Genomic DNA, 62,295 nt, shown 5'->3' with positions numbered 1-62,295 from the left:
AAACAGCCAAGGTAACCAAAAAATAGGCAAGGCAGATTGAAATGTATAAATGGAGGAAAAAAACGGAAGCTAAAACGTCATTAGAGATGTAAAGGGCTGAGAAATTGCACATCAGAAAGGAAAATTTCTACGATAATTCCCAGGGCAGTGTTTTGCTTTTTGAGGCTGGAGCAGGTTGCCTGCGAACTAAGAGTTTTGTGGAGAAGTATTGACAAAATGATGGGGTATGCGTGGTCTGCGGAAAAGAAACAGAAACTATGCGGCACATAGTGTTAGAATGTTAGGGTATTTATCCAAATCTACATGAAGGCAATATTGGGCTTCCAGAAGCCCTAGGATTTAAGGGTATCACAGGGGAAGTTAACTGCAAGGCTGTCGAGGGGACAAAAAGAAGATTAGAATGCCGGTGGATGAAAAGCTGAGAGGGGAATATTGCCTAGGACAGTTACCACCTGTAACAGGGAAAAAAAGTATTTCGTGCCTAATAAGCTTTAGTGCCTGCCCAAAAGCGCGCCAGTATTAAACCAAGAGTATAAAACATGGTTATATTAGTCCTTTTTGGTACGATGACATTTCATCACCGCGCTTCAAAGGGGAAACCAATAGCAATCATCATCATCATTATCATCGTGTTATTTTGGGCCTTGCCATGTTTTGAGCGTTTTGATTATTATTATTTTTGCTTCCTTCCAAATTTTTTATAATAGACGCGCCTTACAAGCGGCAAATTCCTTTCGATCTCTACGCGCCCTCAGCAACCTGTCTTCTGGTGCTAGCCCATTTTTATCTCTGGTTATTGTATTTTTTATTTGCCTTGGTGATTCCAGATGCGATTCCCAAAAAACTTTTTTTTCCGCCTGAAAGGGTGATGCCCCTTTAAGACAAACCACCCATGAGTATTTCCTCAGCCATTTGTTCTGTATTCCTATTTTGTCGAACAAGCAGTAAAGTCACATTTACTGTCGATACGCAGTTCAGTGTAGTGTTATCTCCTCGCCTTTCTGGCTCACAAGCAGAGCCCGATGGTATAGAAACATCAGACTTGCAAGACCTTCTCTCTCCCTGTTTGCAGGTAATGTCTATGAGGAGCGTTACCGAAATTGGCATCTCACTCTAAGCAGGCAAATGCACGTGCCGACACGTAGGTAAATGTTCTTTTTATTTTTTATTGTTCTTTTTTTTACTCATACTGTTTTCACGTGGGCGCTTTCAGATTTTCTGTGTTACTAAATAATCGGTTTATATATATGTGTATATATATATATATATACAGATAAATATATATATATATATATATATATATATATATATATATATATATATATATATACCATAGAGCGAACAGACGAACGGGTAACAAAAGTTTGTTTGTTACCCGTTTGTCTGTTCCCTCTACGGTATTTTCCCCGGCCCATTGCATCATCTTGTGATATATATATATATAAATATATATATATATATATATATACATATATATATATATATATATATATATATATATATATATATATATATATATATATTCATGAAGAACGTCTGTGTCAGGTCGAAACGTTGGTAATAAAGTCTCCGAATAGCGTACTTTTACTTTGTGTGTACACCTGCACCAAGTAAGGAGTATACTTCACGACTACATATCTATATATATATATATATATATATATATATATATATATATATATATTTTTCTATATGTATATATAGTAAGTAGAAACACGAGCAAGACATCAAAACTAAAAATAAAAGTTTACGGATGTTTCACGAAGAGGACTTCCATTCTAAAAAGTACATGAAGAAAAGAAGTCCTCTTCCTGAAACGTCAGTAAACTTTTATTTGTATTTTTAATGTGATGTCTTTTTTGTGTGTTTCTCTCTACTTACGTAATTTTTTCGCGCTCTGTGTGAGTTTTTATGTTTCCAAACCATATATATATATATATATATATATATATATATATATATATATATATATAGCGAATCCGAACAGGAAATGAGGGGCTCCCTGACATTGAGACAGAATTAGGAATTGGCAGTCAAGAAGACCTCGGAAAGCAAAGGGGAGGATGTAGTAGCTCAAGATAACGAATTTCGAAAATAAGAAAGTGGAGAAAAAATGCCCGCCAGGTGGGATCCGAACCCACGACCTCCAGAATACCGGTCTGGTGCGATAACCACTACGCTACCGGCGGGGCTACTTTAGCCTCCACTTTCTGGGGTATTTTTATTCAGGTGTTTTTGTTTCCTGCGCTTGGGGGTGGTAGCCAGTGCCACTCGGACTACTCGGGGTGAAGGGGACCTTCTTTTTAACCCCCGGGCCGTGACTCGAGCGTCTACGATATGTCGAGAGTGGTCGACCAGCGTTGAACCCTCTTAAGCTCCCTATGGCACCAAGACTGCCAGAACAGAGGCCCTCGCTACGTATGTAGCGAATCAGAATAGGAAATGATGGGCTCATTGAAGATGAGACAGAAGTAAGAATTGGCAGTCAACAAGACCTCGGAAAGCAAAGGGGAGGCTGTAGTAGCTCAAGATAATGAATTTGGAAAATAAGAAAGTGGAGAAAAAATTCCCACTAGGTGGGATCCGAACCCACGACCTCCAGAATACCGGTCTGGTGCGATAAGCACTACGCTACAGGCGGGGGGCTACTTTGGCCTCCACTTTCTGGGGTATTTATGTTCAGGTGTTTTTGTTTCCTGTGCTTGGGGGTGGTAGCCAGCGCCACTCGGACTACTCGGGGTGAAGCGGACCTTCTTTTTAACCCCCGGGCCGTGACTCGAGCGTCTACGACATGTCGAGAGTGGTCGACCAGCGTTGAACCCTCTTAAGCTCCCTATGGCACCAAGACTGCCAGAACAGAGGCCCTCGCTATGCATGTAGCAAATCAGAATAGGAAATGAGGGGCTCGTTGAAAATGAGACAGAAGTAGGAATTGGCAGTCAAGAAGACCTCGGAAAGCAAAGGGGAGGATGTAGTAGCTTAAGATAAAGACTTTGGAAGATAAGAAAGTGGAGAAAAAATACCCGTCAGGTGGGATCCGAACCCACGACCTCCAGAATACCGGTCTGGTGCGATAACCACTACGCTACCGGCGGGGCTACTTTGGCCTCCACTTCGTGGGGTATTTATATTCAGGTGTTTTTGTTTCCTGCGCTTGGGGGTTGTTGCCAGCGCCACTCAGACTACTCGGGGGGAAGCGGACCTTCTTTTTAACCCCCGGGCCGTGACTCGAGCGTCTACGACATGTCGAGAGTGGTCGATCAGCGTTGAACCCTCTTAAGCTCCCTATGGCACCAAGACTGCCAGAACACCCGCCGCGGTGGCTCAGTGGCTAAGGCGTTGCGCTGCTGAGCACGAGGTCGCGGGTTCGATTCCCGGCCGCGGCGGCCGTTTTTCTGATGGAGGCGAAAAGCAAAAACGCCCGTGTGTACGAGATTTCGGCGCACGATAAAGATCCCCAGGTGGTCAAATTTAATCCGGAGCCCTCCACTACGGCGCGCCTCATCGCCTGCGTTGCGTCGGCGCGTTAAACCCAACAATCAATCAAATCAAGACTGCCAGAATAGAGTCCCTCGCTATGCATGTAGCGAATCAGAATAGGAAATGAGGGGCTCGTTGAAAATGAGACAGAAGTAAGAATTGGCAGTCAAGAAGACCTCGGAAAGCAAAGGGGTGGATGTAGTAGCTCAAGATAAGAAATTTGGAAAATAAGAAAGTGGAGAAAAAATGCCCGCCAGGTGGGATCCGAACCCACGACCTCCAGAATACCGGTCTGGTGCGATAACCACTACGCTACCGGCGGGGCTACTTTGGCCTCCACTTTCTGGGGTATTTATGTTCAGGTGTTTTTGTTTCCTGCGCTTGGGGGTGGTTGCCAGCGCCACTCAGACTACTCGGGGGGAAGCGGACCTTCTTTTTAACCCCCGGGCCGTGACTCGAGCGTCTACGACATGTCGAGAGTGGTCGACCAGCGTTGAACCCTCTTAAGCTCCCTATGGCGCCAAGACTGCCAGAACAGACGCCCTCGCTACGTATGTAGCGAATCAGATTAGGAAATGAGGGCTCGTTGAAAATGAGACAGAAGTAGGAATTGGCAGTCAAGAAGACCTCGGCAAGCAAAGGGGAGGATGTAGTAGCTCATGATAAAGAATTTCAAAAGTAAGAAAGTGGAGAAAAAATGCCCGCCAGGTGGTATCCGAACCCACGACCTCCAGAATACCGGTCTGGTGCGATAACCACTACGCTACCGGCGGGGCTACTTTGGCCTCCACTTTCTGGGGTATTTATGTTCAGGTGTTTTTGTTTGTTGCGCTTGGGGGTGGTAGCCAGCGCCACTCGGACTACTCGGGGTGAAGGGGCCTTCTTTTTAACCCCCGGGCCGTGACTCGAGCGTCTACGACATGTCGAGAGTGGTCGACCAGCGTTGAACCCTCTTAAGCTCCCTATGGCACCAAGACTGCCAGAACAGAGGCCCTCGCTATGCATGTAGCAAATCAGAATAGGAAATGAGGGGCTCGTTGAAAATGAGACAGAAGTAGGAATTGGCAGTCAAGAAGACCTCGGAAAGCAAAGGGGAGGATGTAGTAGCTTAAGATAAAGAATTTGGAAGATAAGAAAGTGGAGAAAAAATACCCGTCAGGTGGGATCCGAACCCACGACCTCCAGAATACCGGTCTGGTGCGATAACCACTACGCTACCGGCGGGGCTACTTTGGCCTCCACTTCCTGGGTTTTTGTTTAGGTGTTTTTGTTTCCTGTGCTTGGGGGTGATGGCCAGCGCCACTCAGACTACTCGGGGGGAAGCGGACCTTCTTTTTAACCCCCGGGCCGTGACTCGAGCGTCTACGACATGTCGAGAGTGGTCGACAGGTCAAATATATATATATATATATATATAAATATATATATATATATATATATATATATATAAATATATATATATATATATATATATATATATATATATATATATATATATATATATATATATATATATATATATATATATATATATATATATATATATAGCAGAACAGAAAGATACGGGACGAGGGACTCGGTAGAGATACATAGCAAGGTTGCAGTCGTCACCGCCAGGGCTATTCTGCTTTTTTCGAAATGTTTAATAGGGCCGAATGACGTGTGCTTGTCACGTTCCTTAGATACATTGATAAATAAGCGAAAATATAAGTCGAGAAAAAATCCGCTGTTTTTCCGGGAGCGGGACTCGAACCCACATCTCCGCATAACCGGTGCCGTGCGTTCGCCATTACGCTATCCCGCAGCGGCTTCTCTTTCGACTTTAAAGCGGGGGTGTATATTTACAAGAGCTCTGAGGACGGTCCACTAGCGCCGCCCCTCGACTACCGCGGGAGACGTAGAACGTCTTCTTTCCCAACGGCCGCCACGTAGACCGTGGTCGGAGGTCGGGGTTAGCAATTGGCATATCCGAACTGCTGGCGCCAGTGCCTTGTAATGCATGTAGCAGAACAGAAAGATACGGGACGAGGGACTCGGTAAAGATACATATCAAGGTTTCAGTCGTCATCGCCAGGGCTATCCGGCTTTTTTCGAAATATTTAATAGGGCCGAATGACGTGTGCTTGTCACGTTTCTTCGATACATTGATAAATAGGCGAAAATATAAGTCGAGAAAAAATCCGCCGTTTTTCCGGGAGCGGGACTCGAACCCACATCTCCGCATAACCGTTGCGGTGCGTTCGCCATTGCGCTATCCCGCAGCGGCTTCTCTCTCGACTTTAAAGCGGGGGTTTATATTTACAAGAGCTCTGAGGCCGGTCAACTAGCGCCGCCCCTCGACTACCGCGGGAGACGTAGAGCGTCTTCTTTCCCAGCGGCCGCCACGTAGACCGTGGTCGGAGGTCGGGGTTAGCAATTGGCATATCCGAACTGCTGGAGCCAGTGCCTCGTAATGCATGTAGCAGAACAGAAAGATACGGGACGAGGGACTCGGTAAAGATACATATCAAGGTTGCAGTCGTCATCGCCAGGGCTATTCGGCTTTTTTCGAAATATTTAATAGGGACGAATGACGTGTGTTTGTCACGTTTCTTTGATACATTGATAAATAGGCGAAAATATAAGTCGAGAAAAAATCCGCCGTTTTTCCGGGAGCGGGACTCGAACCCACATCTCCGCATAACCGGTGCGGTGCGTTCGCCATTACGCTATCCCGCAGCGGCTTCTCTCTCGACTTTAAAGCGACTTATATTTTCGCTTATTTATCAATGTATCAAAGAAACGTGACAAGCACACGTCATTTGGCCCTATTAAATATTTCGAAAAAAGCCGAATAGCCCTGGCGATGACGACTGCAACCTTGATATGTATCTTTACCTAGTCCCTCGTCCCGTATCTTTCTGTTCTGCTACATGCATTACGAGGCACTGGCTCCAGCAGTTCGTATATGCCAATTGCTAACCCAGAGCTCCGACCACGGTCTGCGTGGCGGCCGCTGGGAAAGAAGACGTTCTACGTCTCCCGCGGTAGTCGAGGGGCGGCGCTAGTTGACCGGCCTCAGAGCTCTTGTAAATATAAACCCCCGCTTTAAAGTCGAGATAGAAGCCGCTGCGGGATAGCGTAATGGCGAACGCACCGCACCGGTTTGCGGAGATGGGGGTTCGAGTCCCGCTCCCGGAAAAACGGCGGGTTTTTTCTCGACGTATATTTTCGCTTATTTATCAATGTATCAAAGAAACGTGACAAGCACACGTCATTCGGCCCTATTAAATATTTCGAAAAAAGCCGAATAGCCCTGGTGATGACGACTGCAACCTTGATATATAGATATAGATATAGATATATAGATATATAGATATATAATGGTTGGCAGTCGAGACTTTGTGGCCGCAGAACTCTGCACTAAACACTACCGCTGCGCATGCCTGGGTGTGGTTACCATCGATAACACACGAAAGCGGCGGCGCTACTCGGACCCGGCTGTCCTTACGCCGTGTGGCACCGTCATCTTCTCAGACGGCACCCTGCTATAAAAGGCCCGCCACCGACTGCATCGCTGGGATTTGCGGCCGCAGAACACTGCACTAAACAGTACCTTTGCCTTCCGTAGGTGAGTGTGTGCTATTAGTATTGCTAAGGTTCTATTGGTCTTTTGCCGCACATCTCACCTGTGCATTGTCTGATGTACGGTTTTTGTTAACATGGGGGTTGATCTTGAAACCTATCTGCGCGGATCGGCTCCATCGGCCTGTAGTCCTAATCGGTCTGTAGTCCTGAAGGGAGCTCCCTGGCTGAATTCGCTTGTCTTCTGTCTAGGGTGTGCCCTCGTGGCAGTTTGGTAGTCGTGTTGTTTTGTCTTGCGCAACGGTTGGTTTTTTGCGGTGATGTAGAAACAAACCCCTGCCCTGACAAACTGGACATGATTACTAGTGCAGTGAAGGATGCGGCAACGTCACAGGATGCCTTCCAAAAAAAATTTGCTTTAAAGTAAGAGACATATCTATAGGAATCATAGATTAAAAAAAGACTATTTCGAAGGTTGAAGAAAGTTTGGTTGCACTGAGTGAAAATGGCGACACCATAACGACAGTTGGAGGGTCAGTTAATGAAATCAAAACTAACATTTCGGCCCTTTCGCGTTGACGGGACGTCCAAGCCGGCCTACTCGATGTTGTAGACGTGAAAAATCGCATGCGACGTAAAAAGGTAATCTTCAAGGGGCTGCCTGAGGAAGAAAAGGAAAAGTGTGATGCCTCTGAATCTAAGGTTACTAACTTTTGCAAAGAGCATCTCGGATTAGATATCACTGATATTGAATGAACGAACCGTGTTGGCGCTCCAAATGAAGGCTACGACAGTCCTCTAATCGTGAAGTTTCCAAACTACAAAACAGAATGTCAAGTTCTTGGAACCTCGTTTAAACTGAAACAATTAAAGGATCAGGAAATATAGATTAAAGAAGACTTTTCACCGATGATTGTATTTGTCAGAAAGCAACTTCGGGACTTTGCGCGAGCAAATCGTCAACCAAATGAAAAATTGAAGATATCTTTGAAAAGCTTTTGCTCAAGAACCATAGATACCGTTCTGACCAAGCTACTTCGCAGGTGGTTGAGCGCACACAGCAAGACCGACGTTTGTAACATGGGTGTAATGAACAACCTCAAGACACTGACCCGAATCTTTCACTGATATTGGCAAACGTTCGCAGCATTTTGAACAAGCAGGGTGAATTAGTTGCTTTTATTCATACCTGCAATGCAGGCGTCATTGTTGGAACGGAAACATGGCACACATCACAGATCAGCAGGGGCGGAATGGAAATTTCCAAAATTTTTTTGTTTCTCTTAGGGATCGTGATGTTAGGCGGAGAGGCGGGGTTTTGATAGCCGCGAAAAAAACGTATTCCTGTGGGGCTGATTCATGTGGACAGCGTTCCTGAAACGTTATGGGTTGCCCTTTACCTACCGAGCGCAACAACAGTAATTGGAGCATGTTACAGGCCACCTGACTCACCGCAAATTTTATCGCCGAACCACACGACATTATCGTCAGAATCCATAATAGGTTTAATTTTCCATAACTTTAATTTTCCATTTTTAAACTGGTCTAACGTATCATCTGATGGCATAAAGCCACCGCACGAGCGTACTGCTTTCTTGGATTTTTTATAATTTTCCAAATTAACCCAGGTGGCGACTTCTCCTGCACGTGCAGATGCCATTCTTGATTTTATTCTAACTACACACCATGATAATCTGATGTGCATGTACTAGAATGCATCAGTGACCATCGCATTCTTCATTGTTTGTTTAGTTCAGTTACGCAAAAGAAGGCACCCCGGAAGAAATTCGCGTACGACTTTGCTAAAAGCAATTTCGAGGACATAAACGGAGACTTGGAAGAGTTCGTGACATCATTCTCGCTCACTTATAAACCGCGTTCGGTTAATGAAAACTGGTTGCTGTCACGAGATAAGCTGAGATTCGTACAGGAAAAATATGTTCCCAAAAAATGGCGTTTTGAAACCACTGATAGGCTTTGGTTTTCTAGACATATAAAGGGATGCTTGAATAAAAAGAAGCGCTTGTACGTCAAGGGCAGGCCCAGCAAAAAGGAGAAGGACTGGAGCGATTATCTTGATTATGCAAAAGTCTTCAAGAAACTTATCGAAGACGCCGAAGACAGATTTTTAAATGTCGACTTAGCAAATTTCATGAAAACCAAAGCTAAAAGATTTTGGAAAGTCCTTTCTCCGTCACCCTCAAAAGAAATACCTCAGCTTGATCCGAATCTGACTCGAATTGTCTTATTTTAGCAGTGTTTTTTCACTCTTATTTTTGCAGTGTTTTTGTGGACGAGAGTCCGATACCTTCTGAAAGCCTCTTCACTAGTCTTGCGCACAGCATGCCTTGTATTCTAGTTGCCTCCGAAGAACTTATAAAAGCGATCGAGCAATTGCCAACATATGAAGTCCAGGTCCTGACGGCAAAAGCACTCAACTATTGAAAGGTACAAAAGAGCACCCCGCACTAATCATTTCACTTATCTTCCAACAGTCCCTTGATACTGGTGTAATACCTGAGAATTGGAAACTGGCGTATGTGGTAGCAATCTTCAAAGCGCGGTATAAAAAAAAATTCTGTAACTACAGGACATATTTTTAACTTCCGTAATATGCCAGCTTTTAGAGAATATCCTATCGACCCAAATAATGAAATAGGTGACAAATTGCAACATCTTATACACGAATCAGCACTGTGTTCAGCGCGGGCGCTCTTGGGAAACCCAGCTGTTTCAACTTACAACTGATATTTATGACTTCCTTCATCCACTTCAGCAGACGGATGCCATATTCATTGATTTCGAAAAGCATTCGATCGTGTCTCTCATAATCTTTTCATTCATAAAATGAAAAATCTTAAATAGAACGCAACGTTATTAGGTGGGTTAAGGAATATTTTCGTAATAGGCAACAGGCAGATAATATGGATGATGTACATCCTTCATTTCAGCTAGTCAAATCAGGGGTTCCTCAGGGTTGTGGGCTTGGTCCCACTCTCTTTTTATACTGTGCTGGCATTAATTCTTCTCCTTGGTTATTCGCAGCTGATTGTGTAATTTATCGGCGTGTATCGAACCATTCTAGTTGTGCCAAACTGCAAAGGGACTTCTGTAGATTGAAAAAGTGGTGTGCCGACTGGCAAATGAACAATATTGTCAAAAAACTATACTTTTGCGCTTCACCATCCGTAATGAAGTTATTTCATTTGCTTATGCACTGATTAGCGCGTCTGTTGAACCTGTCAATTTGTTTAAATACTTAGCAGTCGCTCACAAACAACATGTCTTGGAAAACACAAGAAACTTAGTTTTATTCATCGTTTGTTACATCACGCCAGTAAAGATAGGTAACTGTTCGCATTTGCCTCCTTTATAAGATCAAAAGTTGAATACGCTAAAATAATCTGGCATCCCTATCAATCGTAATTGGTTACAAAATTAGAATCATTGCAAAACAAGAGCGCCCGCTTCATATCAGGAATATACATGCCCCATTCAAGCATTACATTGATAAAAAGGAATCTCGGTCTTCAATCGCTGGAAACAAGACGCCAAATTTCGAGGCTTCCATTTTTTTATCACCTCTACCCTCACTCTAACAACTTCACTGCCTCCAGAATAAAACTACCGCAACACTTCCGCGTGTGTCGAACTGGAACTGAAGCGAAAAAAATTCCCCGCATTTCCCCGAGGGGAAGAATGTGAAAGTGCGAATGCACGAGTAGAATTTGCGCGGTTCGGTAATATTCGCGAAAGAGAGATCACACACACACACACACACAACTACAAAGAAAGAAAGATGCATTTATTCACAGACACCTATTTGTGTTGTCGTGGTACTTGATTGCTAGAGCGGATCTCAGCTTTAAAATTTCGCGTCAGTACTCCTTTAAGCGGGTGCATTAGCCCTTCTCACGCCCGATTCCTGGCCAATCCCCCACGTGGGTATGTGCCATGTCAGCGGCCAGGCAGCGCGCGCCCATCTCCCCCCGTTGCCAAGGAAGACAAGGAGATAACTGGCCAATCCCCCACGTGGGTATGCTATGCGGACATCGCCAATTGATTGCTAGAGCGGATCTCAGCTTTGAAATTTCGTGTCAGTACTCCTTTACGCGGGTGCATTAGCCGTTCTCACGCCCGATTCCTGGCCAATCCCCCACGTGGGTATGTGCCATGTCAGCGGCCAGGCAGCGCGCGCCCATCTCTACCCGTTGCCAAGGAAGACGAGGAGATTCCTGGCCAATCCCCATCTCCCCCCGTTGCGAAGGAAGACGAGGAGATTCCTGGCCAATCCCCCACGTGGGTATGCTATGCGGACATCGCCGGTGGACGCAGGTTCAGGGTCGCTAAGGAAGTGCATCGCACTTAAAAAAGAAATAACGGCTACCCTAACAGAGTGCAGTCTGAATTTTCGCGCACCGACCTGCACCGCCTTTCATTTTTTCTTCTTAGGCATTAGTGAATGGAATGCCCTCCCAGAGCATATTTCCACAATTACTAACCACTAAAAACTTACCCAGAAATATGCTCAACTGTTCAGTTTGTTCAATAAAAATAGATTGTTCCCGTTTGTTGGCTGGGTCCTGCATTTGACCGGTCCTACCCCGTGTAGCTAATCAGAGTTGTAATACTTCCGCTTGTATTTGTAGGTGGTTTCACCTGTTTAGTGTAATCTTCTGTACTGTTTTTAAACACTTGTAGTGAATGTACTTTCTGCTGCTGACAGTGCATTGTGTAAATCTGTTGTTCTCTCCCTACGTTATGCCAGCAACGGCCTCGAGGGTAATTAAAATGAAAAAAAGAATGCCTTGGAAAGCAAAGCGGAGACGGGGGACTGTGGTAGGTCGTTGAAACAGATGAAGAATTTTGGGCGTCAGACAGACAGTGGAGTAAAAATGCTCGCCTGGTGGGATCCAAAACCAAGACCTCCAGAATACGCGTCTGGTGCCACGACCAGTACGCTACCGGCGGGTCTGCTTCCCCTCAACTTTATCGGGTATTTATGTTAAGGTATTTTTGTTTCCTGTGCTTGGAGATGGTAGCTAGCACCACTCGGACTACTCTGGGTCAAGGGGAACTTTTTTTAACCCCCCGGCTCTTTCTGTCTTTCAAAAATCTTTATCCGTTTCAGTGATCTTCCGCATTTTCACCTTTTCCTTCTGAGGAATTCTTGAATGCTAACCCTTATTTCTGTCATAATTCAAGGACCCCCTCATTTCCCATTCTGAAACTCGCTGACTTTCTCTCTCTCTCTCTCTCTCTCTCTATATATATATATATATATATATATATATATATATATTTATATATATATGTATATATATATATATATATATATATATATATATATATATATATATATATATATATATATATATATATATATAGTTTACCTCCTAGAATGTGGTGATTGTGGTGCGCAATATATTGGACAGGCTGAATATTCTTTTAGAACTCGCATCAATAATCACAGATCCGATGCAAAAACAAAACCTTATCTCCCCCTTTCAAAACATATCAACTCTTTGAAACACCCGTTCGATCAATTTAAGGCCACAGTGCTCCAATCAGGATTTAAAACCCATTTCGACAGGGAAGCCTGCGAATCTTATCTGATCCACAAATATAACACTCTCACAAAAGGTATCAATGAGTCTCAGGGAAGGCTGTCGTGCCTTCAAACCTAGACCTTGTAGCAGCACGTATCGCACGTTACCACTTCTCAACCGTTGGATGGTTCATCGTTGTCAGCAGGTTACTTTTCCGTATGCTTTAATGCTTCTTCTGCCCGAAATCTTGCTGTATCCCATCATTACACTTTCCAAGCACTATTCGGTCTAGTGTTGTGAATAACTTATTTTCTCCGTATGCTTCATTGCTCTTTTGCCCGAAATGTCCCTTTGTAAGCTATTTTTGTTAACTGCTATGGTTCCCCATATTCTACGATTTGTACACGTGTATTCTTTGTATTCTTTCGTTTGTCAGTTTGTTTAAAGAATGCTGTGTGCGAATTTATACTGCCATTGATGACTAGCTACGAAGTGCTTCTTATTTTTCCCTAGATCATTGGAGATTTCTTCTCGTACGTGCGCCACATCTTTCTTTTAGTTTTTTCATAATGTGCAAACCCTTGTTACTTGCAAAAATATCAAATGTAAGCTGACAATTTGTTGTCTCTATCCACTTCATGTCATGAGCCGGGGGCTCGTTCAACTGCTTTTTTCTGTGTGCTGTTTTCTTTGTTTATTTCCTGCCTTGTGTGTCATTTCTCAAAATCCTCGCACAGCCTGCGCTCTTCTTGGGTGGCTCACGCACAGCTCTGTCCCCGTCGGCGCCCTTCGAGGAGTCGTCATTGTCCGCCTTGTGCCCCGGACGCGGGCCGGGGATAAGCCATTTGTGGCTATTATCTGGTCTCGTCCCGAAGCAGCGGCACTTTCCTTTGAGGACGCGGCCCCCTCGCTAATCCTCCCGCCTGCATTCTTGAAATTCAACGGTGCCTTCTGCTATTTTGCGTTCCCCAGTGTCTGGATGACTAATTGTCGATTCTACGCTTCCGCCTTATGCGGCAGGTTGTTTCCGCTCCTTTGGAGTAAGATGCCCAGTACCCATTCCTTATTTGTTTACTTTTCTTAATATTGCTGTGCGTGGGTGGGCGGTGGCTGAGGGAAACACGCTTCCTAAGTGCCTCGCTTTTTCTTTTCGCCACATTGTATACTGAGATGTATTACCTGCGCGCCCAGTCGTGCAGTACGTTTCTTTCCACTTGTTTCTTGCTGTATTTCCTTCTTGTACACTTTTGAAATAATGTGTCCACGTGCTCACAGCGCTCCTTGCGAGCCTACATATACCCTGTATTCGACCTATGTTCTTCACTTGAAAAAGGCTGGTTTCCAGCCGAAACGCGTCGTATTAAATATTGTTAAAGTTTTTTGTGGTGACTCTAATTTATATATATATATATATATATATATGTATATATATATATATATATATATATATATATATATATATATATATGTATATATATATATATATGGGTGTGCGGACTTTGGGGTTAAGCAGACGGGTGCGTGACACGCGGAGGAAGATCACGAGAAAATTGACGCCGTGGCCTTGCACAGATAATTCAACACTGAATATATATGGGGACGGAACGCGCACACAAGCGAAATAAAAAATGTACACAGGTCCGACCCACTACAGTTCAGGAGAGAAGCGGGAAAAAAATAGACAACGCCACGCTCATGGCTCTGTCCCACAGTGATGGCGCTCAGTCGCACGGCGTCGACGTCCTCGCCGCAGGGTTTTGGAAGACGGCGGACCAGTCGCCGCTCCGCTGAGTCACGCGCCGCTGGTTCCGCTCGCAAGGCCTTGCCTCGGAACTGCGGCTCCCAGGGACGTCGCGGCGATCTAACAGCTTCCCGAACGGCAACGCCGGTCTTCCGTGTCACAGGCCCGTGGACATCACCCCGCTGTAGCGACCACGAACCTTGAACCTCGAAAGCCACGAAAGCCTCGAACCGCCTGTCGGTCGTTTTATCCAGCTGCCCTGCGGAACCTCCGCCGCTCGCCCCGCTTCCCAGGCCAATTCTCCATGACGATGATACTCCCCTCCTGGCACACACACTCTAAGGGAAATTGGCCCGGTCACCATCTTCGTCTTCTCGAGGCACCTGCTCTGCGCCGTCGTTCGGGTTTTTCCCCACTCGTGGGACGCCAGCCATCACAGTCACCCCCCTGCTCGAGAGGTTTGTTTGGGTAACAAAACTCGCCACACAAAAAAGTTTGCTCATGGCTGCGACGAGACGTATGACGCTGAAGAACGTTCTGTCGTGTCAGACGTTCAAGCACCACTAACACCAGCACAAGAGTACAGTCCGAAAAAGCACAAAACAGTCTCTAACCCAATGGAAGGGAAACCAACAAAAGAAACAGCATTTGCCACTCTTAAATCCACTCTATAGAATAATCTGCCTACTTAAAAAAAAGTCGGACAAAGGTGCCCTCTTCCATGCCTACTCTGTCAGTGGCTTGGAAAGGTTAATCGGCACGAGCAGTTGGTAATAAAGCAGGGGTTAGAGGGAATGACACACCCGCAACTTCGTCATTGGGTGCGTGTGGCATCTTGAACCCTGTGAAGGGGTGTCTCTTCTAGGCGCTGGGCGAGAGGTGGACGACCGGATCGATGGCAACACGCCGAAATGCCTTGATCTCCGCCACGATCTCCCGCGACAACTCTGTGCTTAAACGCAGCCTTCTGACACATGCGACACAAATTTACGAAGCGTGCCGTGTCAGATTACATCCCAGGCCAGTAGAAGTCCTTGCAGACGCGCTCCATGGTTCGCCTGATACCCCTGTGACTGCCGAGTGTTCCTTAATGGGCCTTCTCCAAGACGAAGCCTCGTAGTTCCTGGGGGACGACGAGTTGCTTTCTTCCTTTTCCGGAGGGCAACTGATGCCGTCGATAAAGAATACCGGCTTCCTTCACGAACTCGATCACCGCTGCGTTGAATTTCACCTTTCTGCCGACCTCGCCGAAAAACTTTCGGAGAGTAGGGTCTTGCTCCTGTAGTGCACATAAGTCAGCAGAGGTGATAGTGCAGGGGCTGTCAGCAACGGCAGGTACCTGCGGCATTGTTCTCGGAGCCTCGCTTTTTGCTGGGTTGGTGCGCATGTGGGTCTTCAACCCCGCTGCAGCTGGGGAAGACGATGGCAGGTTCCGACCACGCAGGTCTTCTAGGACGCGGACGCTGCCTTGGACAAGCACCGTGCTTGCAATCACTGGTTCCTTTTCCTGAGGCTCCTTTCGTCTGATGTTCCGATTGTCTTTCGTATTGGCATCACCAGTCCCCTCAATTTCCCTATAATGACGTCGCACAGGGGGTTGTCCATGCAGGACGCTAGTGCGCGGCCTGAGAAGAATGGGGAATCGAATTTCTCGTCTGCCTCCGGTAGGGACAGACACGTTCGATTTAATAGGTGGACGGTTCGCAAGCCTCCTGTAAGCTTGGTGTCAGCAACGAGAGAGCGGTTCACGATGACCGTATTACAGCCAGTGTCTCGACGGACGACCACGGGTGGGCCTTCCAGAAGTCCTCCCGACGTTGGCATCGTCTCCAGCTCGGTTGTCGGCGTGCTGCTTGCTGGAGACACTGGCACAGCTTGGCGTCGTCGAGACTTGCTGGATGCTCTACTGGAGAGTTTTTGGGTCCGGTCATTGCGGAGGGTACCTGTCTCACGTTCTCTGGCAGGTTGCAGCAAGCTTCAGCCTGGTATCGGTGTCCGTGCTTGCGGCCCCTCAGGTAGAAGGCGTTCTTCTTGTTGGGCTGGCTGGAACCCTGTGACTTCGCCCAACAGTCTGACGGGAGGTGCCCTAGCTTATTGCATAAAAAGCAAAGTGGCTTGGTCGTCATGTGATCATGATAATCAGGAGCGCGGGGGGGTCCAGGGGGCTTGCCACTGTCTTTCTTTTCTTGCCTTCCTCTGCCCAGGTTGACTAAGCCTTGAGCTTCGAGGTATTGATCAGCCGTCTCAGCGAGTTGGTCCAGGTTCTTGCAGCCCCTTTCTTTGAGGAAAATGGCGAGCTTCTCGTCGCACTGGCTCAGGAATTGCTCGGACACCATTTTGTCCCGGAGCGCGGAGTACGACTGCTCCGTTTTCGCCATTTCCTGCCAGCTGTCGAAGTAACCGAGAAGACGACCAACAAACTGACGACCTGTTTCTGCGTTCAGCGGCCTGGATTCCCTAACCTTGCACCGGTACCCTTCTTCGGTGTACCTGATCCTCTGTAAAAGAGTCTTCTTCAGTTTCGTGTAGTCCATTGCATCGTCAGACGACATGCGGGTAACGGCACTTAGCGCCTCACCTGTAAGGCACTAGTGTAATGAGAGCGCCCACTTGTCCGAAGGCCAACCTTGACTTGTTGCCACTCTCTAACCGCTGTATGTAAGCGTCGAGCTTGTCTCGTTCCTCATTAAAAGCGGGAATCAACTTGTGAGGGCTGTGGAAGCTTTGTGCCGCATTAGTCGCGGTGTCACTTCCCACGGCGTCTGAACTCGCGTTGGAACCCTGCGACCACTCCTGAAGTTGTAGCATCAGCTCTAGCATGGCACGTGCAGCCTCAATTCGAGCTCGGGTGTCGGTCTCCGTCTGCTGTGCTAGCCTTGCGGCTTCTTAGGCGCCTCGCGTTCTGTCGCATGCTTTTCTCTTTCTTTCGCGCGTTCAGCGTCGATCCATTCTCGGAGATCCTGACCTGACAGCCTTAATTCTTTGCCGATGAGCATCAACTTCTCGAGATCCATCCTCGTTCGTCAAACCCACTTGACTGCTTAAGCTCTTCAGATGGAAGTAGAGCAAGTTCCTGTAGCGGACGCCAAAAATTGTGAGGACTTTGGGGTTAAGCAGACGGGTGTGTGACTCGCGGAAGAAGATCACGACAAAATTGACGCCATGGTCTTGCACAGATAATTTAACACTGAATATACTGGGGACGGAACGCGCACACAAGCGAAATAAAGAAATATAAACAGGTCCGACCGACTAGAGTTCGGGAGAGAAGCGTTAAAAAAATAGACAAAGCCACGCTCACGGCTCTGTCCCACAGTGATGGCGCTCAGTCGCCACGGCGTTGACGTCCTCGCCGCAGGGTTTTGGAAGACGGCGGACCAGTCGCGGTTCCACTGAGTCACGCGCCGCTCGCTCCGATCGCTAGGACTTGCCTCGGAACTGCGGCTCCCAGGGACGGCGCGGCGATCTAACAGCTTCCCGAACGGCGACGCCGGTCTTCCGCGTCACAGGCCCGTGGACATCACCCCGCTAGAGCGACCACAAACCTCGAACCTCGAAAGCCACGAAAGCCTAGAACCGCCTGTCGGTCGTTTTGGCCCAGCTGTCCTGCGGAACCTCCGCCGCTCGATCCGCTTCGCAGGCCAGCCCTCCATGATGATGATACTCCCCTCCTGGCACACACCCTCTAAGAGAAATTTGCCCGGTCACCATCTTCTTCTTCTTCTCGAGGCACGTGCTCTGCGCCGTCGTCATGGTTTTTCCCCACTCGTGGGACGCCAGTGATCACAATGGGTGTCGAACCGGAACTGAAGCGAAAAAATAACGGCTACCGGTTCGGCCTTCCGCTGATGACAGCACGCAGTCAACGCCGTTCGGTTCTATTTTCTTTCATGCAGCATGGACTCTCACACACTTTCCCTTTCCTATTAGTGTCAGAAATACTATCTACACTCTCTTCGTCGTTACAAGATGAGAAAAGGTATGTGTACCAATGTCGCAATGATATGCTCCGGCTCGTATCGGCCGCGGAGTGAAGGCTGAGCAAACGAAATATCCCACTCTCTGCAGCCTGCAGGCGATATGAAATATCGAATTTGCGCTTCCTTTAGTGCAGGTGTTTTGGGGCAATCAGGCGGCGGGATTGCTGCTCTACACAACGGTGAAGGCCAACACAAAAATTGTGCATGGTAATTGCATTTCTTCTTGTAATATGGGTTCAATAATCTTAACTACACTAAGTGCCTTAACCTATGTCATCACGGGAGGGGAGATGTGAGAGACAAATTGGCGAGTGGGGGGAGCAGGGAGTGTCCCGAATAAATATCGTCTTGTATGGCGGATTCTCGAACGTATTCGAGAATGAATTCGAAGACCATCTTCCAGTGTTCTGTAGACCATTCGGGATAGCTCAACTTCTACAGTTTTTCTGGCCTTACTTGGGGAGGGATGAGAACATGTGCGCGGGTTCTCTGTCCTTCAAGGAAGGATAGCTCCATAGCAAGGTGGTTATTTGGCCTGAAAAGTTCGCACAGCTGGTAAGTGCAAATACTTGACTGGTGCGACACTCAAGAGCTGCTCGCGATAGCACACCCTTTTGCTGCCTACTACAAGAATGCGGGTTCGAACCCCGCACCCGGCTGCCGTTTTTTTTGACATAGACAAAACACAAACACTTCCATGTGCCGGTATTTCGACACACGTTAAAGACCCCCAGGTGGTAAAATAACTCGGCAGACCTGCAATTTACAGTGTACCTTTTCAAACAGGATATGGTTACGGGCATCAAACGCGCCAGAATTTTTCTGGAAGTCTGCTTACAAGGAAAAAAAAACCGAAAAGCCCACCACGTGGATTTAATGTTTTAAATTATTGAACGTGAAGATCTCAAATGAACAACTTCTCGTTTTTGCCGTGATCATCCTTTCTCCGGCTTCCTTTCTTTTGTTGTTGAACTTGTACTCCTCACTCTTTCAATCACCCTGAACATAAAACCCGGCGATTTAGGCCTGCGTACCGTCGCGTCACCTCCATACGTTAGCAGATGACGTTTTTTATAGAAGCGATGTGCTTTCTTTCTTCAGTTGTATTATAAGAAAAGAAATATTACAGCGGCAACGAAAATGGCAGCTGTCAATTCAGTTGTTTGGCCAGTTAGGATAGTTCTTAAGCAGTCACCTTCTGGAGGATGTGAGGGAAAATTAAAAAATGGTGAGCGTTATAACACTTAGTCACTAACTATGGCTCTGATCACTGGAATGGATTTTTTCACAGCTATATTGATGCGTGCGTTGTCAATATGAATACGTCTCCAATCCGGCTGATCATCAGCCGGATTGGAGACGTATTCATATTGACAGCGCACGCATCAATATAGCTGTCCAAAAATCAATATAGCTGCCCACTACGTTGCGGAATCTTGCAAGAGATTCTGCGATTACAGACTGATAAGGTGTTTGGATGCCTGAAGCACGAGATGAAACTTTTTTGGGAAGGCGCTCTTTAATTTGTCGACAGCACGACTACGCCCCCGGAACCTCAAGCAGCTGCAACAGAGTAGCGAGCTAGTGAAGTGAATGTCCGGAAATAGCAGAACACGCAAGAAACAAAAACACGCGCCCAGAGTGGGGACCGAACCCACGCCTTTCGATTCGGTCCCCACTCTGGGCGCGTGTTTTTCTTCCTTCCTTTCTCACGTAATTAATAAAAAAAATGTAACGGCACTAACGGTACAAAAATAGTCTAACTATTCCCCTATGCCTTCTTTGGCGTTGTAGACTGCCGGCATTTCTTTCTGTATTGCCTAACGAGCCCCTCATTTCCAAACCCTATTACCCCGCGAAAGCTTAGCGAGGGCATCGGTTCTGGCAGCCTTGATGCCAAGGTACCATAAGAGGGTTTCCCGCCAGTTACCCGCTTATAACAGGCTGTAGACGTTCGCGTCACGCGCCGGGGGTTGAAAGGAAGGTCCCCTTCTCCCCGTGTAGCCTAAGTGGCGCTGGCTACCACCCTCAAGCGTCAGATACAGTTGTAGTAAATATAAATACCACAGAAAGTGAAGGAGAACAAAGTCGCCCAGATAGCCGAATTGGTAAGGCATCGGAGATCTAATCGAAAGGCGTGGGTTCGGTCCCCACTCTGGGCGTGTCTTTTTCTTTCTTTCTTTCTCACGTAATTAATAAAAAAATGTAACGTCACTAATGGTAAAAAAATGGTCTAACCATTCCCCTGTGCCTTCTTTGCGTTGTAGACTGTAGGCATTTCTTTCTGTATCTCCTAACGAGCCCCTCATATATTTACTTATTTATTTATAGTTGGGAAACAAAAACCCACAAAGAGCGAGAGAAAATAGGGTAATTAGAGGCAGACACACGAGAACAACAAAAAATAAAGTTTCGTGCTGTTTCAAGAAGAGGCCTTCCTTTCGTCAGAGTGCAGAGTAAGCTTGTTTCAGTGTTATATATATAAAATTTCACAAAAATACGGCAGGGCAATGCAAGGGACAGGTCATACGTACGGACCATGGCTGGCGGGCACCGAAAAAATGAGAGGAGTGTAAGGGGCAAGAGAAAAAGAAAAGATTACAAAAATCTAAACCACGTGGTTTGGACATGAGATGGAAGAAAAAGACAATCAACTCAAAACCATGATTGCTTGTTTCAGCATCTCGTGGGAGCAGGAAGAAAGAGTAGGGTGGGAACAACATACGCCCATGCATGCATGATCATACACATCCGTTCTAAGGCATTCAGAGTCACGTGATTGAGACATAAGAGAGTACTTTACATGGCTCTGGTGCTGAGAGCAAAAAAAATCCCACCCAAAATGCATTCGGACAGGGAGATTCGAGAAGAAATTATTGTACATTCCTGTACAAAGAGCGGCAAAAAATAGACAGTGGTAAATAGGTTATGAAAAGGAAGGTAAGAGAAGGCAGGTACACGCACATGACGTGCACCAAGAGTTACACATCGGTCGTCGTATGGCAGCTTCAGGAGCCCCGAGGTGGTCAGCAACGAATATTAGAAAACAGGAACACGAAAAAGGGAGGGGAGAGGAAAGGAATCACACTTTATCGCGTGCTCAAATAGATTGTAAGGTGAGAGTATCAAAGCTAACAATGGGTCCACAGCCTTTTACCGAGAATGTAATGTTCAATCTTGATCGTCAAATTTAGTTTAGTGAAGCCACTGGGCTAAGGAAGGTGGTTCTAGCACGAAACTATAACCGTCTAATGCAGGTCATCAACTGATGTGAGAATGTTATCGAGAGAAATAAATGAACAGGCCTAACACTATTCTGCCAAATACAGAATGCCAGCATATAAATAGGAGAGACTTGGAGGAGGAGGCGAAGGCAGCAATTTTAATTGGAGGAAAGACACGCCAGTTTCCCATATTTTTATTGTTGCCCAATGAAGCTCACCTAAACTCATAGATAAGGTAGGAGTCTCGAACCTTGCTACCGTGATGCGTTAACAAACTATATTCGGGAATTGTAGCCTTCACCTGTTCAAAAGAACGACCAAGAGGGTTCACAAGCCTTGATAGAGGCAAAGAGGGGCAGGTTTTTGCATGAGAGCGGTGACTGTTAAACCTCAAATGGAAGGTTGTTTAAGTCTGGCTGATGTATAGTTTGCAGCAGAAGGTGCGTTCTAGCAGGTATATGACATTAGCGGAGTCACAGTTAAAGTTCCTTTTTAGATTAACATAACAGTTTGAAGCCGTGCTGGCGGCGCGCTATGTTGCGGTCGTTTAGGGGTGTAGGTTACAGCGTGTTTGTTACAGGGAATGTATCCAGTAGCTTGGATAGGCTGCTGCTGTATTTGGTGAAAATGTCGCCCAGATGTTTGCTCCGTCTATAAACAACGCGTGGTGGCTCGGGAAATATTCTTTTAGGCGATCACTTAGAACAAGGATGTTGTGATGTTTGCTTAGTATGGATGCAACTTTCGGAGCTGAGGTTGAATTTCTCAAAACGAGGTTTTTTTTTTGGATTGCGGTTCGTAGTTTTTTTACGGAGAATTTCGGTGCGGTTCAAATAGTTACCTCGAGTAATCGCGTCGTCGATCACCTGCTCTGGGTATATTTAAATAAAGAGCGTGGTTTTAAGTTCCCTGCAATTAAAATCGATATCCGCTTGAGTTTTGCTCATTCGCTTAAAACAGTTATATTGGCTACAAGGTATTGCGGTCTTGCACTGCCTCACATGGCGGCAATTGAAGTGCAAATAGTGGCGCGTGTCGGCAGGTTTCCTATACAGATTAGTCTGAAGCCTGCCCAGAGAAACTGGGACTGTAACATCCAAGAAATTTATGCTGTGCGTACAGTAGGAATGAAAGGGAGATACTAGGATGCGCTATGTTAAAAGCCTGAATAAATGTACAACGTTTCATTTCACCATGCTGCCATATCATGAATATGTCATCTATATACCTCTTGTAATACACTGGCATCAAATGTTGGGTTTTGATGAAGTTTCACTTTAGAAATCCCATTAAGATAGCCTCGAGTTGCGACCGATTTTAGTTCCCATTGACGCTCCGCTGACTTGCATGTAATGGGCACCATCAAACTCATAATTGTTAATCTCAATGTTAAGGTGAAGGACAGTTTCAAGGGAGAGAGAATCGGTAGGTTTGTCACACGGTGACTGCTCATACGCGCATGTTACATAGGTGATTCCATCTGCATGCGTAATATTAGTGCATAGCGACACGACATCGAATATAACGAGCAAGCAGTAACGAATTTATATCTCAATAATATCTGAGATAAAATCACTTGTATCTTCAATGAAAAGCGGAAAACTGGCATACCATCGCAAATACAAGAGTAGAAATAGCGGGAGGGGTTCTCGCTGACACTGCCAATGTCAGAAACAATGAGGCAACCTTGGCTCTTATTCTTATGAGTCTTAGGGAAAAGGTATAATCAACCGGCAACGGTCAGGCAATATGGCGTTGCAGCCATTCCGTAATGGGTACCGACCGTAGTCGTCACATTGCGAGGTATCTGCCCCAGTGGAATAAGTTTACCATTGGGAGTTCGGTAATTCGTACACCAGAAATATTCTATCGTAGCGATTTGCTTAAACATTATAACGAATTACGTTAAAGCGCTTGCTTTAAATACACTGTCCGAATCCGACATGTGTGACATATAACCAACACTCTTTGCTATGTTTTTTAAAATGCTGTTGACCCAGTTTTTCAAGGTGGCGGAGCAGATGAACGAACAGCATATGCCGACACAAAGCTTGAGCTAGTATTTTTTAAAAGAGAAAGGCAGAAATACTTTAACGTTCTACAACATATAGGTAGTACTTCTAAGCTTTTTACATATTTGAGTGATGTGTGGGTTTAACGAAAGATCCCAAGAAAATATAAACCAGGTATTTACAGACTTGACACAGAAAATTAGGGCACAGAAACGAGATGCACAATTTGAAGTGTGCATCGTATTAAACCAGTCATTTGGCACGGTCTTCAGTCGATTTCGGAAAGAAACTTGCTGTTTTTTTACAGGGTTGATTGTTATTAAATTTGCCTCCAACCAAGCGGATAGATATCTAGCATCATCCTGAATATCTGAAACAGCGAATGAATAAGCAAAGATGCCAGAAAATAGCAGGGTGTCACCAGCGGGTAGATAAATTTTCTAAGTTTAACAACAGTAACTAAGCTATTAACACAACAATTAAAAAGAGGTGACGAGATAGATCTTTCCTGGACACCTCTCTTAAGCCTGATACTATCACTCAGCACGGATTCAAAGACACCACTTGAAAAATATGAGAACATTAGAAAAAATAGCGAACCGTATCACGCCCTTCATTTCTTGAATAATGGATATTTCGTGGAAGTTCCACCTGTTGTTATTGTGGAAGTTCAACCTCGTGTATTATCGCACATGAAGATAAATGATCGAAAGAAATTTTGGGAAACCTAAGGAATTAATTATAAAAAAGTAACAAAAAATGACGAACCAAGTAACCCACACGATTTCCACGATAATGTCGATTTCGCGAGTCTTCAACCTGAAATCGTTGGGATAGCGTAAATGCAGAATATTGGTCGAACAATATTTTGAGAAACTAAAAATTAAGAAAAATATAAATATTGCTTTAAATGTCCAAGAGTATAATCCCTGGCATTTCCACAATAACACAGGATTCGGGGAAGTTGTACCTGTGATTGTTATAACATCGTGAGCGGGAATATATGCCCCAACAGAACTTTGAAAATACAAAAAATCAGAAAAATATAACGAAAAACGGAATATATATATATATATATATATCAAGGTTGCAGTCGTCATTGCCAGTGCTATTCGGCTTTTTTTCGAAATATATAATAGGGCCGAATGACGTGTGCTTGTCACGTTTCTTTGATTCATTGATAAATAAGCGAAAATATAAGTCGAGAAAAAATCCGCCGTTTTCCGGGAGCGGGACTCGAACCCACATCTCCGCATAACCGGTGCGGTGCGTTAACCAATTACGCTATCCCCACAGCGGCTTCTCTCTCGACTTAAAGCGGGGGTTTATATTTACAAGAGCTCTGAGGCCGGTCAACTAGCGCCGCCCCTCGACTACCGCGGGAGACGTAGAACGTCTTCTTTCCCAGCGGCCGCCACGTAGAACGTGGTCGGAGGTCGGGGTTAGCAATTGGCATATCCGAACTGCTGGAGCCAGTGCCTCGTAATGCATGTAGCAGAACAGAGAGATACGGGACGAGGGACTCGGTAAAGATACATATCAAGGTTGCAGTCGTCATTGCCAGTGCTATTCGGCTTTTTTTCGAAATATATAATAGGGCCGAATGACGTGTGCTTGTCACGTTTCTTTGATTCATTGATAAATAAGCGAAAATATAAGTCGAGAAAAAATCCGCCGTTTTCCGGGAGCGGGACTCGAACCCACATCTCCGCATAACCGGTGCGGTGCGTTAACCAATTACGCTATCCCCACAGCGGCTTCTCTCTCGACTTAAAGCGGGGGTTTATATTTACAAGAGCTCTGAGGCCGGTCAACTAGCGCCGCCCCTCGACTACCGCGGGAGACGTAGAACGTCTTCTTTCCCAGCGGCCGCCACGTAGAACGTGGTCGGAGGTCGGGGTTAGCAATTGGCATATCCGAACTGCTGGAGCCAGTGCCTCGTAATGCATGTAGCAGAACAGAGAGATACGGGACGAGGGACTCGGTAAAGATACATATCAAGGTTGCAGTCGTCATTGCCAGTGCTATTCGGCTTTTTTTAATAGGGCCGAATGACGTGTGCTTGTCACGTTTCTTTGATTCATTGATAAATAAGCGAAAATATAAGTCGAGAAAAAATCCGCCGTTTTCCGGGAGCGGGACTCGAACCCACATCTCCGCATAACCGGTGCGGTGCGTTAACCAATTACGCTATCCCCACAGCGGCTTCTCTCTCGACTTAAAGCGGGGGTTTATATTTACAAGAGCTCTGAGGCCGGTCAACTAGCGCCGCCCCTCGACTACCGCGGGAGACGTAGAACGTCTTCTTTCCCAGCGGCCGCCACGTAGAACGTGGTCGGAGGTCGGGGTTAGCAATTGGCATATCCGAACTGCTGGAGCCAGTGCCTCGTAATGCATGTAGCAGAACAGAGAGATACGGGACGAGGGACTCGGTAAAGATACATATCAAGGTTGCAGTCGTCATTGCCAGTGCTATTCGGCTTTTTTTCGAAATATATAATAGGGCCGAATGACGTGTGCTTGTCACGTTTCTTTGATTCATTGATAAATAAGCGAAAATATAAGTCGAGAAAAAATCCCCCGTTTTCCGGGAGCGGGACTCCAACCCACATCTCCGCATAACCGGTGCGGTGCGTTATGCGGAGATGTGGGTTCGAGTCCCGCTCCCGGAAAACGGCGGATTTTTTCTCGACTTATATTTTCGCTTATTTATCAATGAATCAAAGAAACGTGACAAGCACACGTCATTCGACCCTATTATATATTTCGAAAAAAAGCCGAATAGCACTGGCAATGACGACTGCAACCTTGATATGTATCTTTACCGAGTCCCTCGTCCCGTATCTCTCTGTTCTGCTACATGCATTACGAGGCACTGGCTCCAGCAGTTCGGATATGCCAATTGCTAACCCCGACCTCCGACCACGTTCTACGTGGCGGCCGCTGGGAAAGAAGACGTTCTACGTCTCCCGCGGTAGTCGAGGGGCGGCGCTAGTTGACCGGCCTCAGAGCTCTTGTAAATATAAACCCCCGCTTTAAGTCGAGAGAGAAGCCGCTGTGGGGATAGCGTAATTGGTTAACGCACCGCACCGGTTATGCGGAGATGTGGGTTCGAGTCCCGCTCCCGGAAAACGGCGAATTTTTTCTCGACTTATATTTTCGCTTATTTATCAATGAATCAAAGAAACGTGACAAGCACACGTCATTCGGCCCTATTATATATTTCGAAAAAAAGCCGAATAGCCCTGGCAATGACGACTGCAACCTTGATATGTATCTTTACCGAGTCCCTCGTCCCGTATCTCTCTGTTCTGCTACATGCATTACGAGGCACTGGCTCCAGCAGTTCGGATATGCCAATTGCTAACCCCGACCTCCGACCACGTTCTACGTGGCGGCCGCTGGGAAAGAAGACGTTCTACGTCTCCCGCGGTAGTCGAGGGGCGGCGCTAGTTGACCGGCCTCAGAGCTCTTGTAAATATAAACCCCCGCTTTAAGTCGAGAGAGAAGCCGCTGTGGGGATAGCGTAATTGGTTAACGCACCGCACCGGTTATGCGGAGATGTGGGTTCGAGTCCCGCTCCCGGAAAACGGCGGATTTTTTCTCGACTTATATTTTCGCTTATTTATCAATGAATCAAAGAAACGTGACAAGCACACGTCATTCGGCCCTATTATATATTTCGAAAAAAAGCCGAATAGCACTGGCAATGACGACTGCAACCTTGATATGTATCTTTACCGAGTCCCTCGTCCCGTATCTCTCTGTTCTGCTACATGCATTACGAGGCACTGGCTCCAGCAGTTCGGATATGCCAATTGCTAACCCCGACCTCCGACCACGTTCTACGTGGCGGCCGCTGGGAAAGAAGACGTTCTACGTCTCCCGCGGTAGTCGAGGGGCGGCGCTAGTTGACCGGCCTCAGAGCTCTTGTAAATATAAACCCCCGCTTTAAGTCGAGAGAGAAGCCGCTGTGGGGATAGCGTAATTGGTTAACGCACCGCACCGGTTATGCGGAGATGTGGGTTCGAGTCCCGCTCCCGGAAAACGGCGGATTTTTTCTCGACTTATATTTTCGCTTATTTATCAATGAATCAAAGAAACGTGACAAGCACACGTCATTCGGCCCTATTATATATTTCGAAAAAAAGCCGAATAGCACTGGCAATGACGACTGCAACCTTGATATGTATCTTTACCGAGTCCCTCGTCCCGTATCTCTCTGTTCTGCTACATGCATTACGAGGCACTGGCTCCAGCAGTTCGGATATGCCAATTGCTAACCCCGACCTCCGACCACGTTCTACGTGGCGGCCGCTGGGAAAGAAGACGTTCTACGTCTCCCGCGGTAGTCGAGGGGCGGCGCTAGTTGACCGGCCTCAGAGCTCTTGTAAATATAAACCCCCGCTTTAAGTCGAGAGAGAAGCCGCTGTGGGGATAGCGTAATTGGTTAACGCACCGCACCGGTTATGCGGAGATGTGGGTTCGAGTCCCGCTCCCGGAAAACGGCGGATTTTTTCTCGACTTATATTTTCGCTTATTTATCAATGAATCAAAGAAACGTGACAAGCACACGTCATTCGGCCCTATTATATATTTCGAAAAAAAGCCGAATAGCACTGGCAATGACGACTGCAACCTTGATATGTATCTTTACCGAGTCCCTCGTCCCGTATCTCTCTGTTCTGCTACATGCATTACGAGGCACTGGCTCCAGCAGTTCGGATATGCCAATTGCTAACCCCGACCTCCGACCACGTTCTACGTGGCGGCCGCTGGGAAAGAAGACGTTCTACGTCTCCCGCGGTAGTCGAGGGGCGGCGCTAGTTGACCGGCCTCAGAGCTCTTGTAAATATAAACCCCCGCTTTAAGTCGAGAGAGAAGCCGCTGTGGGGATAGCGTAATTGGTTAACGCACCGCACCGGTTATGCGGAGATGTGGGTTCGAGTCCCGCTCCCGGAAAACGGCGGATTTTTTCTCGACTTATATTTTCGCTTATTTATCAATGAATCAAAGAAACGTGACAAGCACACGTCATTCGGCCCTATTATATATTTCGAAAAAAAGCCGAATAGCACTGGCAATGACGACTGCAACCTTGATATGTATCTTTACCGAGTCCCTCGTCCCGTATCTCTCTGTTCTGCTACATGCATTACGAGGCACTGGCTCCAGCAGTTCGGATATGCCAATTGCTAACCCCGACCTCCGACCACGTTCTACGTGGCGGCCGCTGGGAAAGAAGACGTTCTACGTCTCCCGCGGTAGTCGAGGGGCGGCGCTAGTTGACCGGCCTCAGAGCTCTTGTAAATATAAACCCCCGCTTTAAGTCGAGAGAGAAGCCGCTGTGGGGATAGCGTAATTGGTTAACGCACCGCACCGGTTATGCGGAGATGTGGGTTCGAGTCCCGCTCCCGGAAAACGGCGGATTTTTTCTCGACTTATATTTTCGCTTATTTATCAATGAATCAAAGAAACGTGACAAGCACACGTCATTCGGCCCTATTATATATTTCGAAAAAAAGCCGAATAGCACTGGCAATGACGACTGCAACCTTGATATGTATCTTTACCGAGTCCCTCGTCCCGTATCTCTCTCTCTCTATATATATATATATATATATATATATATATATATATATATATATATATATATATATATATATATATATATATATATTGTTACTTATTGATATACACATTTTTATATATATATGTATATCAAGGTTGCAGTCGTCATTGCCAGCGCTATTCGGCTGTTTCCGAAAATATTTAATAGTGCCGAATAACGTGTGTTTGTCATGTTTCTTTGATACCGTGATAAATACGCGAAAATATAAGTCGAGAAAAAATCCGCCGTTTTTTCGGGAGCGGGAGTCGAACCCATATCTCCGCATAACGCGTGCGGGTCGTTAACCAATTACGCTACCCCGCAGCGGCTCCTCTCTCAACTTTACAGGGGGGGTTTATAAAAAAGTTTTATTTTTTCTCGACATATTTTCGCCTATTTATCACTGTATCAAAGAAACATGACAAACACACGTTATTCAGCACTATTAAATGTTTTCGGAATCAGCCGAATAGCACTGGCAATGACGACTGCAACCTTGACATGTGTCCTTACAGAGTCCCTCGTCCCGTATCTTTCTGTTCTGCTATATATATATGTATATATATATATATATAGTATAAGTAAAGAGTCGGATACACAGCAAGAACAATAACAAACAAGGTTTACTTACGTAGCGGCAAGGGGACTAGCCTTCATCAGAGTAAAGTTACATGATTTTGCTGTCGCAAACATTTCGAACACATTTCTTGTATAGGTTAGCAGAAAACTGTGAGAAGGAGCGGAAAATGTTTCGGAAATGGAGAGTGTGCATACAGTCGGGCTTCGCCTATGTTACAACAAAAAAAAAGGGGGGGGGGGGAAGCGAGAGAGCGAAAAACGTTACAACGTAGCGTTCAAGGTTGCACCACGATGGGTCAACGTATGCCGCGCGGGCTCCAAGTTCAGACAATGGGGGAAACTGGACAACCGCGGTTTGAAAAGAAAGGGAAGAGTATACAGTAAGGTATTCAGTGGCTGGGGAGACAGGTTGGGGGTTAAGCGAAGATGGGTGTGCCCCGCACGGATGAAGATAATAGACAGGGGGCTCAAAAGAGCATTTCACAGAAGCTGGCAACTGAACAGGGAATAGGTAGGGTCACAAAAGGTTAAACATGAATAGATCACAAAGAGTTAAACATTCTTAAGTGGTGGTGGGAATGAGGCCTCCTTCCCCAGGACAAATGGCATTGTTGAGCCGCATTAGGCTAATAAAGCTGCTGTATTAATAGAGTTCCTGCGAATTCTGATTGGAAACTCGAGGGTAGGAATAATAAAAATAGTTATAAAAATTATGAAGCCGCTAATTTTAATCGAGGGATAAGCACGTTAGTTTTCCGTAAATTTCATTAACTCCAAGTGTGGCTGACCCAAACTTATAAATGAGATAAGATTCCCGAACCTCGCGGTCGTGGTTCGTTTTGAAGGCGGATTCTAAAATCGTTGCTTTAAGATGTTCAAATGCATTCCCTGGACTGTTCACATGTCTTGACAGGGGCAAATAAGGGCAGCTTTTTGCATGAGAGCGGTGATTGTTGAAGCGTATTCCGAAGGGCGTTTCAGTTTGGCCGATATATTGTTGCCTACAAACAGTGCACTCTAGAAGATATACGACATTAGCGGAGTCACAGTTAAAGTTACTTTTTATATTTACGTAGTAGTCTGAAGCCGTGCTGGTGGCGCGCTGTGTAGTGGTCATGTCTGGGCATACTTTACATCGGGGTTTATTGCAGGGCATGCAGCCAGTAGTTGCCGGTCGGTTGATACGAGTGTTAGTAAGAACGTCACCTAAATTCTTATTACGCCGGTAGACAACGCGTGGTGGTTCGGGGAATATGCTTTTTAAGCGGTCACTTTGCATTAGGATATTGTGATGTTTTTTTAGCACGGTTGACACTCTTGGAGCGGAGGATGAGTGGGTTAAAACTAAGTTAGTTTGCGGGTTCCCGTTCGGGGTTTTTTCTTACAGATTTCGTTACGGTCTAATTGGTTGGCTCGCACAATAGCGTCGTCGATAACGTTTTCCGGGTATTTTTTATTCAGGAGGGGTCTTGAGTTCTCGACAGTTTTAGTCAAAGTCGGCTTGGTTTGAGCAAAATCTCTTAAATCGGTGGGCTTGGCTGTAAGGTATTGCTGTCTTGCAGTGTCTGAAATGGCTACTTCGGAAGTGCAAATACTGCCGCGTGTCTGTCGGTTTTCTATACAGTTTAGTTTGAAGCCGACCTTGGAAGGTAGTAACGGTTACGTCCAGAAAGTTTACACTGTGTTCCGAATAGGAATGAGCAAGGGAAGTACTGTATAGAACACCGACAGACACGCGGCAGTATTTGCAACACAAGATAAAAGAATAAAAGAACTTCGAACAAGGTAGAAACCACGATTATTGCCAACACTTCAGAGATTTTGACAAAGGCAAACAGGGCAATACTTCGCCTGGCTGGCCCAGTTTATATTGGCGTATGTCCCCAGGGGAGCGGAGAGAAGGAAGTGGAATTCAGAAAGCGGGTTGGTTTGAGAGTGTATAGGAGGAGGTTTTGAGGGAGGAGGTTTTGAGACAGCAGTGGGCCCAGACCAATGCAACTGATAAACCTGCTTGGACCTAAAAGTAAGGAATCGTTTATGAGGGCAATAGATAAGGTGATAGAAACCAAACAGATACCAGAAAACTGGCTAGAAAGTAATGTGAATTTATATATAAAGGCACACGAGACAAAGCCAGTATTGATTCATACAGACCACTCACAGTAACGTCAGTAGTGTATAGATTCGTAATGCAGGCGATAAAATCAGAAATTCAAGCATGGATGGAAGAAAATGAAATACTTGGGGAACTGCATAATGGATTTAGACAAGACAGGCGACTGGATGACAATTTGTTCGTGATAACGCAATGCATTGAAATTGCGAAAGCACAGAATAGACCACTATGGATTACGTTCTTGGACATTAAAGGGGCATATGACAACGTAAACAGAGAACGGCTGTGGGGAATGTTGAAACTCCAGGGATTAGATGACGAGTTGGTACAGTTCCTTATAGCAATCTATAAAGACAATAGAGTGCACCTTACTCGGGAAGGACAGAAATGAGCACAGCAGGTCAACATCCATCAGGGGACTGAACCAGGGATGCCCTTTGAGCCCAATACTGTTCATGCTTTACATGGCAGGATTAGAAAAGAAACTGGAAGAAAGTCAAGTAGGGTTTCGCCTAACACATATGCTGCAAGGCGAAGTGGTACAACAGCATATTCTGGGAATGTTATACGCAGACGACATCGTTCTTTTAGCTGATAACCGAACCGATATGCAGCGGCTTAAGCGGCCAGGAAGCCACCGACCTCGGTTTAAATTTCAGTGCAGAAAAGTCAGGAATACAGATTTCAATGATGCTACCACTGACATAGTGTCTATCCAGCAAGGCGAATTACCTAGAGTGAAGGAATATAAATATTTGGGAGTGTCGATAAACGAAGAGGATAACTACTTAGGAACTCACGAGGAGCAACTTGAGGTTAAGGGAAAGCGAAACGCAGCTATAATGAAGCATAGAGCTCTGTGGGGGTATAACAAATATGAAGTAGTAAGAGGAATGTGGAAAGGAGTAATGGTTCCAGGTCTCATGTTTGCGAATGCTGTACTCTGCGTAAAATCAGACGTCCTATCAGGCCTTGAAGTAAACCAGAGAACGGTAGGACGTTTGGCCTTAGGCGCTCATGGAAAAACAACTAACGAAGCAGTTCAGGGAGATATGGCCTGGGCGTCGTTCGAAGTTAGAGAAGCTCAGAGTGAAATATGCTTTGAGATGAGGTTGAGGGCAATGGAGCAACGAAGGTGGGCAGCTAAGGTATTTAGGTACCTATACTTGAAAAGCGTGGACACGCAGTGGATTGGAATACTAGAAGGCTAACGATGAAATATGGAAAGAACAGTGGAGAATCCAAAACAGCCAAGGTAACCAAAAAAGAGGCAAGGCAGATTGAAACGAATTAATGGAGGGAAAAAATGGAAGCTAAAACGTCGTTAGAGATGTACAGGGCTGAGAAGATGAACATCAGAAAGGAAAATTTCTACGATAATTCCCAGGGCAGTGCTTTGCTTTTTGAGGCTAGAGCAGGTTGCCTGCGAACTAAGAGTTTTGTGGGGAAGTATTCAAAAAATGATGGGGTATGCGTTGTCTGCGGAAAAGAAACAGAAACTATGCGGCACATAGTGTTAGAATGTGAGGGTATCCATCCAAATCTACATGAAGGGGATATTGGGCTTCAAGAAGCCCTGGGATTTAAGGGTATCACAGGGGAAGTTAACCTCAAGGCTGTCGAGGGGACGAAAATAGGATTAGAATGCTGGTGGATGAAAAGCTGAGAGGGGAATATTGCCTAGGACAGTTACCACCTGTAACAGGGAAAAAAAGTATTTCGTGCCGAATAAGCTTTAGTGCCTGCCCTAAGCAGCGCTAGTATTAAATCAAGAGTGTAAAACGTGGTTATATTAGTCCTTTTTGGTAAGATGACATGTCATCACCCCGCTTAAAAGGGGAAACCAATGGCAATCATCATCATCATTCATCATCAGGGGGAAAGAAGGTTGTACAGTTTGAGCCGCGAAGCCGGTGAGAGGAAGGTCAGCCGGAGGTTGATATTCCGGGAAATTCTTGGAGAGAAAGGATGCGAGAGTGTTTGTTGCCCCGCCGCACGGCCCACGAAAAGGTTTCAGAAACTCGGGAAGCAGAAGAGGCGGTGAGAGGAGTCCTTCTCAGAAGCTACCTTCAACCATCAAGTCAAACGACAAGTTAGAGAAGGGAAGAGCGACTAACTCCAGGAAAAAAGGAACAAGATGAAAGAAACAAGAACAAGGGAGGGAAAACCACACACACAGAGAAAAGAAATGAATTACACCATTTCCTGCGTAGGAACCCTGAGGGGTGCAAAGCCATGCAATCTGGATCAGCTACTCGCCTTTGGCGTTTCAAGGCGGCTTCTCGTTCTCGAAGCCAGGAATCCGCTGCCCGACGCTGCCGTTTACGTTCGCCGTCGCGAGCTCTCCTCTGTGCATTCTTTCTTCAGAGGTGCTCGTGGTTCTGACAGTGTGCTGGCTGGCGCTAGTTGAAGGTGTGCCAGCCAGTTCGCTGACGGAATCGTTAGCGTCCATTTCCAGTCATCGGACAGCGCAGTACCGAAGAATCAAATGAGCGCAGCGCAGACCGGGTTTATTTGCAGATCAGAAGGAGTGGAGAGATGAGCAGCGCGCATGCGCGTGATTAGACAGCTGGTTTGGAGAGGGAGACGAGGAACAGTGCGCGTAGCACACAGGTGGTGTGGAGAGGAGGAGCAGCGCGCGCTAGCGCAGAGGTGGTGTGGAGAGGAGGAGACGGAGAGTGGTGTTATCACAGGTGGAGAGGAGTAGAGGTGTGGACGCCGGACGCCGGACGACGGAGGGTCGACTAAGAGATGCTTTGCATCTAAAAGCAATAACCGTACAACTGAAACGCTACGTGTGGCCAACAGCAACATTTCTGGAACAGGCCTTTCCTGAAACTCAAAAACGAAAAGATAACGTTAGAGGGACGTACAGGCCACACGACAAAGCGGAGCAAAAAAAAACAGGAAAACATAACATGAAAATGGAATTTAAGTGAAAAGATAGGAGGGATGCCTGCGCTTACTACACTGGAAGGTAAGGGGTGAAAACAAAAGGAAAAAGGTGACCACATAAGGAGCAGAGGGACGGGTCATATTCTTTGGGTAAGATATATGCAAGGCAGTGCCTAATGCTGTATTCCCTGTGACTATCCCAAGGATTCCAAGTTACCCCTAGACGCATTATTCCGCCAGGTTCCATGGAGTTGATATTGTGAATAAGAAAGTATTCTCGGTATTTTCTTTCACTGGGAGAGTTAAAATTTTACTTAAGTTTATACAACTTAAGGTAATCAAAATTGTGGCCTGGTTGGTTGAAAGGTAGTGCTACAGCTATAGAGTATTTGCTAAGAGTATCTGCCCGGTGACCGTTAAGACGTAGGCTCATAGGTTGACTCGTTTGGCCTATATACTTTTTGTGGCACATTGAGCATTCCAACATACACACCATGTGTTATGAAGTCCACGAAATAATGTTGCGAACATAATTACTGGCATTGCTTTATACAATGCAGTCTGTCTGCATGTGCCTGCAGGTCTTGCATCTGGGACGGGAGCAGCTGGCTATGCCTGGTTGTTTTAAAGGACTGTTTTAGGATGCACTAAGATATCTTTTAGATTTCTATTTCTCCGGCAGTTATCCCGTTGTGCCTCCGGGAACTTCTTTTTAAGTCGGTTGTTACTGGTTAAATGGGGTAGTGTTTCCGCAGGAAATTCTTTACGTTTGGGAGGGCGTTTGAAAATTTAGTTATTATGGCAGGCGGCCTCGTGCTTTTGCTTTGTCGCTGTTTGTTGCGCATGTCATCATTTTTGAGAATAGAATTAGATGCACATTGGTACGCCTGATCGGGCGAGCTTTTGGGGTGGTTCCTACATATATATACAAATATATATATATATATATATATATATACAGAAAGAAATGCCGGCAGTCTACAACGCCAAAGAAGGCATAGGGGAAGGTTAGACTATTTTTTTACCGTTAGTGACGTTACATTATTATTAACTTTTATTATTACGTGAGAAATAAAGAAAGAAAAACACGTGCCCAGAGTGGGGACCGAACCCACGCCTTTCGATTAGATCTCAAATGCCTTACCAACTCGGCTATCTGGAAGACTGTGTTCTGCTTCACTTTCTGTGGTATTTATATTTACACTGTATCTGACGCTTGAGGGTGGTAGCCAGCGCCACTTCAGACTACACGGGGAGAAGGGGACCTTCTTTTTCAACCCCCGGGGCGTGACGCGAACGTCTACAGCCTGTCATGAGTGGTCAACTGGCGGGAAACCCTCTTATGCTACCTTGGTATCAAGGCTGCCAGAACCGAGGCCCTCGCTAAGCTTTCGCGCGATAATAGGGTTTGGAAATGAGGGGCTCGTTAGGAAATACAGAAAGAAATGCCGGCAGTCTACAACGCCAAAGAAGGCATAGGGGAAGGTTAGACTATTTTTTTCCATTAGTGACGTTACATTATTATTAACTTTTATTATTACGTGAGAAAGAAAGAAAGAAAAACACGCGCCCAGAGTGGGGACCGAACCCACGCCTTTCGATTAGATCTCGAATGCCTTACCAACTCGGCTATCTGGGCGACTGTGTTCTGCTTCACTTTCTGGGGTATTTATATTTACACTGTATCTGACGCTTGAGGGTGGTAGCCAGCGCCACTTCAGAATACACGGGGAGAAGGGCACCTTCTTTTTCAACCCCCGGGGCGTGACGCGAACGTCTACAGCCTGTCATGAGTGGTCAACTGGCGGGAAACCCTCTTATGCTACCTTGGTATCAAGGCTGCCAGAACCGAGGCCCTCGCTAAGCTTTCGCGCGATAATAGGGTTTGGAAATGAGGGGCTCGTTAGGAAATACAGAAAGAAATGCCGGCAGTCTACAACGCCAAAGAAGGCATAGGGGAAGGTTAGACTATTTTTTTACCATTAGTGACGTTACATTATTATTAACTTTTATTATTACGTGAGAAAGAAAGAAAGAAAAACACGCGCCCAGAGTGGGGACCGAACCCACGCCTTTACATTAGATCTCGAATGCCTTACCAACTCGGCTATCAGGGCGACTGTGTTCTGCTTCACTTTCTGGGGTATTTATATTTACACTGTATCTGACGCTTGAGGGTGGTAGCCAGCGCCACTTCAGACTACACGGGGAGAAGGGGACCTTCTTTTTCAACCCCCGGGGCGTGACGCGAACGTCTACAGCCTGTCATGAGCGGTCAACTGGCGGGAAACCCTCTTATGCTACCTTGGCATCAAGGCTGCCAGAACCGAGGCCCTCGCTAAGCTTTCGCGCGATAATAGGGTTTGGAAATGAGGGGCTCGTTAGGAAATACAGAAAGAAATGCCGGCAGTCTACAACGCCAAAGAAGGCATAGGGGAAGGTTAGACTATTTTTTTACCGTTAGTGACGTTACATTATTATTAACTTTTATTATTACGTGAGAAAGAAAGAAAGAAAAACACGCGCCCAGAGTGGGGACCGAACCCACGCCTTTCGATTAGATCTCGAATGCCTTACCAACTCGGCTATCTGGGCGACTGTGTTCTGCTTCACTTTCTGGGGTATTTATATTTACACTGTATCTGACGCTTGAGGGTGGTAGCCAGCGCCACTTCAGAATACACGGGGAGAAGGGGACCTTCTTTTTCAACCCCCGGGGCGTGACGCGAACGTCTACAGCCTGTCATGAGCGGTCAACTGGCGGGAAACCCTCTTATGCTACCTTGGCATCAAGGCTGCCAGAACCGAGGCCCTCGCTAAGCTTTCGCGCGATAATAGGGTTTGGAAATGAGGGGCTCGTTAGGAAATACAGAAAGAAATGCCGGCAGTCTACAACGCCAAAGAAGGCATAGGGGAAGGTTAGACTATTTTTTTACCGTTAGTGACGTTACATTATTATTAACTTTTATTATTACGTGAGAAAGAAAGAAAGAAAAACACGCGCCCAGAGTGGGGACCGAACCCACGCCTTTCGATTAGATCTCGAATGCCTTACCAACTCGGCTATCTGGGCGACTGTGTTCTGCTTCACTTTCTGGGGTATTTATATTTACACTGTATCTGACGCTTGAGGGTGGTAGCCAGCGCCACTTCAGACTACACGGGGAGAAGGGGACCTTCTTTTTCAACCCCCGGGGCGTGACGCGAACGTCTACAGCCTGTCATGAGCGGTCAACTGGCGGGAAACCCTCTTATGCTACCTTGGCATCAAGGCTGCCAGAACCGAGGCCCTCGCTAAGCTTTCGCGCGATAATAGGGTTTGGAAATGAGGGGCTCGTTAGGAAATACAGAAAGAAATGCCGGCAGTCTACAACGCCAAAGAAGGCATAGGGGAAGGTTTTTTTACCGTTAGTGACGTTACATTATTATTAACTTTTATTATTACGTGAGAAAGAAAGAAAGAAAAACACGCGCCCAGAGTGGGGACCGAACCCACGCGTTTCGATTAGATGTCGAATGCCTTACCAACTCGGCTATCTGGGCGACTGTGTTCTGCTTCACTTTCTGGGGTATTTATATTTACACTGTATCTGACGCTTGAGGGTGGTAGCCAGCGCCACTTCAGACTACACGGGGTGAAGGGGACCTTCTTTTTCAACCCCCGGGGCGTGACGCGAACGTCTACAGCCTGTCATGAGCGGTCAACTGGCGGGAAACCCTCTTATGCTACCTTGGCATCAAGGCTGCCAGAACCGAGGCCCTCGCTAAGCTTTCGCGCGATAATAGGGTTTGGAAATTAGGGGCTCGTTAGGAAATACAGAAAGAAATGCCGGCAGTCTACAACGCCAAAGAAGGCATAGGGGAAGGTTTTTTTACCGTTAGTGACGTTACATTATTATTAACTTTTATTATTACGTGAGAAAGAAAGAAAGAAAAACACGCGCCCAGAGTGGGGACAGAACCCACGCCTTTATATATATATATATATATATATATATATATATATATATATATAGACACAACTGCACAAATTAATAGCAGCCTTGCATTGTCCCTGAAGAAGAAAGTGAATGACAGCTGCACCTTACCGGTACTCACTTACTGGGCAGAAACTTGGAGGCTCACTCAGAGGCCTCAACCTAAATTGAGGATGACTCAGCCAGCAATGGAACGGAAGATGAAAAGTACAATATTAAGGGGCAAAAAGAGAGTGGGGTGGGTAAGGGAACAAACGTATGTTTAGGACGTAGCGGTGGATATTAAGAAGAAAAAGATGTGGACAGGACATGTGATGCAGGGTAACGTGGGGGGGGGGGGGTAACAGAGTGGATCCCTAGAGAAGGCAAGCGTTGCAGGAGCAGCAGAACGGTAGATGGGCGGAAGAGATCAAGAATTTTGCGGGGATAAATTGGTTGCAGTTTGCACAGGACCGGGGTAATTCGACAATAATGAGAGACGCCTTGCCCTGCAGTGGGCGATGAAACACAACCTATTTGAGTGGAATCGACGTAACCGGCTGTCATATTCACCATAGTTCACTGAACCTTGGGCATATCAGCCACTCAGCTCCTTTCTGTAGGGCCGATGAATCAACCGATTTTTTGACGCCAGGCTTTATTCTTGACCTGGTTCGTTATATAGACTCACTAAACGTGGAAGCATTATCATTTCTCCAAGAAACGCCGTTGTTTCTCGCGGGATTTGTGTTCTATATAAAGGCGTAGGAATTTTAGACATCCTGATTCTGCATTGATACCCGACGACTGTAAAAATATCGAAGCTGTAAAAATAAATGATACGCTGTTTGGCTTGCTGAGAATACTAGGCCTGCTTTTTTTTTATGCCAATGCGAAAACAATTGATGAAAAGAAAAGCAAAATGGACTTTGTGGTAGTAACCAAAAAACGAAATCTGCGTACATTATCAAATTTGGTAACCTTCATCCGACAGCCATCTGAAGCAGCGACTGGCTTCGAAAGCCAAGGCTGCCGCTGATTTCATGTACTACGTCTAAAGGACGGTAGTTTCCTAATAATATTAGAAGATTTGCTAACCCTACTTCTCTTTATGCACAGTAGTGACTTCTTACGCGAGCCGCACAGAGCCAAATACATTGTGGGACCATCAGCGGCAATTCCATCACTGTGACTGATTCGTTGAGGCGAAATATATGTGCTTTTGACAGATATGCGGAGGCAACATATCACTCGGATACGGCCTAACCATTCTGAGGCACCTACTACTGTATTTCATCAATGTTTTCTTCTAAAACGCTGCAACCTTCAGAGGGACGATGAGAGTTCCGGGCTTCAGTCAACAGAAGTCGATAACCCACATGATAGGGGTGGTCTATGGACATATAGTAGGAAAGCAAATATTCTTAAGAGGTTGGTGGTGGCGCTGCGGTCGCCGAAGGAAACGGACGTTATTCTCATCGGCTCCCAATATTTTGCCCATTATTGCAGCGCTAATTTGCAGTGACCACGATATAATTAGTACCAGAAGGTGCGCGAAGGTACGGGGTACCGAACGATACCAGTTTTGACCCGGTAGTACGTGATTTGCCCACTGTATGTGAACTTTTCTTTGTCGCAGCGCTGGCGTGCGGCTAAGCCTAGAGTAGGCTTACCACGAGTACGGCTCTTGCACCGGCAGGAGCGGCCGCTAGGCCTAACTCGGTGACGACCACGACCGAGATGGCGTCCGACATGGACGTGACCACGATAACTGAGACCACCCTGGCGTCAACGATAATCATCGAAAGCATCAACGGACGCACGTGCATCGAAGTAGAAGGAGAGGAAATTACACCCGAAGAAGCCGAGGGCTGGGTGACCTATGGCAACCAAGTCAAGATCATCGCCGTCAACGACAGTGGTGAGTCCGTCGCCATTGCTGTTCAAACTAGATCCAAGACTCGAGCCAGCTTTGCTAAGAAAGTCGTGGCATCACTCACGAAAGTGGCCAGAATGCCGATCGATATGCCAAGGGAGTACACCAAGATTGTAATGCGACCACGTGGCGGCCTTAACGTGGCATGCACAGAGGCGTCTGTCATCACGGCGGCCGTCATGACGGCAGTTAGAGTTACGAAGGAAGACGCCAAGGCAGACACTATCTGCACTAATGCAGAACAAAATATCATTGTAGTGAGCACCAAAAATAAGGGGGGAGCCTTGCTATACTCTAAGGTCAAAGCACTTAACATCGGAGGCAACATTCACAAAGTCAGCGCCTACCACACGGCACCGGATGGTACGGTGAAGGGTGTCATTCGAGGCATTTCCAAAGACGACACTCAAGAAGAGATAACCGACAACATAGTGAAGCTATGCTACCTCGTAGCAGTGGAGGCGCACAGTATAGGTGACTCAACCACGGTCATCGTACTCTTTGTCGGACAGAGAGTACCCAACTACGTAAAATACGGCTCCATACTGATAAGATGCGGGCTTTACCGCAAAAACTTTGATGCATGCAGAATATGCGGGAAGATAGGCCACAGACGCGACGGCACCAAAATTTCTTCGGCTGCGGAATCGCCAACCCCAGCGACGGCCACGAAAGCGAGTGCAAACTCAGGTGCAAGCTTTGCGGAGGACAGCACCCAACCTGCGAGAACGCTTGCAACAATAGGTACATGACGCCATATGTTGTAAAGAAGAAACAATGGGAGCGCAAGAAGGAAGCTCAGCAACAACAACCAGATCCGAAAAGTTTCCCGCCACTGCTAGTGCCCCCTCTCCAAACTCCCGGCAGGGAGTCGCGACAGCTCTCAAATAGCCGCCAGAGGGCCAGCAGCCAGAGAGACCGCAGCATCAGCCACCGACGGCCGTCGCGTTCAAAGGAACGAGTCGCATGGGTGGACGCAGTGAAACCAACGCGCCAACAAAAGGACAACCGCCGAAGTCAACTACGGCCAATGAAGAGACCGCATTAATGAAGGGACTAAAAGAAGATCGCCGCGAAAGACGCGACCATGAAAGAAATCAACGATACGCTGACGACACTCCTCACGATGCAACAACAACAGCAGATGCAGCCAAAACCGCAAACACGTGAGCTGACACCGGAGGCGACTCAAAACAAGATGACTACGGACGAGCCGGAGGCCAAACAGGACCCACGTACCATACGTTCGGAGCCGGCGCGAAAACGCCGTGCCATCGAAGGCACCAAGGAAAGAATATTCCAAAAAAAACAGAGTTCACCAACGCCTTGAAAAGCACCAGGAGCGATCGCCTGGAGGCAGCTAGCCACACGACCGACGAACATCTCACTTCACTCGAGCAGACTGTACATCAGCTTAAAGCAAACGTCCATATCACGATACAGGACCTCATGATCCATAAGCAAGCGCAACTCACGGCGCGCATCCAAGCGCAAATGAAGAATGTAGAAGCAAGAATAGAAGAAATGGAAGCACAAATCGTCGCCAAACAGCAAGAATCATGGAGGGGACAACACACACAACAGTAGCAACCGCTTCACTAGTGAAAGACCTTTTGGTCTGGCACTGGAACTGCAACGGCTTTACCCATAAGAGGGCAGTGTTGCTGCAACATTTACAACAAATCACCAGACGACCGGACGTCATCATGATTCAAGAGACACACAGCGAAGCAATACCAAAGATCCCGAGCTACCGGTAGAACGACAGTCCACCGAGCAAGAGGGAAACCTCCAAAGGCAAGCGCAGAGCCATCTGCCCCTTTGTCAGGAAGGGGATTATCTTCATCGAGCACGAGCTCCTCGGCAGGAGTGTCATCGAAGACTGCGCGGTGGAAATCATCACGGGGAAGAAAAAAAGAGAGCACCTACCTGGTGAACGTCTATAGCAACCCAGCCCACGGCCAGCAGAAATTCAAGGCACTACTCCACAAAGCAAGCAGACTCGCGGGCGCTGACGCGCTAGTGGTATGCGGCCACTTCAGCGCCCCAAACCGCGAGTGGTGATACATTACCACAAAGGTCAAGGGCAGAGACCTCTTGCAAGACGCCACCGACCTGGGGCTGCACCTCATCACAGACCCGGCATTTCCCAGCAGGACGGGCACGTCGGTTGCACGAGATACAACCCCGGAACTCACTTTCTTAAGAATAGACAGGGAGTCCGGGGCCATACAGTGAACAAATACGACCCACGACCTCGGAAGCGACCACTACATTGTGGATCTTGTCGTGCCATTGGACGACCACGCAGTATCCGCCCAACGGACACACAGACTCACGGACTGGAACGTCTTTCGACAGACAGTACCGGCAGAATCGCAACTCATCACAGACATAGACCAATGCACGACCAGCATTGTCGACACAACACCCGCAGCTACCCAAGAAATCACAACGGATGAACACATCGGCAGAGTGGACAGCCACCTCGCCCACCTATTCGAGGCGAAACAGCCAATCCAAAAACGCTGGCGGCAGCGCCGCGCCAATAGAAGTCTGAGGAAGCAGATCGCCGAGCTCAATCGGCAAATCGAAAGGCACTGCAAAGTGCTTTGCGCCGAACAGTGGCACGAGGTGTGTAACGAGGCGGACGGCCAACTACACAAGGGGCGAACGTGGCATCTACTACGGCACCTCCTCGATGAGACGAAGACAAAGAGATACCAGCACAACCTCGCCCCGACCCTGCACAAAGCGATCCGTGAGTTTAGAGAAGACGAGGTCAAGCGGCGCCTCGACGCTAAGTACCTACCCTCCACCCCCACGGAACCCCAGCCCGACTACCAGGGGCAACCAAAACGAAACACTTGACCGAGACATCGAGATGTGGTAAGTCAAAGCCGCCCTACAAGACCTCAACAACAGATCGGCTGCACGGCCGGATCGGGTGACGAACAAAGTGCTCAGGAGTCTCAACGACGCAACTATTGAATCGCTCTCGGCTTATTGCAACAAGTGCTGGTGAGAAGGCAAACTGCCCAGGCAATGGAAGGCAAAGAAAACGATTCTCATACCCAACTCTGGCAAACCACCCCATATAGACAATCTCCGATCGATTTCCCTGACCTCCTGCATGGGCAAGGTGCTTGAACACGTTCTCATGAACCGCTACAAAAGAAATTGGAAGAATCGGAGCTCTACCCGAACTCCATCATCGGATTCAGAAACAAGCTGGGCACCCAGGTCGCCATAATTTTACTGAAGAATGAAATCGTCGATGACACAACTGAAACCAAGTAAACAGAGCGATACTCGCCCTAGATCAGCAGAGTGCTTTTGACAAGATCTGGTATTGCACCATACTGGCCCAGGTATCCCGCCTCAACATGGGAAAACGCACTTACGCATACATCAAGGACTTCCTCATGGACCGCACCACCTCGATCTGCGCAGGGTACCTACAACTAGACGAGAAAAGGCTCGGCAGCGTGGGCACCCCACACGGGTCAGTGATCCCTCCCCTCCTCTTCCATCTCGTCATGATAGGAGTAGCCAGAAGCCTAGAGAACATAGACGGACTCCGACATACTATATAAGCGGACGATGTAACGCTATGGGTCCCCGGGGGCAGCGATGGTCACATCAAGACAACACTACAAACGGCAATCGATGCCATCGAAGCTCAATTGAGCGGAACTGGTCTTGTATGCTTAGCGGTCAAATCAGAGCTTCTCGTAATCATGCCAAAGGGAGCCGAGCAGAAGCGCAAGAACATACCACCAGACCCGAACGACCCACGATTACAATCACAACTGCAGGGAACCACGTAATCCCGGAGGTCAAGAAGATCCGAGTATTCGGGATCCTCATTGAACGCAACTGCGTCAATGGGGAAACGGTCACCAAACTCACCGGCAAAGCGGCCGCCACAATATGACTTATCAAGAGGATATCCAGCCGAAGGGCGGGAATGAAGGAAGCCAGCCTGCTTCGACTCGGCCAGTCTTTCGTAGTCAGCCATATATCGTACGTCGCCGCCTTCCACAACTGGAGGACATGAGAGCGTAATAAGATAGATGCCCTAATACGCAAGACCTATAAGGCTGCTATTGGCCTCCTTAGCAGCACGAGCAAGACAGCCTTCGCGGCACTCGGCGTACACAACACACTGGATGAGATAGCAGAAGCGCACAGGACGGCTCAACTCAAACGTCTCTCTACAACCCGAACGGGCAGACACATATTGCAAGACCTTGGCCTTGGAATGCCCTCGGCCACATACGACAGCGACGCACCCATCCCGAACAGTCTCACTAGGAATCTCACGGTTTGCCCCCACCCACGAAACATGAATCCTGAGTACAACAAGGAACGCAGGCTCGCGCGGACAAAAACCCTTGTGGACCTCTACGCCAGAGATCACGGCGCGCTATACGTCCACGTGGTCAATATTCTGACAAGAGAAGCAACACATACGCAGCAATGGTCGTTAACGCGCCAACGGGAGCGACCCCAACCGCAGCGAGCGTCCGTACCCTAGACGCGCACCGGGCAGAAGAGGTAGCCATAGCCGTGGCCATTTCCGACCCCAGGTGCACCACAGTTCTGTGCAACTCGCGGACAGCGCTGAGAAACTAAGCCAAGGGACGTGTGGGCAGTGAGGCTGCGCGGATATTGCGCAAAAGCTGAAGCCGTCGGACGCGACAGCGCAGTGGTGATTAAGTGCTTTCCGGCCCACATGGGCAGTTCAGTGTCGAACCGTGGATACGCGAACCACAACGAGACGGCCAATACGGTCACGCGCGGACTTAACAACCACGCGGCCGCACCCTTGACCGACTCGGAGTGTGACCCGCAGTGCAGTGCTAAAAAGAAGATGACCACTACAACGAAATCGTTAAATGGTACCGCCTGAACAGACAGACTATTCCCCCGCCCCACCTGGGCCTGTCCCGGAATCAGGCCGTGCTATACAGACAATTGCAAATGGGGTCCCTATTACCCCAGTGCTAGCGAAACAGCGAAACAGCCCGAGCGTGTACGAAGACGACCTATGTAGACTGTGCGCTAAGGAGCGAGCCACTGTGGCTCACATCTTCTGGGACTGCAGAACTAACCCTCGTGAAGCCAACGAGGTGACGAAGATCCTTCCGTAGCTAGAAGCGGCCACGAGGTGCTACGATCCAAATATACAACGTCAGGCCATCCAGCAGGTCTCGGCAGCCCTGGAACGACAGCGACCGAACGAAACCGCGGACAAGAGACGCGGCCCCCCGGGAAAGGGGTGGCGGCCCTCTCGAGTCCCAGGGAGTAGCGAGGACGCTCGACCTCTGGGAGCAGGAAGGCGAGATTAACGTACAGGCCGCGTTGGAGTAGCATTTCCCTCTGTGCGTGGAAAAAGTGCTTACTTCTGAAGGCAACTCAATAAAGTTTTACCCTCTCTCCCTCTCTCTAAGAGGGTGGTGCCAGAAAGCTGCAGTAGGGCGAGTGCTGATTGTCGTTTACACGTTTTTGGCATAAACCTTGCGAACCTTTTTGGTCCACTGAAAAAATATTTCAGAAGAGAAATTGGCGCAGAATTTCACAAGTTCGGTATTTTTTGCCTGTATAGTGCTAGAAAAATATCAAGGTCGTTATATTTTTCAGCATGTTACGCATCGCCCTGGTTATGTTCCCAGCCGGTTGAGCATGTAGCATTTGGTTCAAATTAACGCTTCGTTTTATAAATGTATTTACCTCATCATCATGTTTTCTATTCGGTTTCGAGCAACTACAGTTAAAAAAGCTAACTCCTGCTACTCGAATTGATACAAATAAAGCATATAAAATGTCCTATCTTGAGACCTATCATATAAAAAGACATATCTTGAGACAATCAAAAAGCTCACTTTTTGTAAGATTACCTGGGGTATACACACTTACACTTTGCTGCATCAATTCACTCCGCATTAGTTTGAGTTTTAAGAGAACACGGATATTTTACGTCTCCTAATGTAATTGGCATGACGTTTTTTAGCTGTTTAATCATTCACTGAAAAACAATGTTCCTACCCGGCTTTGAAGGCTTCTGGTCGAAATCTAAAAAACGTGGTGTACACTGCTCCTGGCAGGAAGTTTGAGGGAAAAAAGACTTCATACTTTGATCCATCAGCGCCGAGTCCGTTCTGTAAAGATTAAAAGCATCATTTAGGAGTTAATGTTGCTGCTGAAGCTCACCATCAGAAAATACTTTTGCCCATGCACGCTCACAAAAAAGTGCTTTATTTTTTTGCGTAGTCCCAAAATAGGTGTGAAATGTCTGAACGCATTTTGCACCACCAAAAAAGTTCACTCTACACGGCAATAATAAATTTCCTCGACATTTTCCCCACATTCTAAATGTCGCATTTACCTGCAATATTCAAATTGTAATCATGGCCTGGATGGTCGAAATACCCCGCAACTGTTACAGGGAAGATGTAAATGCATCTGTTCATTGGCTAATAAGTGGTGAGCCCATACGTGGACCAGTTTTTCTGATGTACTTACATGACACAAAAACTATCATCTCATGCATATTGTGCTGAAAAGTGCAAGCAAAGCTCGCCATAATTTTTGTGAACGTTATCGATCTTTGCTAAAAGCAATGCAGTTCGTCTCGCAGAACTAGAATACTGCAGGTTTTGCGTCTGAAACCACCAGGAGGGTATTTGAGTGGTTCTGAGGAGCAAAACTGTCCCACGTTAGAGTATACCTATTTAATTCTTACTTGTATAGTAGGTGGTCTTTGGCCATGGAAAGATGTTTATATTCTACATTTATCGCTATAATAATTTCACGTAGCCAAAGACGAGGCAGCTGTCGTGAAGGCAAATCAGGTTTTTATGAGCGAACTTCAGCTCCCCTAACTACTCAAAAAATATACAGTCGGCGAAGCAGCAGTCAATAAAGTGGCATGTGCAGGGGAGTGTCGGCGAATCGAATGCCGCGGCGTCTGCTCCGCGGGCATTTATATTTCGGTGTGGGTGTTTCAGGAACTGTCGAATTACATCGAGAACACTGTAGATAAAAGAAGACTACGAAGATAAAAGAAGAATGCCTTCCACTTGCGTTCTGATGGTTTTTCCGCTTGTGTAAAAACACGCTGTATGGCGACCCCCCAATGTCGATCCACAGCGGAAATGACGAGATAAAGCACAATAGCAAGAGGACACACGAAGCACTTCGTGTGTCCTCTTGCTATTGTCTTTTGTCTCGTCATTTGCGCTGTGGTTCAACATGCATCACCAACACGCCGAAGTTTTTACGATGTTATCCGCAGACGTTGCTGCGTTTAGTTTTTCCTGCGTGGGATTTGGGACCTCCAAAGCGTGTAGCCTGCGTTGCTTTCACGGATTGGCAATCGGTAGGGGTTGGGCGAACGCGAACGTTTGAAGCGCGCTCGATATCGGTTCGCGTTGGGCAGGTGTTCTTCGATCTCAGTAGGGCACTGACCTGGTCGCAGGTGTGGTGCATCGACGGAGACTACTCGCAAACCGAGCCTCTTGAAGGGGCAGCGACGGGAGATGTTGTCGGCCTCTCTGCCGGGTTAGCACAGCGGATGATGATCGGGCGTTCGCTGCATGTCGATCTTCCTTGGAGAGGAGGGTTGCACCGCAGGTGGTCAGGCCGGTGACACGGGACGACGGTACGGACCCTGGCGACCATACCGCGCAGTTGGGTGAGGTCGACTAACAACAGCCGCATAAGCCTTGGCTTGTGGCTCGCGGGGGCTTCTGGAGTCGTTAAAGTTCAGTGCGCTACCGGCACTTCTTCCCTAATGGCCTCGGTAAAGGAAATGACTTGGGGTTGCGGCGGCGTTGAAAGAAGTTTCCGGAGCTGTTTCCTCAGAAGTTTCATCATTACGGCGCGGAAAGACTGGCGTGGGCCATCTGTCGCAATCTGCGCGCTGTCCAAATAGATCGCAGTGCCCACGCAAACAATGTGTCGCGAGCCTTCTCAATTGTGCCGGCTTCGGAGACGAATTCTGTGATGTTTTGGGGCAGTTTGCGGACACGTTCAGCAAACAGTTCATCCTCCGCACCCCGCATTAGGAAGCCTAACTTCTTTTCTTCCGCCATACAAGAGTCAGCACGTCTGAAAAACCGTTTCCTTTCTTCGGTGAACACAACACGGCTTCGGTTAGGGTGCTGCTGTGTCCGCGTCTGCAGCATGACTTCGGCTCGCTCTTTTCACACAACCGTGTGAACGTCTTTAAAATTCGTTTTAAGACTGAAGGGAGCTCTCATGGTTTCAAACCAAATCCGTGCTGAATTTACGATGTAGAAGAGCAATTGCCTGAATGTGTCCGCGTCGTCCCATCAATTAAACGGCCTGACCCATTCGACTTGCTCGAACTAGTCTTTGGGATCCTCCGAAGGTGACACATAGAATGATCGGGGCTCCTAGAGTGGCTGAAGAACGACAGCAGTATTGCAAGCTCGGGTCATGGTGCCTGCGTTTATCACGGTGGTTTTAACGACGTTTCTTTGTTCACATTATCCGGGAGTGATCCAAACTCTGGCTGAAGGCCTTGCTGTCGGCGGCTGATATGAAGTGGGATTGCTTGACGGCATGACGAGGGCTTAGGGTGGATGTACCCAGCAGGTCCTCCATATGTCACGTATGCAAAGAAGACGCAGCGGTCTTGAAGACAAAATACGTTTGTTAAACGCACTTGTGCGCGCCGTAACAACGCAAAAAATACACAGGCGGCAAAGTAGCAGTCAAGAAAGTGATGCTCGCAGGCGAGTGTTGGGGAATGGAATGCCTCGGCGTCTTTGTAGGTGTTTCTCGAACCTTCGAGTTACATTGAGAACACGGTAAATAAAAGAAGACGGTTGCAGCCTAGTGGTGCAAGGGCGAAATAGTGTCCGTATCAAATTACATAATTGGTGCGGCTTAAAAAAAGACAAAAATTGAACATGCCCTTTACTCTGTACAAAAATTACACAGTCCAGGTGCAACTGGTCGGTAATAACAAAAACATTAACAAACAAATCAAGTGCATGGTTCGTGGCAATGAGGCTTTGCTTCTGGGAATACTAGTGTACTGTTGTTGACCAATTTACTGCAATAATTCCCGACTAGGATCCCTTCCGTCAATGCCCATGGGTCACCTCTCGAAGAAGTGAAAAGCATACTTATCGAATGGGCTTTCCCGGGACATTCTCTATAAGCTCTTGTTGCAACAAATTAAAACCCATGTAATCACTCTAACTGCACTTATTGCATTAAAGAGCAAATCAGGGACCTTGCGGAGTACTGCAGAAGAAAACAACAAGGCATGTTAATTCTGCGCCCCTGAGCCTTACCACAGTGCCTTTCCTCCTCAAAAAATCTTTCTTTTCTTGATCGCCCAGATGTTTACACATTGACACCCCTTCTGCCGAGATTTGATGTCTTTCTGGTTGTGGTTTCGTACCGTACTTTTTACCTCCGTACCCTGTCTGCTTTAAAATTGATCTTTCTTCAGCTGTTGAACCTTACAGGTATGCCGCTGTATGTCATAATTAAATTGCTGTGGTAATTGCTGTGGCTAGACTTTCCCAAGCACTATCTCCAATACTGGCATTCCAGAATGACTGACTAGATGTCACGATAATTCAATACCAAAACCCTAACACGCTTCGCTCCTGATTACAACTTTTTCCAAACCTACCGCCCCTCTATATCTTTCTGGCTTTCCAATTAGGCATGCTCCGTCTTCTCAAGCTACATCCCAACCGATAAATCAACCTTCTATGACACAATGTCTCTATTACCTTACTGTATACTTTTCACTTCTTTCTGAAACCACGATTCTCCAGTCTTCCGCATTGTCGGAACACGGGGTCTGAACTGTAAGCCCATGCCACGTACATTGCCCTGTCGTGGTGCAACCTTGAGAGCTGCCTTGTTAATACGACTCCTTTCTCTCTCTCCCTCTCTCCTTTCTCTTTTTTGTGGTTGTAACAGGTATAGCCCGACTGCAAGCATACTCTCCGTTTCCGAAACATCTTCCGCTCCTTCTCACATTTTTCTGCAAATCTGTATAAGAAATGTGTTCCAAATGCCTCTGACAGCAAAATTATGTAGGTGTACTCTGATGAAGGCAAGTACCGTTGCCGCTACGTGAGTAAACCTTCTTTGCTATTGTTCTTGCTGGGCTTTATTAGCATGTGTTCTGAGCGTGTTAACAGGGGCTGGTTGTAGCAGAGGCCAAGCTAGCGCGGGATTCCACACGCAGGTCTCAAAGCAAGAGCGTTCTCGATGGGGCTGCTCCGACGACTTCGCTTTGCACATAGTCCTAGTGGGGGATTGACGCCACTTGAAAGTCAGCCTCGGTCTCAGTTGAGCACACACCTCTTTGGCCACACTGGTAAGCCTTCTAACGGCTAATATTCCTGTTAAAATTACACCCCGTCGAAAAACGATCCATCTTTGGCGACTCAAGGCGAGGCGAGGACGAGCGGGTCGTTATACGTAAAAAGGCGTTGAACTTGGACTGTCTCGCGGCCACGGAGATGACAATCGGTATGACTGACCGGCTCAACGACGTAATTAACCGGTGAAGTTTGCCTGACGACTCGGTAATGCAATCGTACTTAGCTCGTAGTGTGCTCGAAAGCCGGGGTTATTGGTCGGTGTCCAAAGGAGGTCCACCTGAAGCGTTGTGGTGGGACTTCTGACGTCCTTGGTCTGCGGTCGTGAACGATCTCACCAGTTGGCGGCACTCTTCTGCATGCTTGGTGATTTCTGAGACACGTGCACACTCAGACACATCCGGGTGGCATGGCAGTAGTGTCCAATGCACACGACGGCTTACGTCCGCATAATAAAAATAACGGGGAGAAGCCTGTGGTTGTCTGCGTCACCGTAGTGTAGGTGTAAGTGACGAAAGGCAGGACTAAATCCCAGTGAGACTGGTAAGGAGAAACGTAAATTGAAATCATGTCGCCTGGTTTACGGTTGAAGCGTTCAGTACGTCCATTAGTTTGCGGGTGGTAGGAGGAGCTCTTATTATTAACGACTCGGCATTCGGTCAGCAGCGCCTCCACAACGTCCGACAAAAATATGCGTCCCCTGTCACCTAATCATTCTCTCGGCGCTCCATGGCTAAGTATAATACGTTGAACGAGAAACGATGCGACGGCGCGAGTGGTGACAGTTGGCAGTGCGGCTGTTTCTGTACACCTCGTGAGGTGGTCATCCGTGACGATAACCCATCGGTGGCCTGCAGCCGTGGTGAGGATTGGGGCATATATGTCGATGCCGACACGGTTAAAAGGCGAGCCGGACGTCGTAGGGGCTGCAGCGGGCCGGTTGGGTGTTGAGGGGTATCTTGCGACGCTGGCAATTTGCAAGCGAGCGGATGTTCTTTGTTACAAACATCTATATTTTACACCAGTAATAGCGCAAACGCAAGTGCTGGTACATTTTGAGCACCCCAGCGTGAGCGCACGTTGCGTCAGCGTGGTAGTGGGAGCAGAAATGAGAGCTCAGATGTCTAGGGATGACGAGTAACCACTTCAGGTCCTGAGATGAGTAGTTGCGGCAGTAAAGAAGGTCTTCGCGAAGAGCGAAGTGAGAAGCCTGGCGGCGCAGTGCGCGAGAGGTTGCAACTGTTGACGGACTCGACAAATATTGACGGACAGAGGCGATCCATGCATCTTTACGCTGTTTCGCAGTGATGTCAAAGGAGTCTAGGGACGCCACGGCACTATCTGGCGTATATGAACTCTCATCGTCTCACTCCGCGGGTGATCTGGAGAGGGCATCAACATCCGTGTGCCTGCGTCTGGACCCGTATACGACTGGAATGTCGCGCTCCTGCAGACGAAGAGCCCAACAACCGAATCTGCCGGAAGGGTCCTTAAGTGAAGACAGCCAGTAGCGGGCGTGTGGTTCGTGACGACGTTGAATGGACGACCGTAGAGATAAGGGCGAAACTTGCTGATTGCCCAAACGATCGCCAAACATTCTCTGTTACAGAATTATTCCGTTCCGCCTTCGTGAGAGTGCAGATGGCGTATGCGACGACGTATTAGTGGAAGCCAGCTTTCCGCTGAGCGAGCCCGGCGCCAAGACCGGCACCACTCGCGTCAGTGTGCACTTCAGTAGGTGCAAACGGGTCCACATGGGGCAGTATTGGGGACGCCGTAAGCAGGCGCCGCATAGCCACAAATGCGGGGTCACAAGCAGCGACCACATGAGTCGTTCGTTGTTTGCGATGAGGAGCTACGTAAAAGGTGCGATAATGGTGGCATAATTTCGGACGAGTCGGCGAAAATACCAACACAAGCCGATAACACTTCGGAGGTCTTTCAGAGTGGCCGGTTTTGGAAACTCTGCCCCTGCACGAAGCTTGTCCGGATCTGGAAGGGTGCCATATTTCGACACAACATGCCCAAAATTGTTTGCTTGTGAGCAGCAAAGCGGCGTTTCTTCAGATTCAGAGTCACGCCGGCTGACGTGAAGCAGGTCAATACTTGCTTAAGCCACACAAAGTGCGTGTCAAAATCTGATGAAAACAACAATGTCATCCAAATAACAAAAACAGGTTTTCCTCTTAAGGCCCCGTAAAACGTTATTAGGCATTCGTTCGAAAGTAGCTGGCGCATTACAAAGCCAGAAAGGCGTCGCGTTATATTCATAAAGACCGTCAGATGCAACGAACGCTATTTTTGAGCAATCGGCATCAGCCATGGGCACTTGCCAGTAACTTGCCAGGTCCAAGGAGGAAAAAAACTCGGCACTCTGTAGGCAGTCAAGAGCATCGTAGATACGTGGGAGCGGATAAACATCCTTGCGTGTAATCCCATTGACGCGACGTTAATCCACGCAGAACCTGATCGGCCCATCTTTTTTTGAGACTAGAACCCCAGGAGAGGCCCAACTGGGTGGTAGAGGGTCGGATGACGTTACGGGTGAGCATAATCGACACTTTCTCGTCGATCACGCGGTGCTCCCCAGGTGACGAGCGGTATCGTCTCTGCCACAGTGGGGCGTTGAAGCCGGTTCCTACTTCACGTGAAACGGCCGATGTGCGTCCCAGGGTGGTTTTTACGCAATAAAATTAGTCATGAAAACTCTGGAGGAGGGCGATGAGCTGGTAGCGTCGCTCCGAGCTAAGGCATTTGTCGAGAGACTGCAGTAACATCCGAGCTTGACGCACACGCAGGAGAAAGTGTGTGCTAACAGAGAGGAGCGATGGTGCGTCGGGTACAGCGTTCATGTGAGAACGATCAACGGCTTCCACGCAACCTAGACGTTTCCCGTGGAACAAGGTAGTTGGGCAAGAAGATGGGTTACAGATGACGATTAAGCAGTAACCTGACTGTACATCGATGACAACAGAGGGTAAAGGCCGACATCTGTGCGAGAGGCAGGACCGGGGAAGTGTGAAAACCACAGTCCTGTCGTCCACATGCACAAAACAGGCACTATGATGGAAGATCTCGGGGAAATGTCTATATCTACGAAAACAGTTAACTTGGTCGACAGCTCGTCCGGTGGCGCCTTGTAGAACGGAAGAAGTTCAACTTGCAAACGTGCACAAACGAGTTAGGTGTGATGTTTCAGAGCAAGTCCCAGCCATGGGTGATGTCGTGGGAACATAATTTGAGGACAATGAATTCGATGACGTATGTGACGCCTTGGATGAGACCTGAGCGGCACACGTGGCCAAAAATTTATTCTCTTGCGCGCTGGCAGTCTCAAGGTTGAGGTCAGAGACAGGCGACGCAACTTTACGTAATGAGCGGCATAGACGTTCACTCAACACTGAAACAGCGGTGCCGGTATCAATAGGCGCGAGGGTGGCGACACCTTCAACAGTGAAGTCTATAACATTGGCAGATGAGAGAGGAGGACTTTGGAATTCGGACGGGGCTGCAGTTGTTACCTCGGGAACTGCAGCCGTTAGTTTACCTCAGCCGTCGGATTCTGGCGGGGACACATGAGGGACGGCAAATGGCGACGCGGGGAAGAGAACGAGGAGCGACGGTTTGAAAAGGGTGGATGGTGTGCAGACGACGAATTCGGGGCCTGGCACAAGTCTTCACAAGGGTAGTACCGTTGTGGTCCATAAGCAGGCACTCGATGGACGTCGCTAGTAGGCGGTGGCGGCCGACGGCACAACCAGCGAGGTGTCCCTGCATACACTACGCGTAACAGATAGGGTGGTTGTGGGGTGTGCGCCAAGGGTTCAGCGGTTGGAGAGGTAGCCGAGGGTAAGGCGTCGCCCGCTGGTCCCTCACACACTGGCACGCTTGGAAAGCACCGGGCTGCAGTTCCGGACCACTGAAGCGTAACTTAAGGGGAGCGATCCAGGAATGGGGTGGGGCACCGCGATTGTCACTGGTGGTGCGATGGGCGCTGCCACTGAAGTTTCGAGGGGCAGTGTCACTTCGGGTTTGAAGGGGGGCGCCACTGGTGGTACGATGGGCACTACCATGGAGGCCAGCAAAGCTGTAGGTTGGCGAACTGCCGGAAGCGCCTCGGCGACTTGCTCCCGGATTACGTGGCGTACAGTTGAAGGCAGCGAAGACGAAGACACAGGCTCATGAGCACTGAGAAGCAGAGCTAGCTGTCGAGCGATTTCTGCACGCACGAACACCTCCATTCGCGGCAGAAGGGAAGAAAGGTCATGATGGACCGTGAGCGATTAAAGGCATTCCTGTGAGCATCTTTCATTGGGCGACGTGCGCTGGCAAGTAACGACACGCTGCTTGCGCAGGTAATCAGAGCTCAGGCACCATGGATTGATTTCGTCCACAGTCTGTGGCTTCTGGCTTAGCCGCATCTGATAGGTAAACTGTTCTATTCCTTTGAGAACATATCTGATTTTGTCGCTCTCTGCCATCGCAGGGTTCACTCGCTTGCAAAGTTCTGAAAGGTCTTCGATGTAACTCGTGTCACCTTCATTGTCCTCGGACGCGTGGGCTCGGACGCGTGGGCGTTGTTTGCGCAAAACTTGCGTACAGCCGGGCGACAAAGCGCTACTAGTAACGTCGTCTTAAAGCCGACAAAGTTTGCATCTCGCGTTCATTGTTATAAAACCATGACTCAGCCTATTTATCGATGGGGAAAACGACGTTGTGGAGTTTGGCAACGTCATCCGAGAGGTTGTGGGTGCTCACCATTTCGTAGGTTGTAAGCCAATCCTCCACACCGATGTCGTCGCTGCCGGTGAAACTTGGGGGGGGGGAGAGGTGTTGGCGCAGTGACCCAGAGCATATGACGCGCGCAGGCTGCGGCGAGGTGATTTCGTGTTCTATTTCTCGTGAGATGGCAGAGAGCACTCGCTTGCTTTCCCATTCCAGAACAGGGACCGTGCAAACACAACGACCACTTCCAAAATTTAATGGGGTTTATTAGCAGGCGTCTAGAGTGTGGTAACAGGGGCTGGTTCTACAAGAGGCCAAGCTACCTCGGCAGACCACACGCAGGCCTCGCACCATGAGCGTTCTCGATGGAGCTGCTCCGATGTATGAGCTTCTCACATAGACCTAGTGACGCCCCTTGAAAGTCAGCCGCGGTCTCAGTTGAGCACACACCCATTTGGCCGCACTGGTGCGCCTTCTAACGGCCAGTATCTCTGTTACAATATATATATATATATATATATATATATATATATATATATATATATATATATATATATATACCTCGAGCCCGAATATCACATGCCTCCTCAAAACGTCAGGTCTCAGTATTGTGACTCGTCCACATCGCCTTACCGCCTTCAGGTATGTTAATTTTTCCACTGTGGGCGGCTATCATCATCATCGTGATTTCTTCTCTCCTTGTTGAGGCACCGTTCGCTCAGGAAACATTGTCTGCCCTACCTTCTTGCCGTGCTTCTGAAATTGTGGACCTTGCATTTCTATCCCGCGGGCTACATCTCTGAATGCACCCCTGGAGGTACGTTGGGCTCGTCAGTGATTCAAGAGAGCTCGCACGAGTCAGCCCGTTTAACAGGAAGGACGACCACGCGAAGCTTCAGAATGTCTTCGTTTCCCAACCTGAAGTAGTCAAGATGCGGTTTCTGGTTCATGAGGGTCGTATAGCTGACTGCTCGGATTTCCCCACAAAGCTGTGCCAGATTTCTGGCTTTTCTGCACTTCCCTCCGATTGTGCAAACAAAAGAATGAAAAGCCGTGTCCAGTCGAGCACTGCACGGCCGCGGGCCGGCCCGAAAGCTCGCGCCTGACCCTGGCCGCGGGCCGGGCCGGGCCACCCGACGTCGAATCTTGGCGGGCCTGGTACGGGCCCGGGCTTAATGCCATGGGCCCGCGCCGGGCTCTGGCTCGACGTCGTGGACAGGGCCGAACCTCTGGCTTGAATTCGTAGGTACGGCCGTTAATCAGTCCGACGTGAGGTGTAGAAACGAGCATTAAAATGAATATTCTTTGTTTATTTATGCGCCCTTCTTGATGTTAGTCGTACGCATATTTTAAAATTGTGTTTCGCTAGGTCTGATGGGCACTATACTGCAATGTTAATGACATTTCATGTGATGCATCAAGATTTTATATTTTGCTGTATAACATACCACACATACGATCACAACGATTGCCCTAACGGGGAAGGAAATAAATCAGATAACCTGGAGCTGTGTACCTAGTCTATGTACACATGTGTTTTAGATGTCGCACCAATCGAAGTGTGGCTGCCATTGCCAAGAATCAAACTCGTGCGTTAGAGAAACACCACCGCTAACACCCACTGCAGGTGAAATATTTCAACGCACGTATATACTCGTGGATCAAACGGATCAAAAAATTTAAGCAATACCAAGTTGTGGCCTAGACAACAACGTGAAGTTGCCAAGAGTCTGGTCATCAAAGGTGCTGGTGTCTCTCGTGTAAGAATCATCATCATCACCTCCACCAGCCTATGTACGTCCACTGCAGGGAAAAGGCCTCTCCCATTATTCTCCAATTACCGCGGTCCTGTGCTAACTGCGACCAATTTATCCCCGTAAACTACTTAGTCTCATTTGCCTATCTAACCTTCTGCCGGCCCCTGGAATGCTTTCCTTCTCTAGGGATCCACTCTGTTACCCTTAATAATCAACGGTTATCTTGTCTTCGCATTACATGCTCTTCCCACGTCCATTTCTTCTTAATTTCTAAAATATGTCCTTAACAAGCGTTTGTTCCCTTACCCACTCCGCTCTCTTCTTGTCCCTTAAGTTGCACCTTAGGGACCAGGTGTAAGAATATGAACCATTATACGCCGATGTGGCCTGAACTGCAGACGGTGAAAGCAAAGCTACCTGCACTTTTAAACGCTTATTTTGTGCGTTATAGTTCATGAAGCTCTCGTACAGACTAGATGCTCCGTCTGATCCCCTGCTACGAAGACACTGAGAAAAATATAATAAACAAATTTTCTTTAGCCTCAACTACTGGGCCTGGTCACAAACGCGCGTTCCCTCTCTGGCCAAAAAATAAATTACCGGGCACGGGCAGGGTCTGGGCTTCAGAAAACGGGCCCGGGCCGGGCCCAGTACAAGGTAACTTCAGAATGCCGGGGCCCGGGCCAGGCCCGAACAGGTGTTAAGGGCCTGGATAGGGCTCGGGATTCGCAAAGCGGGCTCGGGCCGCGCTCGGGCTTAAAATCAGGCCCGCTAGTGTCCAGCAGGCTCACGAGATCTAGACATCGTACAGCGTGGATGTCCTTACATTGTGCCACCGCTTTAACAGAGACATGCCCGAGGGAGACCGCGTGCGTCACATTATGAAGGGCATGAACCATTTTGCATTCATGGCTTTTGCCTACAAAACCCATCAACCATGGATGATGTTACGACAATCTGCCTAAGGTCGTGTTAAGGCCGGTCTATCCGCCTGCACAAGGAAACCATCCCGCCAAAGTACCCCGGAAACAACCTGCGGTTTATGATACGGGCTTTTGTAAGGAGCTCTGTGATGATGGTTCTCCTTGTGCTCTCGTTGCCCATCCCCTGCCTTCTGCAACTGGCCTCCAAGAAATCGTCAAAGAGGAGCTTGCCGTAGTGCCTGGTCTCACTTCTCTCAACCCTCCTATCTTCTCGCGACCTCATCCTAGTGGGAAGTACTTCGCGAATACCCATGCGGCGAGCGCACGTCCTGGCTCAACCTGCTTAGAGGTGTGCGGCTGCCATTCTGCAAGCGCTGAACCCTGGGCTCCCTACCAAAATAGTCACCACCGGATCCGACTGAGTTAATGGTGGACCAGTTTGTAATTACTGCACCATCGCCGGGCACATGTCCCAGTATCCCCTGGAGCCAACAGGACAAGCGACGTGGCTACGACATGCAGGAGCGCGGCAACATGTGTTATGGCTACAACATTGCAACAAAGCTATCGCTCTTATCTGTTACCTTTCCACTTGACCTAACTGACTTTCTTCGAACCGACTGAAACGAGTGAAATCGCTCACAATCCCTACACCACTGGACTGCGTCACCTGTTCGACCCTTCAGGCGGTGAATACTACGTCCGACGCGACTACCAACAATCTAGACTACACCAGCAAGCAAGTGCATGATAAATTTCTCACTTCCTTCTCATCGGTAGCAGGTGTTACGTGAGGTGCTTACCTGGCATGCTGCGGTATTTGATTTTGCCCGGTAAGTCCACGAAACATCAGTGCCATTATAACGCATGCAACATCAAATTTTCACTGAGAATACGGCACCCATTAGTCAAAAGCCGTACCATGTTCCACCTTCTGAGCGCAAGATAATAACTGAACAGACGCAGGAGATGTTCAAAAAGGGGCCATCGTGGAGTCTTCAAGTCCGTATGCAGCGCCTGAGGAGCTTACGCGGCCTGTGTTCCTATTTGCGACGATTTGTTAGAGGCTTCGCGTAAATTTCTCATGCTGTGATGTCCTTATTCTGTAAAGACACCCCTTATTCTTAGATGTCCGAATGTGAGTCGTCCTTTCAGAAACTGAATTTTTTTAACTTCTGGCCCAATTTCGCGTCACTTTTATCCCAGGGCACCCGCCGAGCTCCACTCTGGTACGAGTGGCGTGAGCGTTGGAGCTGTCCTCGTCCTGCTACACGAAAGGGCACAGCACGTCGTTGCTTATGCCAGCCGCACCCTGTCCAGAACGGAGCGCACCTACACCATCCCGGAACTGGAATCCTCGCCGTAGTATTTGGTGTTTATATGATTTGCTGCTATATGTATCGACGACACTTCACTTTGAACACTGACTACCATTCGTTATGCTGGCTTGCCGTACTTCAGTCTCTTACAACTTCGCAACCGTCACGTGGAGTCCTGAACCGTCTCGTGCAGCCCGTGACGTGATACGTCACGTGCAGCCCTGAAGTAAGGGACAGCCTTAACACCCTCGTGCGTAAAAGACTAGTTTTCCTTGCTTGCTTTCCGTGCTTTCCTCAGGGCCTGAGGAAAGCAAGTTCTCTTTGCTGAAACGGAGGCCACAATCGTGCTTTTACCTTGTTCGAAGTTTTTCTTCGCTTGTGTTCTCTACCATCTTCAAAGTTCTACTACTCTCTCTCTCTCTCTCTCTATATATATATATATATATATATATATATATATATATTGTTACGCGACGGCAGGACACAGATGAGACGAACGATGTAATGGGGTGGAACGATCTATTTACAGTATTTACAAGCGGCCATGACCGAGCCCGCTGAGTCTGCTCGAGCCCTCTTCCACGTCGTCTTCGATGCCGAGCTATGCCGCCATGGGGCATTGTCCAGTGGTCCCATGACACTACCCCCCCGGGCAAAGACGACCGTCCCGGTCGAGATCATAGGGATACGACTCGAAGGCGGTGCCGTTGATTACTTTCGCCTGTGAGGGTCCGAGTCGCCACCTCGACCTTATCTTAGCAGTGCTCGAGTGCCAGCCGCAGTAGTGCACGCGGTTGCTGATAGGTTGAGCGCAATGCAGAAGATGGTGGCTGTGTGGTTGGATGTGCTTGTACGACACTCAGCTTTGTTATTGGGGCCTCTCATCCGGGTACCTCCAGGCAGCTCTTGGTCCACAAGCTGTCGCACCAGTATCTCCATTTTTCTTCGGGGCAAGGCTTTTACCGTCGCGGAGAATCCGTGGGTAGCAACCAGTGCGAGTTTGATGATGTCGACGCACAGCCGGAAAGTTTTGACGTCGATAGCTGCGGTGAGGACGAGATGGGATGAGTATATACAGTGAAGTCCTGGCTGCCGCATATGGTGGTGATGGTCGTGATAAGCACCGGCTCCGGAACAGCTGTAACCTCCGCCGACACCACGAGGCAGCATCCAAAGCCCTCGGAGAAGCGCCAGAGATCTGGGCGGGGGAACGTCGTCGGCTCTACATCTGGTCGTGGCTGGTAAGTTCGTCTGGTCTCGGCGGGGCATGGGCAGGGGACACGGGGCTGGGGAATGGTCGCGTCCATGGCTCACCGGGGCTGGGGCAGGCCGACGCTTTCCAAGAGCCAGGGTGAGGTCGCTTCATGAGTCGAGGCGAGGTGAAGCTCGGGGCAGGGATGGGACTGTACCCCGCACACTCCACCAAAATGTTACGCGACGGCAGGACACAGATGAGACGAACGATGTAATTGGAACGATCTATTTACAGTATATATATATATTGTGGTAATCCGGCAACAGTGGCGGGGGACAATCCCACGGGATGGACATGTGCCGGCTGAGGATGAGGGGGTGGCGCGAGAGGAGCGAGGATAGAACATGGCGGACTCGGCTGGGCGACGTGTGTGCAGCCGGATCGGCTGAGCGGTGTACCTTGACGTAGCGGGACTCCAAGTAAAGGTGTGATTGAGGGGGCTCAGTGTCCTTCTGGGGAACCGCGGCCGGGTGCAAGAACCCCGGTACCACATTTGGCGCCCTGAACGTGGGGCCGGTCGTGGTTCCTGGGAAGGGCACTGTGGTCTTCTTCCCGCCCAGAATGCAGTGGCACAGGACATGGTGAGTGGGCGTTTTCGAACGGAGGAAGCAGCGAGGCCGGCTCGGAGCGGTCGCTGCTTTGGGTCGTGCGTGATTTCGGTGGACTGCGTCGTCGCTGTGCCGGCCAGCGCCCAGTGATGATGACTCTTCAGGACGGCAGCGATGACACGGCAAACGTGACTGACAGCTCGCTGAGGATGCGGTCAGACACGATCGACCTGGCGGACCAGTCTCTGGTGGTGGACATCTCGGATGCCCTCAGTGAGAGGGACAAGGTCAAGTTCACTGTCGACACCAAGACGACACTGTCGGACTTCCAGAAGCCGGAGTTCTCTGTGCTTTGGCAGCACGAGGAGTTCATCTGGCTCCATGACGCCCTGGAGGAGAGCGAGCACTACGCCGGGATGATCATTCCCCCGACCCCTCCGCGGCCGGACTTCGACGCCTCGCGGGAGAAGCTCCAGAAGCTCGGCGAGGGCGAGGGCTCCATGACCAAGAAGGAGTTCGCCAAGATGAAGCAGGAGCTCGAGGCGGACAGCTGCTGACGACTGCGCCGGGCACCACCCCCGCGGAGCAAGGCCCGCGGACAGGACCTTGCCACGTTTGGACCTTCTGCAAGGACCCCCGGGTCTTAGGAGGCCACCTGTGGCACCGGTCTACTGCCATCCGGGCTGAGCCGTGGGAGTCCCTCGAGAGTGCCGACGCGACCCGCGGAGCAAGGCCCGCGGACA

The 62,295-nt window shown here is 48.1% G+C and overlaps 4 non-coding genes and 1 pseudogene across 4 annotated transcripts; 1 reads left to right on the top strand and 4 right to left on the bottom strand.

Moving 5' to 3' along the window:
* Positions 1-36,318: 36,318 nt before the first annotated feature.
* Positions 36,319-36,390, bottom strand: Trnar-ucu (transfer RNA arginine (anticodon UCU)). Its single transcript has one exon. It is a non-coding gene; the product is annotated as a tRNA-Arg (tRNA).
* Positions 36,391-37,274: 884 nt separating this feature from the next.
* Positions 37,275-37,346, bottom strand: Trnar-ucu (transfer RNA arginine (anticodon UCU)). Its single transcript has one exon. It is a non-coding gene; the product is annotated as a tRNA-Arg (tRNA).
* Positions 37,347-37,752: 406 nt separating this feature from the next.
* On the bottom strand, positions 37,753-37,824 carry Trnar-ucu (transfer RNA arginine (anticodon UCU)). The gene has a single exon. It is a non-coding gene; the product is annotated as a tRNA-Arg (tRNA).
* Positions 37,825-38,222: 398 nt separating this feature from the next.
* Trnar-ucu (transfer RNA arginine (anticodon UCU)) lies at positions 38,223-38,294 on the bottom strand. Its single transcript has one exon. It is a non-coding gene; the product is annotated as a tRNA-Arg (tRNA).
* Positions 38,295-40,447: 2,153 nt separating this feature from the next.
* On the top strand, positions 40,448-42,230 carry LOC144172377 (uncharacterized; annotated as a pseudogene).
* Positions 42,231-62,295: the final 20,065 nt, after the last annotated feature.

The sequence above is a fragment of the Haemaphysalis longicornis genome, unplaced genomic scaffold (genome assembly GCF_048455015.1).
Source record: "Haemaphysalis longicornis isolate Haplotype H1 unplaced genomic scaffold, Haemaphysalis longicornis Haplotype H1 scaffold_20, whole genome shotgun sequence".
Lineage (NCBI taxonomy): Eukaryota > Metazoa > Arthropoda > Arachnida > Ixodida > Ixodidae > Haemaphysalis > Haemaphysalis longicornis.
Note: the sequence above shows the minus strand (reverse complement) of the source record. Positions and strands in the feature narration are given on the sequence as shown.